General features: G+C 46.4%; 2 protein-coding genes across 2 annotated transcripts in view; one reads left to right on the top strand and one right to left on the bottom strand.

The window, feature by feature from the left end:
- LOC115098243 overlaps positions 1-14891 on the top strand; it is a 32612-nt gene extending 17721 nt beyond the window's left edge. The window contains exon 5 of the mRNA XM_029614720.1: positions 13114-14891. Within this exon, the coding sequence (XP_029470580.1) occupies positions 13114-13194 (81 nt within the window). The 3' untranslated portion in view covers positions 13195-14891. The remainder of the gene's footprint in view (positions 1-13113) is intronic.
- Positions 14892-45025: 30134 nt separating this feature from the next.
- LOC115096258 (vacuolar fusion protein MON1 homolog B-like) lies at positions 45026-70585 on the bottom strand. Its single transcript, XM_029610765.1, has 6 exons — positions 70471-70585; positions 69330-69434; positions 67891-68871; positions 57658-58456; positions 48841-48988; positions 45026-48262 (listed from the first exon to the last, which is right to left on the bottom strand). The coding sequence occupies exons 2-6, from the start codon at positions 69412-69414 to the stop codon at positions 48026-48028; spliced, it is 2250 nt and encodes a 749-aa protein (XP_029466625.1). The 5' UTR covers positions 69415-69434; positions 70471-70585; the 3' UTR covers positions 45026-48025.
- Positions 70586-72089: the final 1504 nt, after the last annotated feature.

Below are 72089 nucleotides of genomic sequence, written 5' to 3'. Positions count from 1 at the left end.
TCTGCCCCGGATGACGACAAGGAGGGGGGTACCAACGACTGTGTGACCAATCAACCTCTTGTCATCACCCGGGAAGAAGAAACGTTCCAGCCAGGAGCAGCAGTTGGCAGAGAACCCAAGCCCTGTTGGCCAAAGAGGACACGTTCCAGCCAGAAGCAGCAGGCCAGCAGGGAGCCCAAGCCCTGCCAGCTGAAGAGACAGGCCCAGAGCACACACCCGGGGAGGTGGCGGGCCAGCAGCGGCAGGAGAGACCGTGGGCTGCCAGCAGAGCCTAAACAGCCGGCGGCCCGTGCCCCTCTTGCTGCCTGCTGCTGTACAACCCACCAATCTTCCTGCTTGGGGGGGAGTGGAAGCTGTGCGGCAGCAAGAAAGTTCAGCCAAATTCACAGTCAAATAGAGGCTTGGAGATTACTGGGATCCTCAGATCTAACTTGAGTTCAATTCTGTAGACAAGCTCATTATGTATATCAGTCCATGTCACTATGAAAATTCCTCTTCCTTCCCCCTGTGCGTTGTAATGCAGTTTTTAACCTTCACTTTTTTGTTCACTGCAGCTCCTTTTTACTAATAAACCGTTTATTAGCACTGTGTTTTGTGACTGATTAGCAACCCATGTGAGTTGCTATAGGATCACATTATTTTTCAGAAAATGGTTCCTTTCTGTGAATTCTGTGACCCCCCCCCCCCCCCATGTTGTTGTGAGGTTGCAGTGTCCCCAGAAACTCAAAGATACTAGCTCATGCTCAGAGGAGAGCAGAAACTCAGTTGGCAGATGGGAAGTTGCCAGGGATTGATTTATTTATTTAAAAACTTTTCTATACCGTCGCTAAGTTATATACCATTGCAAAGGTTTACAAATAGGCACATAGACTAAGGTTAGTAAATGTAGGATATTGTACATTCTAACAGGTGCCAATAAAGTTCGGTTACAATTTCATAAATAAAATCATTATTTGAGTAATGTTGGCCAAGTCCAGGTATATTATTGAGTTACTATCTCTTTGAGATATTACTTCTTAAATGGAGGATTGAGTAAATTCATTCTCATCTGCATTACCCTGTACTTTCATTCTCTACCCTCCACACTCTTTAGTGAAGGCTTTTTTAAAGAGCCATGTGCAGGCACAGGTACAGGCAAGGCCTGTGCAATGCTTGCTGGGACCTTCACATGGCCAATGGTTTAACCCCTGGTTGGTGGTAAGAATAGCGCGAGGGTGTTATGTGACATTCCTCCTCCTCCTCCTTTCTACCTATTCTGTACTTCCTGTACATATTATAGCCTGGTATGGCCATATCCCAAGGATATGAAATATTAAAAATGCCTGCATTGGTGCAAAGTCTGCAGGTACTTTCTACCCACAAACTTTGCACTGATTATCAAAATTATCCCAGAAAAACTAGCCACACACATTTATACACACTAATCTGTGCAGGCAGATTTTCTAAGAAAAATTAGGTGCACAATTTTGAAAATTCATCCCTGCCACTGGGAATGCCTCGCCCCACTCCTAGGCAACAGCCTAGGGCGCCAAATTTTGAAACCACCAAAGCAGAGCCTGCTTCTGCTTGCTTTAAGGCCATGTGCTGACACAACTATAAAGGGGCACTGTTGTAGCACTCTGCCTATGGGCACCAAAAGCTTAAATCCGGCTTTGCCTGCTACCAGTCTTCCAGAATCTTCTACGGGAAGAGCATTCTTTTACTCATGCAAAAGGTTTTGCAAATGACCCTCTGAACGCCTCTGTAGCAGGAACACTAACCACACCTACCTTGGCCGATAGGGCTAGTAGGTGGGGAATTTTTTTGCCAACTGAGCACGTATGCTGACAGACTTCTAGAGCTTTTTCTTTTCCTGGTCTTTCCTCTGCCACTTTTTGTCCTTCCAGTTCTTTACATGTACTTTTGTGAGGTACCGATTTTTCTGGGTTCCTTCACTAATCTCATTTGTGTGTTGGGCTTTTAATTTAATCAGCTTCCATGCACTATCCTGCTCATCTAATTTAAGCTCTTATCAGTGTGTGCAGTTCAGCCCTTACAAAAATGTGTGACCATGATCTTCTTCGTCCATTAATTTTTCGACATTGTCCTGATGTTCCATGCTCTGCTGAATTAGTGGTTTACGAATGGGCCTAATGGGATTCTCCATTTGGCTGCTAGCTAGATAGAGACGTTTTGAGTAAACTGGGAGACATAACAAGAATATTTTTGGTTTTAGTGGGAGCTCTTTAAATGTAATTAAGCAAATTTTAATATTCATTTCTTTGCTCCAACATTTTTGCAGAATTGGGCAGAACCCCTACATATATATATTGCTACCTTCTAAACTACAGTTCCTCTATCATAAATTAGCCTTACTTTGTTTCATCGCAACTAAACTTAAAGATGTGACATCCTGCTGAATACTAACTGTCTATACATTTTCATCCTCACTTTAAGGCTAGCTGATTGCTTTGCCTTCTTTCACATGAATGCCCATTAGTCAGTATCTAATCATGTGTTTACGGCCTTGTCCCATTTGACACACAATTCAGAGAGCTAGTTATTTAATGATTATAGTGATTAGTATATTAATGAATCTATGCCTTTATTTGGCTTTTTTATTAATAAAATGTTTAAATGATTGTGTGTGTGTGTATATATGCCAGGTCTTTCTTTATTGGTTTTCTTTACTAATAAAATGAGATATAGTGTTTGTAGATATGCAGAAGAGTTATCAACATGGTAAAACTCTTTTTAAGACCTGAAATTATAAAAGCCTTTTCTGTTGAAAACTCACCGAACCTAAGTAGGCCTTTACTCAATCAGTTCTAAATACCCCTGAGGATGTTCAAGAGAGGAGTGATGGATTATCACCACTGGTATTAATGCTAACTGAAGAATTAATGTTGAGTCTAAGTTAATTCCTTTCTGTTGCCTGAGCAGCCATATGGTGTCTCCCAGCTGCCTCTTAGGGGAAGGTGTGCACAGTTATTCAGGCTGACTGTGGGTTATACCAGTCACTGCCACTCACATCGTAATAATGTTATACATCTGGACCTGCCAATCCAACTTTCAATTTTTTGCTAAATAATATTTTCTAGGAAATCCCAGGAATCCTACAGTTATAAATCAGATTTGAAAAAACAAACAAAACATTTTATTACAGATTTATAATTACTTTTCTCAGAACTAACATTTTCCTGACCAGGAAACATTCTGAATACAGCCCAATGTTTCTCAAACATGGCCACCAACATTTTTTTTGCAGCCACAACAAATGAGGGAATTGGCAAATGTTAACAAAATATTTTAGGAAAAATTGTCAATGCACTCCGAAGCCATCCAAAAGTTTATTATGAGAACTCCCGCTGTGTTCAGCATTCTAGGTCTTTTTTTATTTTAACTTTTTCCATAATGTGAAAGTAACCTGATATAACTTATCAAGGAGTTTTGGCATTTGTATTCTCAAATATTTAACACTCGGTCATGCTTATTTAAATGGAAAGTTCTCTTGAATACTTTAAAATTATATCTCTTTCAAAGTCAGATTAAGGGATTTAATCAGATTAGTATTCACCTTGCAACCTGAGGCTTTGCTAACTTCCTTTAACTCTATAAATTCAGCAATGAAATATGAGGATTAGAGACTGCAAACAATAGACCTTCTGCAAACAGCTTATTTAACATTGTTTAGCTGTCTGAACTCTTTCACTGTTGGGATTTTGTATTTATGTCTTTCATGTTTACTGTATTTGCATTTCTTATTACAATACTTAATACATATTTATACTCTCGTGTAACCCACTTTGACCACATAGTTGGAGAGATGGGCTTTAAAGCCATGTAAACAAATTAATACATTTGTATGTATCTAAGAAGCCAGTGGCTCCATCACTAAAGCAGACAGGGAGTAGCTTATCAAGAACCCCTTCAAACCTTAAATTCTTTGGCATATCCTCCATTTACCTTAACCCCAGACCCTAGGATTTTCATAATTTCTGTACTTGGATAAGTAAGCAAGCTTTGTCACCTAGGCCTGTTTTCAGAAGCACTGTATTTACAAACTGCCCACCTGCCCTACTGAATGCCTTTGTGACATGAAGGAAAAGCAGAATATCTGGTGTAGTAATAATTTTGGTTGCTTGGATAACACTGAGCATCACACAGTTCCCTTTCATTCTGCTAGCTACAGGAAACTATTAGTGTCCTAGTCTTTATGCTCTAGGTCACAATAACCTCAAGAACCATTAGCAAATGTTTCAGCATCTCCATCAAGACAGTGATAGGTCTGTATAAACCATACTCGGTAATATCCTTGCCCAGTCACAGTATCAGGGTGGTACCTGCAATCATTATGGTTCCTGGCTATTTTCCATCAGCTAACAAATCATGAAACAGAACTGCCAGATATCCAGCAATTCCTTCACCAAAAACTTTACTGAACTCTGGGAGTTAATTTGGCTCACCCTGGTGATTTATTTATCATGGCAATTTTCAAACAGCATTTGCCCATGTAAATGGCTGCTAACCTGGGTAAAAGGGCCACCCTACATGCATGGTGTTCGGTGCATGTGCTCCTACCCACAGTTTTTCATGGAGGCATTCCCAGGGCGGGGTTAGGACAGGGGAGACAATAACTTGCATAGTTTTTCCTTTTCAAAACTATGGGCATGTTTGTCTTAAAGAAAAAACCAAAACAAAACAGCCACAGATAAAGGAAATGCAGTGCTCTGTGGCTTTCTTCCTCGAACACTTTCCCAAGGGAATGTACGAGCAAGCATTCCTTTTGAAAACTGGCGCAGAATCCTCGGATGAAAGTAAAGTATCCACAGATTTTGCGCCTGCCTGCATGGCTCTGAAACATGCTTGTTCTACATGTGCCTTCACTGCAAATGTTGGTTTTAATGAAGATAACACTTGTAGCTCTAGTCTTGGGAAAGCTGTATTGAAAGGTAAATCCATTTGTTGCTGATACATGGATATGGTGGGTTCCTGCTGAATGAAGGTGTTTATAAAATTTATCTTAAGCATTTGAGATTCCCTTCCTCTGAAGCAATTTCCCCCTTTCTCATCTTTGCTATTCCCTTTAGTACCTTGTTTCTTTTACTTCAAAGCCGAAAGTCTGTCTGCTTTGTTGTTCTTCTCATAATATAGTTATAATACTTGCAATTTATCATCGGAATATTCCCAAGTTTCCCTCCTAACATTAGAAATCCAAGTGGACTAAAATGACAACCACAATCTTTTCCCCTAATAGTCAATTCATAAATGTTTATTTGCAATTTTCTTGTGTTCACTTTCCAGCTGTTCAATTTGTTTGTTCAAATTATTCTTTGTGGACACTAATAGTTTCCTGTAGCTAGCAGAATGAAGGATACTGAGGGAGCTCAGAGATGTGCTGGCGGGTCAGCTGCATGATCTGTTCAATAGATCCCTGGAAACGGGAGTGGTGCCGAGTGACTGGTGAAGAGCGGTGGTGGTCCCGGTTCACAAGAGTAGGAACAGAGGAGGAGACTGGAAACTACAAGCCGGTTAGCCTCACCTTGGTGGTGGGAAAAGTAATGGAGATGCTGCTGCAGGAAAGAATAGTGAACTATCTACAGTCAGAAGAATTGCTGGACCAGAGGTAGCATGGATTCACCAGAGGAAGGTCCTGTTGGACAAATCTGATTGACATTTTTGATTGGGTAACTAAGGAATTGGATTGAGAGAGAGTGCTTGATGTCATCTACTTGGATTTCAGCAAAGTTTTTGATACAGTCCCGCATAGGAGGCTTGTGAATAAAATGAGAAGCTTGGGAGTGAGCACCAAGGTGGTGGCCTAGTTTACAAACTGGTTGATGGATAGAAGACCGTGTGTGATGATAAATGGAACCTACTCTGAAGAAAGCGGTGTTAAGCAGAGTGCCGTAAGGATCGCTGTTGGGACTGGTCCTGATCAATCTTTGTGAGTGACATTGCAGAAGGGTTAGAAGGTAAAATTTGTCTTTTTGCAGATGATTCTAAGATCTGCAACAGAGTGGACATGCCAGAAGGAGTAAAGAGAATGAGACATGATTTAAGGAAGCTTGAACAGTGGTCAAAGATATGGCAGCTGGGTTTCAATGTCAAGAAGTGCAGAGTCATGCATCTGGGGTGTGGTAATCCAAAAGAGCTGTATGTCTTAGAGGGTGAAGGGCTGTTGTGCATGGAGCAAGACAGGGACCTTGGGGTGATAGTGTCTAGCAATCCGAAGACAGCAAAGCAATGTGACAAAGCAATAGCTAAAGCCAGAAGAATGCTGGGCTGCCTAGAGAGAGAAATAACCAGTAAGAAAAAGGAAGTGATAGTCCCCTTGTACAGGTCCTTGTTGAGGCCTCACCTGGAGTACTGTGTTCAGTTCTGGAGACTATATCTCAAAAGGGGCAGAGTCAGGAGGAAGGCTATCCAGAGAAGGGTGACAAAAATGGTTGGGGGGTCTCCATCAAATGACTTATGAGGAGAGGTTGAAGGAACTAAATATGTACACCCTGGAAGAGAGGAGGTACAGGGGAGATATGATGCAGACCTTCAGATACCTGAAAGGTTTTAATGATGCACAATCGACAAACCTTTTCCGTTGGAAAGAAATCAGTATAACTAGGAGTCACATAATGAAACTCCAGGGAGGATGACTCAGAACCAATGTCAGGGAATATTTCTTCATGGAGAGGGTGGTGGATGCCTGGAATGCCCTTCTGGAGGAGATGGTGAAAACAAAAATGGTGAAAGATTTCAAAGGTGCATGGGATAAACACTGTGGATCTCTAGAGGATGGAAATGAAGAAAAGAGTGCATGGGAGTAACTTGCTGGAGTGGCGGTTACTACTCTTAACTAATAAGCCTTCATACTGTTGATGCAACTCCATTATTGCTCTTTACTTTAACGGCAGGGGATAAAAGAGGAAAAGGAGAATGAGATTCAGACAGCAACCAACAATGACATTGGATTTTACAGTCTGGGAAAACAAATAAGCATGGGAGCGGGGGGGGGGGGGGGGGCAAATAAGCATGGGGGTAATTTGCTGATGCGGCAGTTACTACCCTTAATCACTAAGCCTGATATTTTGGATGCAACTCCAACATTGCTCTCTGCTTCAACAGCAAGAGGTAACAGGGAATTGGACTCAGACAGCAACCAACAAGGTCCCTGACTTTGACGGTTTGGGAAACTAAGTAAGGGGGTGACCTGTATGGTGCAGCAGATGCTACCTTAAGATTGCTGGTCAGACTGGATGGACCATTTGGTCCTTTTCAGCTGTCATTTTCTATGTTTCTATGATTCTAATATACAGTGAGATTACCCCTAATCACTGCTTTAAATGAATTCCATAACACAGCTTGTAATATAAATCCACTATTACCCTCTAGAACATTCCTTGTCTTCTTTCCTCTCAAACTATTAAATCAGAGCATATTCTGTCGCCCAGTTTCCAGACTTAAGTATCTTTCTGAATCTTCAGGTAGAAATATCTACCTAAAGGGGTGCTTGATCTTGCCCAAGTCATGGAGCTAATTTGTGTATTCTCCATCCCTCTCCTCTCTTCTCTCATCTCACTAAGATGCAAATATAGAATGTAAGCTTTAAGTTTTGGCTTGACAATTCTCATGCACTATCCAGTTCAAGATCATTTCTATAGCTTTTTAAACCATCCTAGTCTTCTTATGTCGTTAATATCGTAGAATAATCCAAGTTTGTCCATAGAATAGGAGAAAGGTCACCTGCAAGAATATATTGAAGAAATTGTAATCAGGATACCGACGGCCTGCCCTGTCACAAAAAACGATGATTGGAACAAGAGCAGGTGACTTTGTAGCACATGTCGGTCTCTGAGCTCTTTTCCTCCTGAAAAAAGAAAAGAGAACTAGTATAATAACGTAAAATATAACTAAGAGAAATATATTAGGAGAATTTGTGTGCATTTAACTATTTTCCCTCTGTTTTTGAATTTGTGATAGTGAAAATGTTTTGTCAGTTTTCTGTGTAGAATTTCTTCACTGCCCAGCGCTTGTTTGTCATATTTTATGAAAAAATAGTGCCCATCTTTATCTGACATAAGGTCTTCTTCATTAAAATTAATATTGTTAGGACGAGCCTGGAGGTTCAGAGGGACCTTAGTTTGATTCCCGCCTCTGGTCTTCTCTTCCCCTGGTTGGGGAGGGAGTCGTGATCATCGTGCAATAATGACACCTACTGGCTGGATTTAAGGCCCACGATTGCAGGGTTCTGGAAGGATCCATGGTAGATGGCTCCTGACTGGAGGACTATCATTGCAATAACTGGATTAAAGTAAATTGGGAGAGAATGTAAAATAGTAGGAAAATCCCTGGACACTGGCAAAGGAAGGTTTCTAGCACTGGATCCCAGCGTTGATCCAATTAGCCCAAAGAAGTAGGAGAAAAATGCTGGGCCAAAAAACGAGAGCAACATTCCCTCTAGTCTCAGTTCCAGCCCCAGTGCATTTCTTATGGCAAAATTCCCGACTTTGTACCCATCTCCTACCAGCAGTACTCCCAGAAGCCGTCACACAGACAGACATCAGTTCGATCAGGTAAGTCTATTTTCCTATTGAACAGAGGATTTTTAAAAAGAGCATAGAGTTAGACATTAATATTCCCACTCCTGTAACCTTTCTAGTTGCAGCATGGCAGCTGCTGGCCAAAATGATACCCTGGGCAAGCGTTGCTGTCAGTGTTCCCCCTTCCCTTTTGGGCGTGCTCAAAAGGCCAATGTGGCATCTTCCCTTCCATCCCTCCCCCCACCCGGGTTTGGCACCCAGGGCAGTCCTCCTTGACCACCTCTTGCAGTTCCAGCTGAAGCCAGAAAAAAATAAGGAAATGTTTTCTTTTTTTTTTTTTTTTTTTTTTTAATTCTTTATTTATTGATATTTTCATTTAACATATAAAGAAAATTAATATACACTTTCAACACTGCACTTGAAATACAGCACTTTACATACAATATTTAACATAGTCAATATTGCATATGAAATATTGTTAAGAAAAATTATTAATCTCAAAGTAATTGCAAAAGTAATTACTCATTACTTGTCTTAACATGAAAAAGTATAGATAAACCTACCCTATAAAAGGAAATTAGAGGCTGATATTAGAATCTTTTAAAGAACTCAATGGAGAATAATTAAGATATTATCAAACACCATAGGCATATTCATAACAGCTGGATAAACTTTATAAATGTCCGTCTACTGCTGAGCCCCATTAGGTGTTATATTAACGGGAGAAGACTCAGCTATAGGTAAATCTGATGCCATACTAGGTAGTTGGGCCTCGACAAATTGCTTCAACTGTTCACTTTGATAAAAAACATAAGAGTTTACCCCTTTCTTAATTTCGCACCTACAAGGATATCTTAAAAAGAAAGAAAAACCCAAGGATACAATTTGTTGTCGCATAGCCAAAAATTCCCTTCTCCTTGTTCTTGTCACCGGAGCTAAATCCGGATATAATTTAACTGCCTGCCCGTGAAACATTGTAGGAAACTTTTTAAAATATTTCCTCATTACTCCATTTATATCTTGGGATGTAATAAAAGATACAACTAAAGTATTCCGATGGACAACATCTAAACTTGATTCCTCTAGGAAGTTTGTCAAATTAGCTGGTACTTGGGATTTTTGAGTAAGGAAATAACAGGAATTAATGGAAGGGATATCCTCTTCCTTGTATAATAATACCTCTCTAAAGTATCTCTTTAGGGAGATATAAGGGATCTCACCTAGTACCTGAGGAAAATTGACAATCCTAATGTTTAGATGACGTACCCGGTTTTCCAGTATCTCAAGACGTCTGGAACTAGCAATTTGATCTTTAATTAAAGAGACATTGACTTTCTGTAATGACAATAAATTCCTTTCATTTTCATTCACTTTTTGAACAATTTGGGTACTCTGAACTTGTACATTGGACAATTGTCCTTGAAAATCAGTTGTAACATTGTCAATTTTCCTTTCTAGCCTAGATACAACCTGACTTAAACTATTTACCGCCTCCAGTATCTTATCCAGTGTTACCTGCCCCACCAAGGGGGGTTGCTGTAAAGATGATTCATCAGCTTTATGGATAGGTGGGCCCTCTAGTTCCGTTGTAACAATCCCTTCACTGGGAGACAACGGTATCACTCCACCATCCAAACTTCTTTGCACTGGGGGTAGACGGCTGTCCGGACTAAGAGACGCTTCTTCACGGGAACCGCCCATATCTCCATTATGTGCAGCTCCAATGGAGTCCTCAGCTCCTCTATGTTCCAGCTGGGTCAAAAATTTACTAATCTCAGATTGAGTCAGGGTGGAAGATACTGGTGTTGAGGGAAACACCCTAATCTTTCCCTTCCTTTTCGCAGGCATTTCAAAAGTGATTCAATCTTTGACCAATATGACGCCGATTCATAGACAGTGAGAGAAAAAAAAAATAAAAAAAAGTCCAAAAGTTAATAATAACCTGGATATATCGGATAAGGCGCGCGCGGCTTGGCAACGCGCACGCAGCAGCGACGCGCCGCAGGAACTCCCCTTTTGTAGAGTCTTCCGGTGCTCCCACTGACGTCAGGGCTGGCACACCCGGGGCTGGAAATATCAGGTAAATCCAATTTTTCTGTGACCAGAAAAACGCTGAAATTGCTCTCACAGACAGCCTCTGTTCAAGCGCCGCAGGAACTCCCCTTTTGTAGAGTCTTCCGGTGCTCCCACTGACATCAGGGCTGGCACACCCGGGGTTGGAAATATCAGGTAAATCCAATTTTTCTGTGACCAGAAAAACGCTGAAATTGCTCTCACAGACAGCCTCTGTTCAAGCGCCGCAGGAACTCCCCTTTTGTAGAGTCTTCCGGTGCTCCCACTGACGTCAGGGCTGGCACACCCGGGGTTGGAAATATCAGGTAAATCCAATTTTTCTGTGACCAGAAAAATGCTGAAATTGCTCTCACAGACAGCCTCTGTTCAAGCCGCAGGAACTCCCCTTTTGTAGAGTCTTCCGGTGCTCCCACTGACGTCAGGGCTGGCACACCCGGGGTTGGAAATATCAGGTAAATCCAATTTTTCTGTGACCAGAAAAACGCTGAAATTGCTCTCACAGACAGCCTCTCTTTCTTTTTTTTTTAAAGTTTGTTACCCATTTTCCTCAATTGTGTTGACACTAGACTACCATGTCTACCTTTTGCGATTTTAAACAGATTTCTTATGTATAAGGCATTTATCCACTTGACCTTGTTAAAATCCATATTATTATGGCAGTCTTTTAGTTCAAGCACTCCCCACAGACCCATTTGCTTCACAAGAAAAGATCTCCAATAGATGCCACATGGAAGACCTACATTCTGGCCCCAGGCTCAGCTTTCATTCACACACCCCAAGAGGGAGTTCTAGAGAGATCCACTGATGCATTTGGGTCAGGCAAAGAGGAGAGAGCTGTGGTCCATGTCTCTTAGGCTGTCACTGCAATGGAAAGGCTAGACAAGGAAGGGGGCGAGTGTGAAGGAAAATGGGGGAAGGAACCGTGGGATAGTTACTACTACTACTTAACATTTCTGTAGTAGTACAGGACATTTGCAGCACTGTATAAACTCACAAAAAGACAGGCCCTGATCAGTAGAGTTTACAATCTAATAAGACAAACATACAGGACAAGACACTTATGAATGAAGTCTCATGATGCCAAATCTCAGCGCAGGTTCTGATGGAACTAGAAATCCAAAGGATATTGGGGGGTGGGGGTGGGACAAAAGTCTTTCAGTGCTTTTTTTTTTTTTTGTAGAAGATATGATTTTTTTTCATCCCCCGTGGTCATTTTTATTTTCCAGAATTTGCAGGAAATTAAAGTCTCCTAATGTTGCCAATTCCCTTATATCTGACCGTTACAGGCCAATGCAATAAGATGCACGTTAAAACGGGTACTTGTATTGTGCGTGTATATTCGGTGTCCAGAAATTGACCTGAAATGGGATAAAACAGATGCTTACGTTGAGCACCTGTTTCCCTAATGCACACACAGCCACCTCTCCTGTGCGCTCGATGCTATATTTTAATGAGCTGCTGTGTTAAAAATGACGCGCTAGGGAAGAATTGTGCGACCCTAGCACTGAAATGCATCTGGCACTCAGGAGACGTGGCTGAGCGCCCACAATTGCAACGGGCGCTCAATACGAGCATTTGTTTTATCCCGCTTCAGATCAGTTTCTGGACGCCAAATATACATGCACAATAGCAAGGGTTGAAATCAGCCTGGAACGTGTCTATTGTGCATGTATATTATACATCCAGAATTGTTTTTCATCAAGCCATTACATTATACATTTATTCTAAAACACCGCAAGCATTAGGTACTTAAGGATAAAGGTAGAAACCACACAGGACACTATTTTTTTAAAATTTCTCCTGAGCCCTTGACTCGCGGATTGATTTAATGCCAGCTCCGGGGCTGGAGTGAAATTTGATGCATTAAAAAGTACACGTTGGGCACCCAGCAATTTTCTGCATCAGGGGTTCTAGCTAATACCCTCATCTACATGGAATTTACATGTGATGAGCACAATTGGCTATGCAGTTGTTTGGGCGCGTGTTTTGGTTGCACTACTCTCCTTATTGCATTTGGTCCAAAACGCGCGTAAACCTGTGCGCTAGGCTGCGTGCACTTTATTGCATCGGCCCCTTAGTCTGTCCGTGGTAGGCCTACTTTTCTTTCTCTAAATTATTTCCTGCTGGTTGAGTTTCTAATTGTACTCTATCCATCCAAAGAGAAAGAAGCCAGCACCATATATGATACTTCAGCTGTGTGCAACAGAGAAACTTAATGCGCTTTACCTGCGAGCCACTGCAAATTACCACCTGTGTTTCTTTTTTTTTCTTTTATTTATACTTTATTAAGATTTAAAACATTTTTACAATGTAACAAATCAAGGAGCAAAATTTTGTCATAAGTAAATAAACAACTCAGGTCATACAGATATATTAGACCAAAATTTTCTAGTCCACATTAAGGGAGGAACCTATAACATAATTATCAAGAAACAGTAACTTATCTTACATTGTCTGGCATTTATCTATTTCTTGCAGCTATCTCCATTTACCCTCTTTCTTTATCTGTGTTTCTGATCCCTAGGTGAAAAACGAGGCAACCGTAGGACGGCTCTATGACCTCATGATTGAAATGGACCGGGAAGACTTGGCCCACATGCTGTAGATGGGACTCCCAACGCTCTCCTCCCCCTCAGCCTCTCAAGACACAGAAAAATCTTAACACACTCATTTGCTCTTCCATCATCTATCTGCTGCGTGAGTGCAACCTGACTGGGAGAGCTTGTAAATCACATATCACACCTTATAGACAGATTTACTGAGTCTGTGCAGCTGTGGAACGGACTCTCCTCCTGTTTTCACTTTTATAAATCCATTAGCATTCAGTAACCTTCATCCTCCTTATTTCTGGAAGGGAAACAGGGACAAGGCTATACAAGAGAGTAGGAATGTCATTTTGGAGTGCAGAAGGGAGCAGCAAAGTCCCCTCCCATGATCCCATTCTCTTCTCACCTACTAGGCCATTAAGAAAGCCACAATATAAAATTTGGAGGTGTGCAAAACAATTATGCATTGGTATAAAAAACCTACCAGAGAGAAACCAGCCCAAATGCTTTTTTTTTTTTTTTTTTTGTGCAACCAGGGATTGGAAACTTTCAGCGGAACCTAAAGCCAAAGGGGTATTTTTTAAAATCTACTTTCTAAATGAATGACTTATGAGAACACCATGTCTGTATATGTGTTCCCTTTCCACTCCACTCCATCCCCACCCCCCACCCCAAACAATTTTTGTGCTTAGTGACCTCTTCATATTTTCAGGAAATCCAAAGTGATCTTATTGATGGGCGAGGAGGGGAAAAATGAGGGTTTGAATCCACGCATGTGATTGTGTATGCGTGTCCTGGAAAGCTGATGCCATCAGTTTTACAAAGAAGCTTCTTGGTTTTTAGTCAACTCCCACCCGCTGAACTGCATCAGATATTGATGTGCCAGAGGTAGCACCGAGCGGCTGGCCAGGGTCCCGAGAGAAAACAAATGCATGTGTGGTAGGGAAAATACATGATTTTGCTTTCCGTTTCCTCTACTACAAAGTATTACTGTAAGGAAACCAAAACTGAAAATTCTGCAATATACAACACTAATTAAAGTAAATTGTAAAGGAGGTTTAGGTATAGTCACTCTATGATTTTATAATCGGGCTGCTAAGTTGAGGCAAATGGGAGAGTGGCTCTTTTCCACAAGTTTATATTCTCCTGTCTCAGAAGACGTGGAATTAATGCCTCCTTTGTTTGTGCGCAATCCTCTGCACACTGCCTCAAGAGAGTTACCTGAGAATTTTAGATCTAGTTTATTGGTTCAACCTCTGCTGAAAACTCGGAGGTGGTTATGTTGTTATTTACATCTTTCATATAGCTGTTTTTCATTTTGGCCTGTTTTGGGAAATTGGAAGTTTCCTCCCGGCAGTTGTGAGCAAGTCTGAAAAGGTTTAGTGATGCTTTCACAATGTATTTTCTTTTCAACACCTGCAAGAATTGTATGTTCTGTATCATTCCCCAAATCAGTCCCGAGGCATGGGTTTTTCTCCCCTAACAGCAGATGAAGATAGAGAAGAAAAGCTTTACTGCATTCGTGGAACATAAAGATACTCTGCCGACTGCCAGCAGATGGTGGAGGTGCAAAACCTGCAGTCATGGTAGAAGTTCAAATTGCTGTCAGGGGTGTTAGGTCCTGTTGTGGGGCCATCCCGCTGATGGCCCTTGACTGGCTTTGCCTTGCATCAGTGGAGGGTTTTGAGGGCCAGTGATCTGGCTCCCTCATTTCCTGTCCTCCTTTTCCCCTCACTCTGGGGTAGATTTTCATACATACGCACAGGCGTATATGTGCACGCGCTACCCTGGTGCGCACACATGTACCCCCGATTTTATAACATGCACGTGCCCGCGGGCTTCCCCCGTTCCCTCCCCCCCTAATCTTACCTTCCCCTAAACCCCCCCAAATTTTTATTTTACCTTTTGTGCCTGCCTGGAGGCAGGTGCAAGTTGCACGCGCCTGCAGCCTTTGCCCCCGCCCCCGGACCTCCCCGCCCCTTTAGTAAAGCCCTGGGACTTAGACGCGTCCCGGGGCTTTACGCACATCGCCGGGCCTTTATAAAATAGGCCCGGCGCGCGTAGGGCTTTGAAAATCAGCCCCTCCGGTTCTTAGCTTTTTGTGGGACAGAATTCTTAGGGAAATATTGCCTGTTTATTTTATATTTGTCTGCTGCTGTTCATTTAAACAAAAAAAGACAAAAAAAAAAAAAAGGACCGGTCGTTTGTTTTGAAAGCTTTACCTTGCTGCTCTGCTTCTTGGCAGGGGAGAGGGAAAGTGACTCGCCAGGCTAGCACAGGCTGTGGGGGGGGGCTGTCAGGTACTTTATCTGTGTTTTGGGGAATGGGGACAATGCTGTTAAGGTCCGTCAGGGTTCCCAGTGCTGCGTATGGTGAGAAGAGATCTATATTTTAGGCTTCTGGCCTCTGTGGGGGGCATGTGTCAGTGGCAGGGAAGGCAGTTTGGAAGCTTCAAGAACTGCTGCCAACAGGAAGAGAGCAGTGGGGAAGAAGCAGACTCCATGGGCTGCAGAGGCCAGCGGTGTGGGAACCACGGCCATTTTGTCTTCTGTTCCCGTGGTGCAGGGGAATGAGAGGGAGGGAGATGCTTCTTCCCCAGCATCACCCCCTGTTGTAGAGCCCAGTGATAGTGCCCAGGAGGAGGCTGAAGGGGCTTTGGGTTCTTCAGATGGGGCATCTTATCTGGTGAAACTTTCAACAGAATTTGTACTTTTAAGGCACAAGGCATTCCTGACTAGGAAAGGAGCAGATGTGAAACACACCTGTCTGCTGGGGGACTCCACTAGCTACTAAGGCCCAGAAGGTAGCCCCCTCCTGCTGGTGGTGGTGGGGGTCAGGGTCCCACTCACTCCAACAAGAGGAAGTAGCTCCCTAAGACGGGTTCGGACCAGGACGCCACATGTTCGGTGGGGGGAGGGGGGAGAGCAGGTGGAGAAGAAGAGTCCTTCCTTGACTCCCCTGGGACAAGGATGATGATCCCCTGGAAGAGGGGAAGATCCCAGCGGCAGAAGTGATAATCCTAAGGTGGTCTGACTCTTCTGTAAAGAGAAATTTCTTAGAATCCAGAACAAGTGGGTTATGCACGTCTACCAGTAGATGGAGGTGGAGGAAACTGACGTCACAGTATATATACCCCTGCAGTGACATCAGCCTGCTAGTATTCTCCTTCTCCAGCAGATGGTGGATGTGCAACTCCCAACTGGGGATTGCTTCATTTTAAAGAAAAGGAGAATTAAGGAAATTTATTTGCCCTGCTCTCCTGTGGTGATACCAAATGGTCCCTCCCATAGTTGAGAATTCCTGAGGTGATTTCCGTAGTCTCTCAGACGAGTGCCTTGGTATGTTAGCTGATTTTTCAGCCAGCGTGGACTTAGTTGCTTGAGCAGCTGAAAGGCAGCAGGTGCAGGAAGCTGAGCGCAGCAGTGAGTGCACATGCCTTCTCCCCCTGCAGCCAGAAACCATCTCTGTACTCAGCCAGGGAAGGCTGAGCTCCGGTAAGTTTTGAAAAAAAAAAAAGATTATACAGAGACTTGGAGGGTTTTGGTATGCAGGGCTTCCTCCTCTCGTGGTCTCTGTGCTCAGCTCGCCAGTCTGACGTTCACCCTGCTCCGTGGGAGGTTGAGGGATGTGGGCAGCCTGGCAGGTTAAACAGCCTCCTTAAACTAGGCCCCACTCCGAAGCTTTTTGCTGCACATCGTGTGGTAGGCCGCAACGGTATTTCACGCACTTTCTAAGGCTGCCCTCTACAGGATTCAGTCCAGCACGTATGTCTAGCTGTGCTCCCAGATTGTGCACGCCGTAGGGGCTGCACACAAGTGGTACTGTGCACGTAGGATTTTTGTGCACTTATTTTTTGTCTTTGCCTGCAATGTGTGTTGTCATCTCCTCGGCCCTGTCCAATGCTCCTAGCACAGAGGTGCATGGAGGAACCTTGCCTGGAAGTTCTGTTAAGCACCAGAGTACTCCTAGAGTGGCAGCAGGACGTCTGGATAGAGATCCAGATGGCACAGATGCCGATGCCGATCCTGCCTCTCTTGAAAATGGTGAAATTCCCCCTGGATTAGAACCGTATAGAACTATGTTACAGTTCTTTCATAGAGATGAACTGCCAGCTCTGATTTCCCAGACCTTGAAATTGCTTGGAGTTCCTGGGGCAGATTCAGTATCTGAGCCAAAGAGAAATCCCATTTTGTTTTCCTTGCGTAAAGCCTCTTGACTTTTCCCTGTGATGGAGGCCATTCAAGAATTGATTGATCTTGAGTGGGGCGCACCAGAGGTTAATTTCAAAGGGGGTCGGATTTTGGAAGGCCCTTACCCTCTGAATCCAGTGGTAAAAGAGTGCCTACATTTTCCGAAGGTAGATGCACTTGTGTGTGCAGTCTCCAAGCGGACCACTATTCCCGTGGAAGGAGGGGTGGCCTTGAAGGATGCTCATGATAAAAATATTGAGACTATCCTTAAGCAAGCATTTGAAGCTGTAGCAATGACCTTGCATATCGCTTCTTATTGTTCCTTGGTGGCTTGTTCTTGTTTGCTTCTCTCCCAGCAGGTCAATGACTAGGGTAAATTCCAGGGCAGTTATGAAACCAGCTGCTGCCTTCTTGGCAGATGTGGGCTGTGATTTGGTACATTCTTCAGTCAGAGGGGTGGCTTCGATAGTAGTTGCCAGGCATCAGTCATGGTTGAGAAATTGATCGGTTGATGTGACCTCCAAGGCTAACCTCACAGCAGCGAGTTGGAGAAACTGGCCAGTATGTGGGGCAAATCTCCGGTTCCTCTTTGCCAGAGGATAGGAAGCAAGTACAGCATTCCTTTAACAAGTGTTTTCGAACCTACAGCGAAGCGACCTTTCAGAGGACTCGACCCTTTGGTAGGTCTCAATCCTTTTGTCCCTGACAACTGAGAAGAGGAGCAGGCTCCCGTAGTGGACTCTTCTGAATCTCCCAATGAAGGTTGCCCGAATGCATTGGAGGTTGCTTGAGCCTGTTTTACAAAGACTGAAACACAGAAATATCAGATCAGTGCGTCTTAGTCATAAGAGGTTATGCCTTAGAATTTGTGCGCAAGGCCTTCATGATTGTGTGCAAGGCCTTCATGATTTTTCTGTGTGTGTTCAGCATCAAGAAAAGCATGGTTCAATCCATACTAGACCGACTTCTACAATTTGGAGCAATGGTGCCGGGGACAAGGCAGATATTCCATCTATTTTGTGGTACCAAAAAAGGAGGGCACCTATTGGCTTATTCTGCATCTCAAGTAGGTGAATGTACCCCTTTGGGTGCCTCGCTTTCGGCTGGAGACTGCACTCCATTATCGCCGCAGTCCAGAAGAGCAAGTTCTTGGCATTTCTGGTTATCAGAAGCTTATCTTCATATTCCCATTCAGGAGGCACATCAAAAGTTTGTCAAATCTGCAGTGCTGGACTCAGCTAGGTTTGCAGAATATGTTGCGAGTGTTTTTTTTGGGGTCCCACCCAGTTTAGGGAAGCTTGGGTACATCCCATGCATTTGGACTGATCCGATAGATGAAAAGGAAAGGAAAATTGACTCTTACCTGCTAATTTTCAATCCTTGAGTTCCACAGATCAGTCCAGAGACCTACCCTGTGTTCTTTCTCTGTATGTATATATGTCAAAAATTGTTTTCTTAAGTCGTTCGAAGTCCTTTTCATACACTGTTTATTCAGTTTAGGGTTACCTCTCCCTTTGTCGTTCGAACGTGGGGGTTATTATTTGTAGGATTGTTTCTTGGCTTGTTGAGCAATTGCAGGCGGAACGCTGTCTTATGTACCACTGGTACAGTAAAGCTTTTTTCTCCTAGGACAAGCAGGATGGTAGTCCTCACACATGGGTGACATCATTAGATAGAGCCCGGCACGGAAAACTTTTGTCAAATTTTCTAGAAACTTTGGCACACTGAGTATGCCCAGCATGCCACTATCCGCATGTCCATGCGGGGTCCCTCTTCAGTCTCTTCTTTTCCGCAGAGCTATCCTGCATCGGGGTCCCTCTTCTTCCTACCAGCTTAGTCAGTAGGGTGACACTGTAAGTTTTCTTCCTTCTTTGTGGTCAGTTACCAATGCGTCTCACTCTCAGTGGCCACTGGGCACTGACCGCTCGACAGGTATTTTTGGCGATGGCGTCATCGGGTTTTTGCCAGTGCCCCCAGTGTCTCTCAGCCAAAAAGGTTCAGTGCCCCCAGTGTCTCTCAGCCAAAAAGGTTCCCGACCCCTGGACTAGACTGCGGTTTTGCCTCCCTTCCAGCAGATGGAGACAGAGAAAACTCTGAGGGCACCCTGTCTTAACCTGGTGTGCCTCCTGCAGTTTCTCAGTATAAACAGTACCCAAGCATATGTATAACACTATTGAACAGGCATGTCAAGTAACGGACAAGGAAGAACTAAGTAGCTATTACTATAAACAAGTGAGCTTTCTGCGTAGGATAAGGAAAAACCTGTACCCTCCTTCCGATGATAAAGATAACCAGACAATCAAGGAATACTAGAATGACAGTGCAAGTGGACTCTCAAGGAACTGAAAACCTCAATAGGCGGGCATCCAGACTGATCTGTGGTACTACAGGAACGAAAATTAGCAGGTAAGAACCAATTTTCCTTTCCCTGTACATACCCGGATCAGTCCAGACTGCTGGGATGTACCCAAGCTGCCCTATCTGGGGTGGGATCCTGAGAGTCCAGTTCGGATGACACTGTCACCGAAATTGGCGACATCCGAAGCCTGGACGTCCAAACGGTAATGCCTGGAAAAATTATACAAAGACTTCCAGGCCCCCGCCCTGCAAATTTCTTGCGGCGACACCAACTGACTTTCAGTCCAGGAAGCTGCCTGTGATCGAATGGAATGTGCTTTCAAACCCTTCGGAACTGGGCGACCGCAACAAATGTATGTGGAAGCAATAGTTTCTTTCAAACAGCGGGCAATAGACGATTTGGACGCTTTTTGGCCTGTTAGGGCCGCTCCATAGAACAAAAAGATGATCCGAGAGACAAAAGGCATTAGTAACTTCAAGATTATTTATTTATTTATTTATTTGACAAATTATTTATACCGATAATAGTGGGGACATCATATCAGTTTACATCATAACTAAAGATTGGAAATGTACAAAGAACAGGTGATGGGGGAGGGCTCACATAGGAACAAGTAGAGAGGAGATGCATGAGGAACAATATGAGTAAACAACAGCACAGTAGCATGGCAGTACTGCCCAAAACTTTATACAGGTTCAGTTAGTGCTGAATTCCCATGCGTGAGAATTCCCATGCGTGAGAAGGTTCCGCCTCAGCACTGGGAAAAGCTGGTAATTCCACAGATTGATTCAAATGGAAAGCTGAAACTGCCTTTGGAAGAAAGGAAGGAACCGTCCAGAGGGAGACTCCAGCATCGGAAATCTGAAAAAAAGGTTCCTGGCAATAGAGAGCTTGCAACTCTGAAACTCTCCTAGCAGAGCAAATTGCCACCAAAAAGACTGTTTTCAGAGTTAAGACTTTTAAAGAGGCCTTCTTAAGAGGCTCAAATGGAGCATCACATAAGACGTTAAGGACTAAGTTGAGACTCCAGGACAGACATACAGGACGGACTGGAGAATTCAAATGCTTCACTGCGCGAAGGAAACAAACTACGTCAGGATGAGCCACGAGTGAAGTCCCCTGAACTTTGCCTCTAAGGCAGCTCAAGGCCGCTACTTGCACCCGGAGGGAGTTAAACAACAAGCACTTACTGAGGCCTCTCTGCAAAAAAGCCAGAATTTGAGCCACCGAGGTGTTGCATCCATCAGTCGCAGACAGCTGCGACCGCTCTGCCTTACCTCTTTTCTTCCATTTTCCTCCTCCTTGGGCAGGATGGCTGCCGAGTGCTGAGGGCCTCAGCGTCTCCAGCGTAGCATGGGCGTTCCAGTCCGCCATGCTCACTCCCGTGGCCTCCTAGGGCACGCGCACATCTCCTATGCTCAAATACACGTCATGGCGGGAACCTTGGGGGCGTCCCCACCGCAGGATGTCAATACCTCCGGGTATTTAAAGCCTCCGCTTCACTACCACCTTTGAGTTAGCAAGGACTTCGGTTTAAGCTACTCTGACTGCTCTAAGCTACACGTTTAGACGCCGCTCTACACTCCAAGGGCCTCGCTCCCTTAGAAGCTCTAGACACCCGCTCCTCGGGGGTCTCTCACTTCCATCACCCTTCGGGGCCTCTACTAACTGAGACAACCGATCTCTCGGGGGTCTCTCTCTCTTATTCTTATCAGGTACTCACTCCTCGAGGGCCTTCCAGACTAGTATCCTGTACCACGGACCTTCGGTCCCACCATCTCACTATCAGGAAGACACACACACTCCTGTGAGTACCTCTATGATCCGGTGCTCCAACTCCACCCACCAGGCTCGGCGTTGCCCGCACCGCGGGTCCCCACCTCTCTTGAACATCTGGGTGAGATTCTACATCTGAGACTGTTGAATGTATTGGCACCTCGCGGACCTCAGTGCCTTACCTTCCTGCTTCATACCATCTATCTACAGCAGTACAATAAAGCCTTCCATTCATTCCGTGTCTGCTATCTGAGTTTAGCCTATCGCTGTGGTTCCCCACGGGGCTCCTCCCTGTGGGTGAGTCATCTCCACAGCGACCAAGAGTCCACAATGCCACAAACACAACAGATTGCTAACTCCATGGACTCGGCTCAGCTCGCGGCCTTGCAGGCCATCTCTGGCCTAGCCCAGTGGATCACGGAACAACAAAAGTCTTTGGAGAGTCTAGCTACTTTCTTCAATCAGTTACATGCTCAACTGAATTCTTCAGCTCCTCCTGTGAAGGAATTGCTGTCCTCACTGGTAACCCTCAAGACCGCTGTACCTTTATCCACACCTACACGCTTTACGGGTGAAGCCAAGATGTGCAAAGGGTTTGTTAATCAATGCAACATGCATTTTTCATTACAACCTACCCTCTTTCCCACTGAAACTTCCAAGACTACCTACATCCTATCGTTCCTAGAAGGACGAGCCCTGGCCTGGGCTTCACCGTTATAGGAACGTGAAGATCCTATCCTGAATGACTTACCAGGATTCCTAAAACTTTTAAGTCTGTTTTTGATGACCCAGCTCGCCAGACTGTCGCTGGATCTGCTTTGCTCAATCTTCAGCAAGGTAACAAGCCGCTTACAGACTTTGCAATTGAATTTAAGACTTTAACATCCGAATTACATTGGGACCCTGGATGCTTACGTGCCATATTCATGGAGGGCCTCAACTCTCGCTTAAAGGAAGAGTTAGTGGCTCGTGATTTGACTGATACCCTTGAATCTCTGATGGAATTGGCTGGAAGAATTGACCGCCACATCCGCGACCGAACTCTGGAGGCAAAGAGTCCACGAATGTCTACAGTGGGCGCTATCCTTCCTAAACCTGTGCCGATTGCTTCTAGCTTACCATCTGCATCCTTAGAGGAAGAAGAGTCTATGCAGTTAGGCTGTATCCACTTGACTTCCAAGGAAAGACATTTCTACAAGTGCATGGGGTTATGCATGTATTTTGGCCAATCAGGCCATGCAGTCCAAACCTGTCCCATCTGTCCAGGAAACTGACGGGCCTAGGATCTGCAGGAGGACTTCTCCTGGGCCTCACCTCTCCTACTCCTCCATTATCCTTACCAGTATCGCTGCTCTGCCGAGGTCTTGAATTTCAGACTCTCACTCTCATTGACTCCAGTGCAGGAGGTAATTTTATTCTGAAGCGCTTAGTTGAACATCTATGGATTCCTACCACACCAATAGCTAAGTGTCTGCTATTGTCCTCTATCCATGGAGAACCACTTCCTGGAGAAGTTTCATTGACCACCCAGGCCACTGGCTTGCGCACTGGAGCTCTACATTCAGAATCCATTTCTTTTCTAGTATTGGAAAAAGCCATGCATCCGGTGGTATTGGGGCTGGTCTTGGCTTCAAGACCATATGCCACAATTTAATTGGGCCACGTTAGAACTGTCCCGGTGGGGACCAGACTGTCATGGTCGGTGTCTTGCGGCAGTTTCACCGCTCATTTGCATGTCCACCACTCCATCATTACCTGGCTTACCTCCACAATACGCTTCCTTCCAGGATGTTTTCTCAAAACAAGCAGCTGACGTTCTTCCACCACACAGAGTGTATGACTGCGCCATAAATCTGAAACCTAATTCAGAACCTCCCAAAGGAAGAGTTTATCCTCTGTCAGTAGCTGAAACTAAAGCAATGGCTACCTACATACAAGAAAATCTACAAAAGGGATTCATCAGACCCTCCAAATCCCCTGCCAGTGCAGGCTTCTTTTTCGTAGGGAAGAAAGATGGCACCTTACACCCCTGCATCGACTACAGGGGTCTGAATAAGATTACCAGTCAAGGACAGGTACCCCCTGCCCTTAATTTCTGAACTGTTCGATAGGCTCCAAGGAGCCAAAATATTCTCCAAATTAGACCTTAAGGGAACTTATAACTTGGTGCGTATTCGAGAAGGAGACAAATGGAAAACTGCTTTGAATACCTCATTATGCCCTTCGGTTTAAGTAACGCACCTACAGCCTTTAAATATATGATGAACGACATCTTAAGGGACTTACTTTATCAATGTGTGGTAGTATATCCTGATGATATACTGATCTTTTCTCAAGATCTGCAAACTCATCAGGAGGATGTCAAGAAAGTCCTAAGACGCCTGCATGAGTACCATTTATACGCAAAGCTTGAAAAGTGCGAATTCCACAAAGAGTCTGTACCCTTCCTGGGATACATTGTTTCTAAGAACGGTTTACAAATGGACCCTAAGAAATTAGAAAGTATCCAGGACTGGCCTCAATCTACAGGCTTGAAGGCACTGCATCACTTCTTGGGCTTCACCAATTACTGCCGGTCCTTTATTAAAAACTACTCGTCATTGATAGTCCCTCTAACCGCTATGACCAAGAAGGGAGCCAACCCTGCCAATTGGTATCAGCCTTTCTGATGCTCAAAGAGGCTTTTTAGAAGAAGCCATGTCTCCGCCACCCTGACCCACACTGTCCTTTCATCGTGGAGGTCGATGTATCAGACATTGGTGTGGGGGTGGTTCTAAGTCAGTACAGCGAATCCAATGTGCTCCATCCTTGCTCCTTCTTCTCAAGGCGATTCTCGCCTGCCAAGAGAAATTATGGGATAGGAGATAAGAAGTTACTTGCAATCCAGCTGGCTTTTGAAGAATGGCGTCCTTGGCTAGAAGGCGCGCAACACCAAATTGTAGTGTATACTGATCACAAGAATCTGGAGTACCTTCACATGCTCAATGACTCAATCACTGTCAAGCAAGATAGTCTCTGTTTTTCAACAGATTTTACTTCCTTCTGAAGTATCGTCCAGGAAAGAAGAACACTCTGGCTGATGCCCTTTCATGATCCTTCTCCCCTCAGGATGTGCCAGATGAATCCCATCATATCATTGATCCTGAAAGAATGGTCCTCGCAGGCACGCACACAGTTCCCACCGGGAAGACGGTGGTCGCCAGAAATTTAAGGAAAAAGCTGTTGAAATGGACACACGATTCCCGTCTGGCAGGCCATCCGGGACAGAGTTGTACCCTAGCTATGTTACAAAGATACTATTGGTGGCCAACCATGAAAAAGGACATACAAGCTTATGTGGGTTCTTGCACTGTTTGTGCCAAGCAAAAACAACCACCCGGGTGTCCTTGGGGCCTATTAGAGCCTCTGCCATCGCCGGATGAACCATGGACACATATAGCAACCGATTTCATTGTGGACCTGCCATCATCCAACGGAAATAACACCATTTAAGAACATAAGAAAATGCCATACTGGGTCAGACCAAGGGTCCATCAAGCCCAGCATCCAGTTTCCAACAGTGGCCAATCCAGGCCATAAGAACCTGGCAAGTACCCAAAAAACTAAGTTGATTCCATGTTACCATTGCTAATGGCAGTGGCTATTCTCTAAGTGAACTTAATAGCAGGTAATGGACTTCTCCTCCAAGAACTTATCCAATACTTTTTTAAACACCGCTATACTAACTGCACTAACCACATCCTCTGGCAACAAATTACAGAGTTTAATTGTGCGTTGAGTAAAAAAGAACTTTCTCCGATTAGTTTTAAATGTGCCCCATGCTAACTTCGTGGAGTGCCCCCTAATCTTTCTACTATCAGAAAGAGTAAATAACCGATTCACATCTACCCGTTGTAGACCTCTCATAATTTTAAACATCTCTATCAAATCCCCCCTCAGCCGTCTCTTCTTCAAGCTGAAAAGTCCTAACCTCTTTAATCTTTCCTCATAGGGGAGCTGTTCCATTCCCCTTATCATTTTGGTAGCCCTTCTCTGTACCTTCTCCATCGCAATTATATCTTTTTTCAGATGCGGCGACCAGAATTGTACACAGTATTCAAGGTGCGGTCTCACCATGGAGCGATACAGAGGCATTATGACATTTTCCGTTTTATTCACCATTCCCTATCTAATAATTCCCAACATTCTGTTTGCTTTTTTGACTGCCGCAGCACACTGAACTGACGATTTCAATGTGTTATCCACTATGACACCTAGATCTCTTTCTTGGGTTGTAGCACCTAATGTGGAACCCAACATTGTGTAATTATAGCATGGGTTATTTTTCCCTATATGCCTCACCTTGCACTTATACACATTAAATTTCATCTGCCATTTGGATGCCCAATTTTCCAGTCTCACAAGGTCTTCCTGCAGTTTATCACAATCTGCTTGTGATTTAACTACTCTGAACAATTTTGTGTTATCTGCAAATTTGGTTATCTCACTTGTCGTATTTCTTTCCAGATCATTTATGAATATATTGAAAAGTAAGGGTCCCAATACAGATCCCTGAGGCACTCCACTGTCCACTCTCTTCCACTGAGAAAATTGTCCATTTAACCCTACTCTCTGTTTCCTGTCTTTTAGCCAGTTTGCAATCCACGAAAGGACATCACCACCTATCCCATGACTTTTTACTTTTCCTAGAAGCCTCTCATGAGGAACTTTGTCAAACGCCTTCTGAAAATCCAAGTATACTACATCTACCGGTTCACTACATCTACAGTTGACCGCTTCTCCAAAATGGCACATTTTGTAGCGCAACCAGGATTGCCTTCTGCTACAGAAACTCTTCATTAAACACATCTTCCACCTTCATGGGATGCCTAAGCATATCCTATCTGACAGAGGAGTACAATTTACTGCAAAGTTTTGGAGAGCATTATGTAAAAAATTTGACATCGCCTTGGATTTAACCTCTGCCTACCATCCTCAGTCTAATGGTCAGACTGAGAGGATGAATAGAACGCTGAAACAATTTCTGCGATCCTATGTCAATTCTAGACAGAACGACTAGGCTGAATTACTACCTTAGGCAGAATTTGCCATTAATTCGCGTCCTGCTACCACAACGGGGTCTTCCCCCTTCCAGCTTGTCTACGGAAGACAACCATTACCTCCTCTGCCAATTAGATTGACAGTGACCTCTCCTGCTGCCCAGTCTACTGCATCAGAATTATCCCAACTATGGAGAAAAACGAAGGAGCTTCTCCTTAAAGCAAGACAAAGGGCAAAAAGAACCTATGATGCTCATCATCAAAAGGCACCACAGTTTCAGCCCGGAGACAAAGTATGGTTAAGCACAAAGTACCTTCAACTTAAGCTTCCTTCCGCAAGATTTGCACCTCGCTATGTGGGACCCTTTGCCATCCTTCGACGATTAGGAAATCTGACATACAATCTAAAACTGCCTCCATCAATGAAGATACATAATGCATTTCATGTATCTCTATTAAAGCCAGTGATGCTCTCCGAATTCTCCAGGAAAACCCCAGAACCTACCAGTCTGGATACTGAAGATGACATTGAATATGCCGTAGACGACATCCTTGATGTACGTAAAAGAGGCAAGACATGGGAATATCTCATCTCATGGGAGAACTATGGCCCAGAAGAGAACTACTGGGAACCACTGGCCAACATTACAGATAAAGTGCTTGTACATCAATTCCATCTGGCACACCCACGAAAACCCAGACCACCTGGAAGAGGTCTTGGAGGGGGCCCTTTGAAGGGGGGCACTGTTGCATCCGTCAGTCGCAGACAGCTGCGACTGCTCTGCCTTCCCTCTTTTCTTCCATTTTCCTCCTCCTTGGGCAGGATGGCTGCCTCCGGTGCCGAGTGCCAAGGGCCTTGGCGTCTCCAGCGTAGCATGGGCGTTCCAGTATGTCATGCTCACTCCTGTGGCCTCCTAGGGCACACGCGCGCACACATCTCCTATGCTCAAATACACTTCATGGCGGGAACCTCGAGGGCGTCCCCACCGCATGACGTCGATACCTCCGGGTATTTAAAGCCTCTGCTTCGCTACCACCTTTGAGTTAGCAAGGACTTCGGTTTAAGCTACTCTGACCGCTCTAAGCTGCATGCTTAGACTCCGCTCTACACTCCAAGGGCCTCGCTCCCTTAGAAGCTCTAGACACCCGCTCCTTGGGGGTCTCTCGCTTCCATCACCCTTCGGGGCCTCTACTAACTGAGACAACCGCTTCTCAGGGGGTCTCTCTGTCTTATTCTTTTCAGGATCTCCAGACTATCAGGTACTCGCTCCTCGAGGGTCTACCAGCCTAGTATCCTGTACCACAGACCTTCGGTCCCACCATCTCACTACCAGGAAGACGCCTACACTCCTGTGAGTACCTCTACGATCCGGTGCTCCAACTCCACCCACCAGGCTCAGCATTGCCCGCACCGCGGGTCCCCTCTCTTGAACATCTGGGTGAGATTCTACAACTGAGACTTGAACATATTGGCACCTCATGGACCTCAGTGCCTTACCTTCCTGCTTCATACCATCTATCTACAGCAGTACAATAAAGCCTTCCATTCATTCCGTGTCTGCTATTTGAGTTTAGCCTATTGCTGTGGTTCCCCATGGGGCCCCTCCCCGTGGGTGGAGTCATCTCCACAGCGACCAAGGGTCCACAATGCCACAAATACAACACGAGGATTGTCGCGGTAAGACTCCCTGCTCCCCACACCAGGATTCGAAGACCTTCCAAATCCTGGCGTAAGTTAAGGATGTAGACGTCTTGCGAGCTCGAAGCAGGGTGGCAATGACATCTTCCTGGTATCCTTTCTTCCTCAATTGCCTCTTTCAAAAGCCAGGCCGCTAGACAAAAGCGATCCGCCTGATAAAAAAATATAGGGCCTTGCTGTAGAACGTTCTGAAGATGACTCAGGCGCAGAGGACCATCCACTGCCAGATTGACCAGGTCTGCAAACCATGGACTTCGGGGCCACTCCAGAGCCACCAAGAACACCTGACTGGGATGAACCTTTATTCTTCGAAGGACCTTGCCTATCAGAAGCCACGGAGGAAACGTATATAGCTGAACTGTGCTAGGCCGAGGGAGTACCAGGGCATCGACCCCTTCCACTCCGTTTCTCTTCAGCGACTGAAGAAGAATGGGTCCTTGGCATTCCTTTGAGTTGCCATCAGGTCCAGATGGGAAAGACCCCATCTGCGTGATATGAGATCCATTGCTTCGTCTGAGAGCTCCCACTCTCCGGGGTCCAATCTCTGACAGCTCAGAAAATCCACTTGCATGTTGTCGGCTCCCGCTATGTGTGACGCGGCCAGCCCACAACCAATATCTGAAGACTACTGTTAGCTTTAGAATTGTGCCATGGAAAAAAAATGCTGGACCCTCTTTTGATTTGTTTGACACAGAAAAAGCATTTGATAGGATAGCATGGGTTTTTGTTTTTTTTAACTACTCTGAGAGCCTTCAGATTTACAACTTCTCTATCACAACCCTAAAACCTTTATCTGCATTAATGGCTCTGCGTCCCCTGTTTTTACTTTAGAGAAGGGAACTAGGCAAGGATGCCCCTTATTGCCTCTTTTGTTTGCTTTATCTTTAGAACCCCTAGTGTGCAAGATTTTACCAGACCCACTTATATAAAAAATTGGAGCTTATGAGCTTAAAATTATGCCGTTTGCGGATGACATGATGGTGATTTTATCCAATTCAAAAAGTACACTCTCCCAGTTGTTGAACCATTTTTACTCTTTCGGGTCTTTCTCAGGACTAAAACTAAATCTGAGGCTTTGAATATCCATGGCTCTCTCCGTACGACCTGGGATGGTTTCACACCAGCATGGGCAACAGAGTCTGTTAAATACTTGGGGGTCCAAATCCAAGATATCCTGAGTTTTGGTGCCAGAGTAATATCTCTCTAATATTGGGGAAATTTCAAAAGAAATTGGAAAGTTGGAAATATTTCCCATTATCATTGCAGAGACATATGACCTCGGTTAAGATGATTTTGATACCCAAGCTCCTATATCGCATGCAAATGCTGCCCATATTTAAAAAAAAAAAAAAAAGGATGTTATGCTAATTCAAAAAATGTGTTCGAAATTCTTTTGGGGAAACAAGAGGACGCATCTTCGCTTTTCTCTCTTATCCACTCCTACTTCTGATGGGGGGGTTAGGCTTTGCACAACTCCGGTACTATAATTTAGCATGTCTTTTACAGATTTTCAGGAAATGGTGGAGATGTCAATTTTTGCAGAATAACTTAAGAGTCCGAATGGAACAAGCATTTGCAAAGCCATATAACTTACTATACTTGTTCCACACTACCCCACAAGGTTTATCCTCTCATTTGCGTAACGCAATATTATTCAAAGCCATGAGGCTAGGTTGGCGAGCAATAAGACAACATGTGAAGTTGGTTTGGCAAAATTCTTTATTGCTACCATTGTATGGTAATCCACAGTTTCTGCCAGGTTGGGGTATAAATAATCATGCTTACAGTAACTTATATCAACAGGGCAGGGCCTTTATAGGTTCATTTATTAATTTACAAGATGGTTCACTACGAACATTCACTTTCTGCTGCCAATCTTTGGAATTTACGCCTGCTGTTTATCTCAAATATAATCAAATTATCAGTTATATTAAGGCTTTACAGGTGACCTGCTCCGAACATTAACCAATGGTTCATTTTAATGTGTGCTTCACACTTGTGAAAAACCAAACGTTTCCATATCATTGCTTTACAAATTTTTTCATTCTACCTATCAATATCACATTTACCCCACTTTAGCGGCTAACTGGTCTAAAGATACTACAGATCCCATAACAGGTGAAGACGTGAAGCGCAGAACTAGTAGTACGTGGTGCTGCTTGGAGTGCAATATATTGGGAAACCCATGTCAAAATTTTGCATAGATCTATTTTCTGGCCACACAGAGCATTCTTAGCAGGGATCGCACCATCTGATCATTGCATTAAATGCTCACAGGCACAAGCTTCTCTCTTTCATTGCTTGTGGGAATGTAAAACGGTTCAAGCTTTTTGGAAATCAGTAGCACAATTATTTGAAAAAATTAGAGTCCCACTTACAATTTGGGGTCCTGCCTTTTGCATTCTTGGTGTTGTTAAGGACAAATGTAACACGAATCCTGAAGCTTTGTTACTGCTAACCAAAGGATGTTTAATCGTGCTGAGGCTATTACTTCGGGAATGGCTGAATTCTTTGTGCCCCTCGCTGGAGAATTGGTGCAACTTAATGTTGGAACTATATCTTTTGGAAAGCAGATCAATCCTTGAAGCATCAAAGAAAAAGCGTCATAAGGACTTGGAAACTGTTCTTGCTGGATATGCCCAAGGACTTGCTAAAACATCTGCGGATGGTCTAGTACCCAACTTAACTGAGGCTACTAAATTATTTCTAAGTTGTTATTTACTATTGTCGTCAAGGTCATACTAATTTTGACTGTTATGATATGTACCAATTGCTTGGGTGGGGAGGGATGAAATATTGCTATGTTCATTGCTCTTGTCATATTATCCTTAATATGTTCTTCAAGACCTGTAATTGATGTGGCATGAATGTGAGGTGTTGCAAGAATTCTTGATGTAACTTTATAATGGAAACGTTCAATAAAAACAGTTTAAAAAAAAAAAGAAGGTATCTTCCCATGGGGTCTGTGATACAGAGAGAGCATTCAAATATAACATTTTTTGAAAACAGGATACCAACCCCAGTATATTTTGCAGATTTACTATTGGTGGCATAGTATTGCTGGCAGAATCTAGGAGAGCGCATAATAAATGTTATCTCAGATTTATTCAAGTCGAGTTCCCTAAATAAAAAACTCCTCTTTTGTGGGGTTTTAAGACCTTTGACATTTATAGATGTGATACGAAAGCTAGGCATGTTACTGATGTAGGAGTGTAGCTTAGAGAAGAAAAAGGAAAAACAAAAATGCTGCCTTAAGTATGGTAATATAGTAACGGTATAACCAACGAGGAGTATAGACAATGTAAAAAAATTGTCAGTATCAAATAGGGAATAATATTATCTACAGAATGCATCAAAAGGGGAAAAAAGTATTCGATGGTAACACCTACGGGAAAAAAAAGATTATTAAAAAAAAAAAGGATATAATACTAATCCACTATGCAGCACAAACCCCATGAGGACCACATTTGTCCCCTCTAGCACAATATCTACCTGCATAACCCTCCTTCCAGGCAAATAACTCGCCTGTCCTGGGGGTGGCCCCCCGCCGCCCCAATACAAAACATTGAAATAACACATTGCAATAGTACATCATAAAGCCTCCTCCAAAGAAACAAATGGAAGCCGTATGCAAAAAACAAAATAAAAAGACAATTAGAGCTGTACTGTGGCTGCAGATGAGCTTGGCCTAAGCGCTGTTGTTTACGTACACCTTTTCATCAGAGATCATCGCTCAAGTTGATCCTTGGCTGTGTTGGGAGCCGCTGGAGTGTCTGCGTAGCCTGCTATTTCGCTTTCCTACTCTTTGCCAGGCTGGAAACTATGAACGTGAAGTAGAGAGCTTATACGGTTTAGTAGGTATCATTGAGCTGGTGAATCCTCGCGGAGATAAAATCGGGAGGGCTTCAGACGGAGAGCAGATTTTATGTGTAGTGCCCTCTAAGGAGAAGGAAAGACTGAATGGATGAAGCCAACAGTATTTTATATTTTCTGAGAAAAACTGTAATCTCTCTAAGTGTCTGCCGGTTTTGTAATGTGGCCTGAGATAAGTCTGCATATACGGAGACATCTTGGTCTTCCCACCGCCAGCTGTTTTGCGCTTTAGCTCCTGTGCAATCTTCTCCTTTATAGTGAAGTCGTGGAAGCAGGCCACAATGTCCCTGCTCCAATTGGGCATGGGGGCTCCTAGCGCTCAGTGAGCTCTATCAAGTTGTATTTCAGGAGGTATGAAATCAGCCTCCGAGTTGGACACAGTTAACAAATGCTGGCAAAAGCGTACAATGATTTCTTTACCGTTTTCAATACCTGGGGCCTCTGAAAAGCCGCGAAAGCGCAGGTTACTCCATCTGGCTCTGTTTTCAAGATCGGCTAGTTTCAGTTTTAGTTGTTGGTTGTCCGCTTGGAGTTTCTCGCACGTGGACTTATTATTTTTTGATAACTCAGCCTGACACTCGAGTCTCGTGTCTAATTCGTCAATCCTGTGGCCCATTGTGGTCAGCTCTTCTCACATTTCATCCATGTGGGAAAGCATCTCTTACCGATAGGTTTTTATATCTGCTCGCAGGTTAGCGATCCATTCCCAAAATTTGGCTCTTGTGGGATGTTCAGAGTTTAGCTGATTAGGGGGATCCAAATTCAGTGTATGTGCTCCCGGGTTTGGGGCTGGTGAGTTGTCGCCCGCTTCATCCTCCCAATCCTCAGGAGAGTTTTTTTCCTTCTTTGCAGTAGGAAATTCGTTGAAAGTCCATGTTTTTCCTCTTAGAGGCCATAACAAGGTGTTTTATCGTGTTATCAACTGCAGTCTGGTAAGGATGGAGGTAGAGACGACTCAGATTGAGTTAGATTAGTGAGGCAGTATTGGGAGCTCGCAGAACAGGCTGCCATCTTCGTCCATCATCTAACGTTATCTTGACCCATTCCTCGAAGAAAAGGGACAGCCATCCCCCAATGACCGGCACTGAGGAATTAGCCGGCCATATCTCATTGAGAGGACTTAGTGGCAAGGGATCCCTGACTGGAACCATCATGGTCCGCTCAATATCCCCAAAAGGACTGAGACCAGGAATGAAACCTCCCCGAGATTTGTCTCTGGCCCACATCTGATGCTGTATTTGGACGAAAATGCTGCTGACTCCGAAAACAAGACTGGATCAGATCGGAGGAAACACTCTAGGCCCCTTCGGCTTATCTCCCGGCAATTTGTGCACCTTATTGTCATCCGAAGACTTGATTAGTTGTTCCAAATTTTCACCAAAGAGGAGCTTTCCTTTGAAAGGGAGTGCACTAAGCTGTGCCTTGGAAGAAACGTCAGCCGACCAATTACGCAACCATAAAAGTCTTCTGGTGGAAATAGCCAACACCATAGTTCTAGAGGAGGTCCAAAGGAGGTCATATAAGGCATCTGCTCCATAGGCTACCACCTCCTCTAAACGCTCCACCTGGGCCGACTTCTGAGGAAGGTCCCTGGTACTCAGGAGTTGATGCACCCATCTTAGGCCCGCCTGCAGCATGAGGCTACTGCAAATGGCCGCTCGGATTCCCAGGGCCAAGACCTCAAAAATATGCTTAAGGTGAACCTCGAGCTTTCTGTCCTGGAGGTCTTTAAGGGCCGCCACCCCGGCCACCAGAATAGTGGTCCTCTTGGTGACCGTGGACATCGAACCTTCCACCTTCGGGACTTTCAAGAGCTCCAGGATGTCTTCCGGCAACGGGAGAGCTTATCCATAGCCCTACCCACACGCAAGCCTGCTTCTGGAGTATCCCATTCCTGGACCAACAGCTGTTGGACCAACTGAAGGAAAAGAAAGGTCTTAGCTGACCCACACAATCCCGCCAGAACCTGATCCACCGTACTCTGGCTGGGATCATCTGGAGGTGCCACAATACCCAGCTCCGCCAGGACATGTGGTATGATGGGATTAAGTTTGTCCCTCTGAAAAAGGCAAACCACCTTAGGATCGTCCCTGTCCAACGGCACCGCTTTCTCCGGCTCCTCTCCCATGTCCGCAGGGTTATCACCCAAGGCCTGCCCTAGCTTGGGTTCCGCCGAAGCGAGATCCTCTGAGGGGTCGCAAACTCTCCAGACCTGAATAGATCCCTTGCGGCTCCAGCCACTTTTCCTGGGCAGCCCCTCTAGAAGCTGAGGTCCACGCAGCCCCCTGGGCTTGGCCTGGCTAGCCAAGTAGGCCTGGTGAATAAGCAGAACAAATTCTGCTGAAAAACCAGGCGGACCCCTTAAATCCCCCACCCAGGGGAACAGGATGATCCTCAGGGAGCTCAAAAAAGGAGTCCTGGGGTACTGTGTTCAGTTCTGGAGACCATATCTCAAAAGGGACAGAGACAGGATGGATGAAGTCCAGAGGAAGGGCAACAAAAATGGTAGGGAGTCTTCAGCAAATGACATATGAGAGGTTTAAGGACCTGAATATGTATACCCTAGAGGAGAGAAGGTACAGGGGAGATATGATACAGACCTTCAGATACCTGAAAGGTTTGAATGATGCACAATCAACAACAAACCTTTTCCGTTAGAAAGAAATCAGGAGACCTAGGGGTCACATAATGAAACTCTAGGGAGGACTCCTCAGAACCAACATCAGGAAATATTTCTTCACGAAGAGGTTGGTGGATGCCTGGAATGTCCTTCTGGAGGTGGTGATGAAAACAAAAACTGTAAAAGATTTCAAAGGGGCATGAGGTAAACACTGTGGATCCCTAAAGGCTAGAGGATGGAATTGAAGAAATGAGTGCATCGGGATAACTTGCTGGGTGGCGGTTACTACGCTTAACCAATAAGTCTTCATGCTGTTGATGCAACCCCATCATTGCTCTCTGCTTCAACGTCAGGGGAAAAAATGAAAAGGAAAATTAGATTCAGACAGCAAACAACAAGAACAGTACATTTTGTGGTCTGGGAAAACAATTAAGCATAGGGTAAATTGTTGATACACTGTTACTACTGTTATTAGAGCTCTGTTGATAAAGTTGGGAGTAGCAATCTGTTATTAACGGAGCTATTGGAGAAGCAATCTGTTAGGGAGTTAGCCATCAGATATGCTGGAGAGTGGGTGGATCCTTGGACCGGTGGCAGATGACCACACCCCCGGGCGAGATCCCGAGAGGGACCACCGGTCAGGCATGAGTATGGAGACAGACACACACTAGTTCTTTTATTAAACAGTATGTTGAACCACCAGAATTGGCAGTAGTGAGCTGGAGTGCCCGGCAGGGCTGTAGTCTCTCAGGTACTGGAACAGCGATCCCTGGATGGCTGAGCTGTTAAGAAACTGAATATAGTGAGTAGGCAAGGTATGCAGAGTTCAGATAAGGAACCTTGATAAAACACTCACACAGTGGTCTCATAGAAGCCCAGGAGTTGGAATGAATAGACCCTCGAGGAGCGAGTACCTGGTTCCAGGGAAAGCTCTGGGAGAGCAATGGTAACTCACAGGTGTAGTAGGCAGCGATGACTTCCAGACAGAAGTAAATACAGGAACAAGTCCACGAACGTGGGCCCTCGAGGAGCGGGTACCGGTTCCAGACTGCAACCTGAAAATAGAGAGAGCAAGGCCCCCGAGGAGTGGGTACCCCTGGTAAGTCTGAGGAGGCAGAGTAGCTTAGTTAGAGTAACCCGAACCCTTGCTAACTCAATCTGTCAGCAATATCTAAGACCTTATATATCCATAGCGGATGACGTCATCTCAGGGGGACACCCCTGAGGTTCGCGCCAATGCCAGTACTTCAGTCGGGGCCGCGCTGCATGCGCGCTCCTAGGCCTCCAGGAAACATGGCGGGTTGCAGCGTCTAGCCGGTCCGGGGACACCGGAGGACTTCGGCAGGAGGACACCGCAGCAGCCAAACTTCCCGCGGGTGAAGAGGGAGTCGCCAAAGAGGTAAGGAGGGCAGAGAGAGGGCGTCGAGAAGCACGGACACAACAACTACCCTTAACCAAAAAGTCTGAAACTTTTGATGCAACTCCAACATTGCTCTCTGCTTCAGCAGCAAGAGATAAAGGGGAATCGGACTCAAACAGCAACAAACAAGAGCCCTGACTTTGACGGTTTGGGAAACTGAAAAGTATGGGGGTGACTTGTATGGCGCAGTTGAGACTACCATATGCTTGCTGGGCAGACTGGATGGACCATTGGTCCTTTTCTGCCATCAAATTCTATGTTTCTATGCATGGGTGAGAACCTTTTCGGTGACAAAGTCAGGGATGCTGTGGCTCAACTGAAGGATCACCATGATACCCTCCAGCATCTGTCGGCCATTACATCCAACCCCCAGTCCTCTGCCAGGAAATCCTCACGACCAGGCTCACGAAGGTCCTTTTACCACCAGAGGAAATATTATCCTCCAGTATCCCATGGCTGGGCTCAATGAGTGGGTTCTAGGGGCCATTCTAGGCAGCAGTGGACCCCCAGGCCTCAGCCAAGCCCTACTACAGGGTTTTGACTGGCTGTGGGGAAGCACAAGCCAACTGACCGTACCCTTGACACTGAGCCCTCCCAGTTAGGGGCCGGCTGCAGTTCTTTGTGGACCACTGGCCCAGTGTCACCTCAGCCCAGTGGGTCCTCTCCATTGTTCTTCAAGAGTATCGATTCAATTATCTGGGTGTTCCCATAGACACTGCCCCGAGCCACTCTTGGGGGTCATTCCTCGCATCAGGAAATAATCTTGACAGAGCTCTCCACCCTCTTAACGGCCGGAGCAGTCAAACCCGTCCCATTGCGGCAGCAAGGGAAGGGGTTCTATTCTCGTTATTTCCTGATTCCAAAGATAACAAGGGGACTCCATCCTATTCTGGACCTGAGAGCTTTGAACCAGTTTCTAAAAAGAGAAAAGTTCAAAATGGTCTCTCTGGGCACCCTGATTCCCCTCCTGCAAGAAGGGGACTGGCTTTGCCCCCTCAATCTCAAAGATGCATACGCCCATATCGAAATCTTCCCCAGCCACAGGAAGTATCTTCACTTCATTGTGGGCGAAAGGCATTTCAATACAGGGTGTTGTCGTTCGGCCTGGCCTCGGCACCTCGTGTCTTCACCAAGTATCTGGAAGCAGTGGGAGTGCATCTCCGCCGTTTAAGAGTGCAAGTGTTCCCCTACTTGATGACTGGCTGGTCAAAAGCAACTCCCGGGAGCTGCACTTGACCATTCAGGTGTTGGAGTTCCTCAGGTTTGTTATCATCTGCCCGAAGCTCCATCTGATCCTGTCATCATAGTTGAGCTTCATCGGCGCCCAGCTAGACATGACTCAGGCCAGAGCTCATCTGCCTCGTAATCGAGCGCTTGCACTGGCATCCCTTACGGGTCTGGTTTGCCAGAGGTGGCAGGTGTCTGCCCGCCTCATGCTCCGTGTTATGGGTCACATGGCGGCCACTGTCCATGTCACATGTTTGGCTCACCTGCATATGCGCAGGGCTCAATGGACCCTGTGGTCCCAGTGGCAGCAAGCCACCCAGGACCTCCATGTGTGCATCCGCGTTACTCTGTTGCCCCAGGCCTCCTTGTCTTGGTGGGAGAGACTGTCTAGTTTGGAACAGGGGACTCCTTTCCAGTCTCCCCCTACCCAGATTGTACTCACCACGGATGCATCAACCCTGGGGTGGGGCGCCCATGTGGAGAGCCCCCGCACACAGGGCCTGTGATCTACTCAGGAAGCTTTGAGAGATTCGTTACGCATTTTGGGCGTTCTGGGATTGCTTGTCCGACAAGATGGTCCTGATCCAGACCGACAACCAGGTGGCAACTCTTCATTTCATTTGATAGAAACAGATTGGGATCGTTCCTCCTGTGTCAGGAAGCAGTTCAGATTTGGTCATGGGCTCGGTCTCAGGGCATGCTGGCCATGTATTTTGCAGGGACAGAGAATATAGTGGCGGAATACCTCAGCCAGACCTTCTGTCCTTGAATCCGGCAGTGGTGGACCGCATCTTCTGCCTCTGGGGAATCCCAGACTTGGATCTCTTCGCCTCCCCCTGCAACAGCAAGGTGAAACAATTCTGCTTCCTGTTCAGAGAGGACAGCAAACCAGCCACTGACGCCTTTGCCTGTCATTGGGGCAGGGGCCTACTATATGCCTATCCTCTGCTTCTGCTGGTACTAAAGACTTCCCTGAAACTCCGGCAGGACCAGGTAACAATGATCCTTATAGCCCCTCATTGGCCGAGGCAGATCTGGTTCCCACTTCTGCGGGATCTATCAGGGACCCAATCAGTCTGGGGGCCTCCTTGGACCTTGTCACACAAGATCAGGGCAGGCTGCGCCACCCCATCCTCAGGGCATTGACCCTAATGGCCTGGATGTTGAGAGGCTAATTTTTGTAAAGCACACTCTATGCTTATGGCCAGGGACACAAGAACACTTAGACTCAGTAGTAGCCCCTTGACCTGTCGGAGGATGTTTCTTGTGTCCTGGTAGCCTCCAGGAAGCCTTCCACCACGAAGTCTTATGGCCTGAAGTGGAATAGGTTTGCCGTGTGCTGTGAGGGTCCGGGTTGGATCCATTCGCCTGCCCTACACCAAAACTGCTTTACTATCTGCTGCACCTGTTGGATGCTGGCTTAAAAACCAATTCCATCAGGGTGCACCTGAGTGCCACTGGTGCCTACCATCAGGGGGTGGATGGTTCACCCATCTCTGTGCAATGCATAGTGGGGCACTTTATGCGAGGTCTGCATCAATTAAAGCCTTCTCTTCGTCCTCCTACTGTGTCCTGGGACCTTAATGTGGTGTTAGTTCAACTCATGAAGGATCCTTTGAAGCCACTGTGCACCTGTGACCTTAAGTACCTGACCTAGGTCATGCTCCTGGTTGCGGTCACTTCAGCACACAGAGTTAGTAAGCTTCAGGCGTTGGTAATGTATCCACCATACACTAAATTCTTTCATGATAGGGCAATTCTCTGTACACACCTTAAACTGCCAAAGATGGTGAAGGATTTCCATCTGAATCAGTTAATCGTCCCACCCACCTTTTTTCCCAGGTCCCATTCACACCAGGGTGAACGGGCACTGCGCAGCTTGTATTGGAAGAGAGCCTTGGCCTTCTAACTGGAGCGGACAGCAGGCCACTGGCAGTCCACACAACTCTTCATTTCATTTGATAGAAACAGATTGGGAGTTGCAGTTGCCAAGCAAACCCCATCTAACTGGCTGGCAGATTGCATCTACTTCTGCTATGCCTAAGCACTGCTGCAACCATGTCAAGGCTCATGCTGTCAGGAAGTCGGCTGAAATGTGCCTGTAGAAGGAGCAAGATGGTGGCGTAGGCAGACTCATATGCCTTGAGTTCTGTTACCTGCAATTCTTTTTCAGCTAAGATGCCTGCTAAATGGAAAGGCAAACTTCGTATCTATCCCTCGGATGTGGAGCTTATGGCCGCCCAAAGCCTGATAACATCATATGCGTCTGTTAAGGTATCTGAACCTGGTGGTGCGAACTCCGTTGAGGGTGCCATCGAGGAAGCGATTGCTTCCTCTAGAGAAGTGACTCTCAGCCCCCCAGTTTCTCGGAAGCCCGAAATTGCAGTATCTCCCCCCCCCCCCCCCCCCCCGGCCCGGCGGCAGCAGAGTCACAGACCCATGACGTGGTTGTGGCAGGCTTGGCAGAGGGAGGTCAGAGGGCGGAAGGCGCTGAAGCAAGACTCAGAGATCCCCGGAACAGCAGGGGCAGAAAATGTGGTTTTCGTGCCCCCCGTATCTACCCCGATTCGGGACGAGGACACTGAGCCGTTGAGAAGAGCGACTTCGGCCTTAGAGAGGGAGGTCCAACTGGCCGGAATATCGCCAGTGTTAAAAACGGGTGAGTTTCGTTAAGACCCCGTTTTCAAATGCCCACTAAACCAGATAAAATAACTTTAGAAGCAATTTGGGATATTATAGCAGCATTGGTGAAATCGATTGGCAACTTTCAGGATAATTTGGAAACTGCATTAGAAGAAATAAAGCCAAGGTTGGGAACAATTGAGGTTGAAATGAAGAAAAACCAAGAATGCAACGTGAAGATTATAAAGGACATCAATATTGTATCAAGGAGATTGGAGTCTTTGGAAAATTTTTCCAGACATTTAAATTTAAGATTCCTAAACTTTCCTAAAATTTTTGGTGAGCTCCCATATATTACATTAAAGAAGTATTTCATTGAAATTAGTAAATAAATTATATCTTCCTGTATCTAATAGGAATAGGAATTTATTGCAGATAAATACAACTGAAGGGAACTTAACCAAATTTCTAGAAGACTCTGCTATGGAATATTATGAGACTGCTACTTTAATGGTATCCTTTATATCCGAAAAAGATCTTACTGAGATTATGAAACGTTATTTTAGAAATATAGAAAATCAGTTCCGTGGGGCACAAATACGTGTGTTCCCGGATTACACTCCTGTTACTCAAAACAGGAGACGTGAGTTTCTTGCAATGAGATCTCAAGTAATAGCATTGGGCTTTTCTTATGTTTTAAAATATCCATGCAAATGTGTTGTGAAATCTGCAAAAGATGTGTTTGCTTTTTATTATCCTGAACAGTTAAAATCCTTTCTAAACGCTAGGAAGGTGATAGTTCCCTCCGTAGTACAGCCTTAGACTTGGAACATAAATGAATATATACCTTTAGCTACGTTAAGCTTAATACATGCAAGATTATGTTTTCTTAATTCTTCCTTTAAATTTCTGTCCCTACTGATGAAGTTTCTTTAAGGTGAAATGCAAAATGTAATTTTGAAGGTGAAATAAGATTGTTTCTTTTTTGTTTAAATTGAAATTAGATGTAAACATATTGTATTTCCTTTTTTCTGTAAGTAAGTTATGGCTTGCTGTGAATTATGAAAATTAGAAAAATGAAATTTAAAAAAAAAAAAGGCTCATGCTGTTAGAGCCATGACAGCTTCGGTGGCTGACCTGAGGGCATTCCCCGTATCTGAGCTCTGCAAGCCGGTGACGTGGAGTTCCTGCCACACTTTCGCTGCTCACTACTGCTTGGACAGAGATGGCCGACACGCTAGCAGCTTTGGCCAGTGTCCTCTGGAATCTCTTCCAGCTGTAGAACCCAACTCTTCCGGCCTTGGACCCCTCTGTTCTTGTGCCTGTTGGCACCTGGTTGGGTGCGTGTTGGTCTAGCTTGCATTTGGGAACAGCTTGTAACTAGGAATTCACCCATGTGTGAGAACTACCATCCTGATTGTCCTAGGAGAAAGAAGAGTTGCTTACCTGTAACAGGTGTCCTCCTAGGACAACAGTATGTTAGTCCTCCCAAACCCCACCCATCACCCCCATGGAGTTGGGTTTCGTTATGTTTATTTTTTCATAATTCTGTTACAAGACTGAAGAGGGACCCTGTGTGAACGTGCAGATAGTGGCATGCTCAGTGTGCCAGTCAAAGTTTCCCATGTCAGGCTCCATCTGATGATATCACCTGCTTGTGAGGACTAACACCCTGCTGTCCGGTTATAGGTAAGCAACTCTGCTATCTCCATCTGCCAGGAGGGGAGAAAAAGCCATGCATCTGGACTGATCTGTAAGAACCAAATTTTCTTGTTTAGCCAGTATGGAGTTTTTTGGTTAAGTGCAACTTAACTCTGTCCAGAGTTTGAACTCTGCTGAATTGGCTGGCAGGTGTTGATCTTCTGCTTTAGAGGAATTTGATTGTACAGGATTCCATACTCCTTCACTTTCAATTCTTCAGAAATTTTTGACACAATCAGATAACCCATTCAATTTTCAGATTTTCTTAGATAAATGGCAACAAGATTTGCAATTTGTAATTCCTCTTAAACATTTTTCTCATTGCATTATAAACAATAACACAGTATTGAAAAATGTCATTACAGGAAACTCGGTATACATTTTTAATGCAATTTTATAATTCCCAACATAGGGCCTTTCTGTCCAATGTATCACCCTCAGACTCCTGGGATTGTAAATATTGCTACCCTTTCGTGGATTACAAACTGGCTAAAAGACAGGAAACAGAGAATAGGATTAAATGGACAATTTTCTCAGTGGAAGGGAGTGGGCAGTGGAGTGCCTCAGGGAGCTGTACTGGGACCCTTACTTTTTAATCTACCTTATAAATGGGCTCTGACCGACGGCCCGCAAATGCGCAGTAGAGAGCAGCTCTACCGCGCATGTGCGGGCCAGCACGTTGGTCAGAGCCGTGCGTAAAAAAAATTAAAAAAAAATGGCGGTGGCGGTAGCGGGCGGCGGTAGCGGGCGGCGGTGGCGGCAGCAGGCGGCGGCGGTAGCGGCCAGTAGCGAGGGAGGGAGGGACGGACTGAGTGGGAGGGAGGGACGGAGAGAGAGAGTGGGTGGGAGGGACTGAGTGGGAGGGAGGGAGTGAGTGAGGGGGGACTGAGGGAGAGGGAGTGAGTGGGACTGAGTGAGAGGGGGGGAGGGAGAGTGGGACTGAGTGAGTGAGAGGGGGGAGGGAGAGTGGGACTGAGTGAAAGGGAGAGGGAGGGAGTGGGACTGAGTGAGAGGGAGTGAGTGGGACTGAGCGAGAGAGAGGGAGAGAGAGGGAGGGAGTGAGGGAGGGAGGAGGTGGTGAAGAGTGAGGGGAGAGAGAATGAGGGGGAGGTGAGAGACAGAGGGATGTAGCCCGTTTTAACGGGCTTAACGGCTTGTATATTTATAAATGATCTGGAAAGAAATACGGCTGAGGTAATCAAATTTGCAGATGATACAAAATTGTTCAGAGTAGTTAAATCACAAGCAGATTATGATAAATTGCAGGAAGACATTGTGAGACTGGAAAATTGGGCATCGAAATGACAGATGAAATTTAATGTGGATAAGTGCAAGGTGATGCATATAGGGAAAAATAACCAATGATATAGTTATACAATGTTAGGTTCCATATTACCGGTAGGTGCTACCACCCAAGAAAGAGATCTAGGCGTCATAGTGGATAACACATTGAAATCGTTGGTTCAGTGTACTGCAGCAGTCAAAAAAGCAAACAATGTTGGGAATTATTAGAAAGGGAATGGTGAATAAAACAGAAAATGTCATAATGCCTCTCTATTACTCCATGGTGAGACCCCACCTTGAATACTGTGTGCAATTCTGGTCGCCGCATCTCAAAAAGATATAGTTGCGATGGAGAAGTTACAGAGAAGGGCGACCAAAATGATAAGGGGAATGGAACAACTCCACTATGAGGAAAGACTAAAGAGGTTAGGACTTTTCAACTTGGAGAAGAGACGGCTGAGGGGGGATATGATAGAGGTGTTTAAAATCATGAGAGGTCTAGAACAGGTAGATGTGAATCGGTTATTTACTCTTTCGGATAATAGACTAGGGGGCACTCCATGAAGTTAGCATGTGGCACATTTAAAACTAATGAAAGTTATTTTTCACTCAACGCACAATTAAACTCTGGAATTTGTTGCCAGAGGATGTGGTTAGTGCAGTTAGTGTAGCTGTGTTTAAAAAAGGATTGGATAAGTTCTTGGAGGAAAAGTCCATTACCTGCTATTAAGTTGACTTAGAAAATAGCCACTGCTATTACTAGCAACGGTAACATGGAATAGACTTAGTTTTTGGGTGCTTGCCAAGTTCTTATGGCCTGGATTGGGCACTGTTGGAAACCAGATGCTAGGCTTGATGGACCCTTGGTGTGACCCAGTATGGATGTTCTTATGTTCTCATAAGGCTTAGAAATAACTGTAGGGAGGAACAATTACTACACTTAAGAGAAACATGTGGGTAACCAGCACAGAGCAGCAGTTACTACCATAAGAAGCTTGCTGGGCAGACTAGATCCACCATTTGGTCCTTTTCTGCCATCATTAATATGTTTGAAATGCTCTGCCCAACCTGGGGCTTTGGGACATTTTTTGGGTTCATAGTTTGTAGCTCAAAGATTTCAGAGTAAAGTGTTTTCTTATATGGGAAAGTCATTAGGTTTTGTTATTTACTGTACTCCACCATTGGCTTTAGATGACTTTCCCCCTTTTTCTGGGAATAAATATACAAAATTATGGCTACAAAAAGGATTGCTAGTAAGGGGGGAAAAACCATTTGTCATTTTTGAAGGGTCTTGCACTATTTAAGCTTTGAGTATTGGAGGAATGCACTCCATAGTTTAGTCACTCCTAATCTGAATTTTTGTGACTTTGGTTTCCTTATCTAGAATGTGTCTCATAGAGCTAGGATTTAACTTTTAAATTAACTATTCTAGTAGGCTTTCTTCTCTTCTCGTATATGTTAGAATATAAAGGTTCAATTCCACATACTAGCCGCTAAGTGGGAGCAGGGAGGTGGGGTATAAAAATTGTGTATGTATGCATTATTGGAAATTACTCATTATTACTTAGACATATGTTCAGAACCAGCCATGACTATGTCTATTTTGTTGTAGTTTTGTTGCTGTTCAAAAGAAAATATTTAAACAAATTGTGCCCAGGGATTTTCTATTTCTCTTTGTTGAATCTGTTTAAATACTTGTTTAAAAACAAGCCCATTGGTGAGGACAGCATAATATAGCTCTGCACATCAGCGGGCCCTAGCCTGGGGCTGAGCAGCTTTATTTATTTATTTTAAGCAGTAGCTGAGGATGCTGCAGTGCACGGAGGTCCATTCTTCATCTGGGCTTGGCAGGTTCCGTACAGTATTATCTCTGGCCAATACTTACATCAGTTCAATACGACAGCACAGCCAGCAGTAGAGCCACTTTGCTGTGTGGCAGATACAAGCACTAAGGTAAAGAAACAGCACATTTTCAGCTCACCTTTCAAGTGAGAGACAGTGCAGCAACTTGCTGATGTCATTAAGTACTTAGAAGTCAGAAGCACGACATGTAAGGAGAGGACTCTGACTTGCATCATCACACTGTGCAGAATAAATGAGTTCTGGTTTTATTTTTAAACATCATTCATATGTACTTTCCATTCTCAGTACAAGCAAGAAAAATAAACATTTTTTTTCCTTTCACATACAGGATTGGCAGTACTGGTCCAGCCCTTGTAACATTAAAACTTGATGCAGTGCATAACCTCTTCCTTCTGCCCCTCTCTCTCCTCCCCATCTCCCACTATAATTTCCAGAGAGCAAAAACAAAAAGTTTTTGAAGAACCATTACCTACTTAAATCTGTACCAGGGGGGCACAGCCACATTGATTTTAAATACTTCTAACAAAAATGCACTATTCATTTCACCCCACAAACAAAATTAAGAGACTGAACCCCCCCCAAAAAAAAACAAAAACCCTAGGTCTTTTCAGCTTGGAGAAGAGACCGAGGGGGAGATAAGAAAGAGGTTTATAAAGTCATGAAAATAAATAGGGAACAGTTTATTTACTGTTTCATAACACAAGAACGAGAGGACACCCAAAAACAATTATCAGGGAACAAGCTTAAACACACACACATAGGAGCAGTACTTCAGTCATCCAATGGCACTCACTGGCATAGGACATGGTGGAGACAGAGGATAAGCAGGTTTGGGAAGAGACCCAGGGTTTCCCAAACCTGTTCTGGGACCCCCACTGCCAGTTGGGTTTTCAGGATATCCACAATGAATATGCACATCATGGAGACACAGTTTATGCACGTTACCTCATACCTATTCAGTGTGAGTATGTTAGAAACCTGACTGGCTGTGGGGAAGCCCTGGATTAAACAGAGCAGGTACAGTGCTGCCCAGGTGCCCACACATCCAGGAGGGAGAATTTTTGGCCAGTCCTGGTTTTGAACTTCCATCCCAATACAACATGGTAGCCTAATTTGACTTTTAGCCATTGAACTCAGAGCTGCCAGTCACATAATATATTATGAGAGGACTGTCAGAAATCCAGGACTGTCCTGAAATTTCCCTCCGCGAACTGGCTAACTTGCAGTTGTAAAGTGTTTAAGAGAAGATTTGGATTCAGTGTACCCCCTAAACGAGTAGGCAAATCCAGCCCCGGATTGCCACAATCAGGTCTGGTTTTCAGGATATTCACAATAAATAGGCAAGAGGTAGATCTCTGCATGCACTGCCTCTACGATATACAGATATATGCATCTTCATTGTGAAGATCCTGAAAACTAGACCCATTTGTGGCACTCCAGGACCAGAGTTGCCCACCCCTGCCCTAAACACCATGACTGCTGGAAAGTGGAAGGATGTGGGACGGACGACACATTACCTCCACGCTTCCACTGCTTGCCCTGGCACAGATAGGATGCTAAGCTACAGCACATTTTCCTCCAAGTCAGTCCGATAACTTTTTCATTTAAAAGGGAGGGGGGGGGGGGAAAACAGGAGAAATGTAACAATATTCATTTAATCAGCAACCCTATCAGTGAATTAAATAAAATATTACAACTTTAAGGACACTCGCTACACGTTTGGGGGGGGGGGGGGGGGGGAATCTAGGTTCAAGACAGACTTTCCACCTCCCATGTCTGCGGTTGGCTGTAGCTCCCACCATGCAAGATGTCCCATGGCAGCTACGGCGAGAGGCGTACAGCCTCAGGGAAGGGTAAAGGAGTTCTCTGGCTCACAGAGAGCACACGAACTCTTGTCTGGATTGAAACCAGTCCCTGGCCTCTCCCCTCCCATCTCAGTCCTGTGCAAAGGGATAACAGAGTCATACCATTCAAGCTGGACAAGAAAAGGGGAGACACAGGGGAGGAGATTCGGTGACCATGCCCCTACATAAACTTCCATTACTGGCTCTCCACTCTTGCCAAAAAGGCATAGGACTGTCTTGAGCTGACATCACCACTGGCTCTTTTGAAAAGCAGAGCAGGGAAAGCACAATGGGATTGCACAATTCCACCACAACAGGGTGAATGTTCAGCTTTCTTTCCTGTAAATAAATACACTTCTCATTCAGAATAAAATATAAAGAGAGCTTGCAGCACCTGCTCCCAGAAACTGTTTTTTTTTCCATCTTGTTAAGCAGCTGTCACAAGAGGATGGAGGCCATGCCAGAGCCATTCTATCACACCAACTGGCCAAGGAGGATCACCCAAACATCCATTCTTTAACTGGTAAACCATGCCAGAAGAAACCAGTTGCAGAGGAGCAGGAGATTAAGGGAGGGTGGGGGGTGATTTTTTTTTTTCCATTTGGCAAGTGGACACTTGCCTAAGACATGAGAATAAAATGACCCAGCACTGCCTGTACCAGGGCTTTGGCATGCACCAGTGTTTGCATCAGTGGTCAATTACAACAACTTGTGGTATCTACTTTTCAAGATATGTGACAGAGAAAGACTGGTGACCTGGAGTTTGTGAAAACAAATTTGTAAAAAAACGAACCCATGAAAACTTAACTCCAGTCTCATCCCATTCCTTCTCACTATTGATTTTCTTCTCCATGTCCACTGTTGAAAGTCTGGAGGGGAGTTTCTTTCATGACACCATTGAGATCACATACTGGTGAGTTCTATGTGCAACAAGCAACAGTGTGCATATTTTTAAAAAAACGGCTTATATTAAACAGTAAATCAGAGGCTGATTCAGCCTAGAAGTCCACCTTCAGGCCAGTAGAGCTGATGAAGACAGGAGCTGACTGTGTACTCACAAGGGTCCACAAGGGGACAGAGACAGCACTGTAAAAACAGAAGCCATGGTGGGGGAAAGGCCCAAACAGGGTCACAGCAGGAGAAGCAGAACAAGAGACAAAAGGAAGGACAGAGGTGAAGGAGGTGCAAAGACCAAGCTGAGATAGGGAAAAAATAATAGACAAAGCAGATGGAGAGAGAAATGTAACAGATCCAGGCGTAACATTACAAGGCAGCAGTGAGTGGAAAGAATCCCCAACACAGTTGCCTTCTATGGCATTTAGGGTGTCTGAGACAATGCCGTTGTGTGGTCTTGGCCAAGGTTTGATCCATTGCTAGAGACCTGAGAAAAACCCATTCTCGCCCCTAGCAGTATCGGTCCTGTCCCCAGCACGCCCAGCCTTTGCCCCCTTGCTGGGGGCTGGTGTAGTAGAATACTTGGGAGGGTAGCGAATGAAGAGGCGGTCCTCCTCTTTCTTCAACCAGTGTAGCAGCTTGGTGACCACACTAATAGCCCCAGCCTTGGTCACAAGTGGGCTGAAGGAGGTGTACAGTTCAAACTTGCTGGTTACCTAAAGCAGGACACAGGAGAAAAAAAGAAAAAAAAAATGGTATCAACCACCACAGCCCCAGTTGGGTTGTGTAATGTAAAAAGGCCAGCTGCCTTTCCCTTGGGCTGGAATTAATGGGTGTGGTGTTAAAGAGACCGGCCTCTCCTGCAGGCTGAAATCTGTGCACGTGTGCGGAGCTAAGGGAGACCTGCCTTCCTCTTGGGTAGAATTTGTGGGGCAGAGTTAAAAAGGAGACCTGCCTTTCCTTTCAGATTAAAATCTGTGGGTGTAGTTCAGTGGCAACATTACTTAAATCGCGTTAAACTGGTTTTCCCATTTTACTGGATTACATACGCTGAACAGAATTCTAGTCTGACAGGGAGGGATCCATTTTGCTGGCTGGTGATGCCCAACAATGACTTCATGTCTTGCTCTTTGGTGTAACAGCACATCGGCTGCAGGAAAGCCATACTGGTCATCGAGCACACATTATGTAAAACGGGCTCAGCAGCATTCTGGAGAAACCCTAATGCCGTAGGTGTTATCAACCTGCCACACGATTAAGAGTCTGTGTTCTATCAGACATCATTTCTCCTCACCCATGCAAGCAGCGTCTCCTTCTCTGTCATGTGATAAATAAGCCTCAAGGGGCGAGAGGTGCTGTGAAGGCGGCTGTGTAGATAGCGGTAGAGGTCGAAGAGTCGCTGGCGCTCCTCCTCCCTAGCATATGGGCCTTCGGTCTCAGGGCTAAGAGAGCAAAGAGACAAAATACAGAAACATAGAAATGATGGCAGAAAAGAACCAAATGATTCATCCAGTCTGCCCAGCAAGCTTATGGTAGTAACTTCTGGCTACACAAGCCACCTTTTTACTTATTAGTTTCCCAGACTGTCAAAGTCAGGGCCCTTGTTGGTTGCTGTTTGAGTCCAATTCCCCGTCACCTCTTGCCACTGAAACAGAGGGCAATGATGGAGTTGCATCAACAGCATTACTGGTTAAGGGTCGTAACCTCCACACCAGCAAGTTACCACCATGCACGCCTTTCTTTAAGGGATCCACAAAGAGAGATTACAGATAACTGAACCCTCAGCCTTTCCTGCTATTTCATGGCTGGATGTGTTACAGGGACCCTTGGGCCACCTGCAGCACAGCTATTATTAGAAGTAGGCAAGATGGATGACTGCCTGCAGAGCTAGGCCAGGGGTCAAAAGATGCCAGGCCACCAAATCAGTGGCCTAGACATGGCCCCTGCGGCCACACAACAGCAGACCAGCTACATCAGAAAGGGATCCCCTCCCCCAGCCACTGGCCTGTTCTGAACAGTCCCTTATCATGGTAGGTTGGTTACAGAGACAGTCAGGTCCTGGTGTTTTAAGCTTAGAGACCTTCATTTCAGTTTGTATTTTATTTTTCCCTTGATTTTATCAGTATTATAATGGACAGAAATGGGAGAAAAACCAGAAACAAAATGAGTTCCCCCCCCCCCCCATTTGTTAAAATAAATATCCAAGGAAAATAAAATATAAATGAAAGATCCTATTTAAGCTTTATTAAACCAATAGTCCAGGGGTAGGCAACTCCAATCCTTGAATGTCACCAGCATATTTGATTTTTAAGAGATCCACAATGAATATATGTGAGATATCTGCATACAATGGAGGCAGCATATGCAAAGATCTTTCATGCAAATTCATTGTGCATATCCTGAAAACCAGTTTGTGGTACTCCAGGACTGGAGTTGCCAATCCCTGCTATAGAGTGTAGCAGAGTGGCCTAGTGTAGTTTTTCCCAGTCTACTTTTGGAGGCACACCTAGCTAGTCAGGACTACCATACTGAATATCCATGAGAGATTTGCATACGCTGGACACCCAGTCTATTCAACTATCTCGTGCATATTCATTACGGATATCCTGAAAGCCCAACCATCAGGTGTGCCTGTGGAAGAATTGGAAAACACTAGCTTAGTGGTTACAGTAGTAGGCAGAGAAGCAGAAAATGATTCTTCCAGTGGTGTTCCTTATGATCTTGGGCAAAACACTTCACCTTCCACTGCCCCAGGTATATAAAAAAAAAAAAAAAAAAAAAACCACTTAGATTGTATATGCCCTCTAAGGATAAGGAAATAACTACTACATGCTTTCAGATCATAGCATTACCATAGTACATAATCTGTGATCTGCAGTTCCACTTTAAGGAATGGTTTCCCTCTCAGCTATTTTCATATCCTTATTTTTCTTTTAGCCTAAGGAGGACAGTCATCCCTTCTTTTTGCTCTTCTATCAAAGCACCAAAACCAAATGGTTACCCAACACAATCCCAGCCAAGCCTGGGATTACTAAAATATAAATAAAGCAAAAAATATTTTAAAGATCTATACAAAAAAACAAACAAAAAAAAAAAAGAACAAACTAAACAAGCAACAAAAAAGTGAAAAAATAAGGCAAAAGGTTTTTGATTGGTGCCTAAGTTATCTAAATATATTTCCACTGTTGATCTCAGCTTAACACCAAGAACCAATCTTACTGCTGCAGACAAAAAAAGAGTTACTGAAACTTAAATGACCCACTAGAGTGTACCACCATAAAGGTGAAATACATTTTTTTTTCTGATTTGAACAGATTCCAAAAACAGCATTAGTAGAACTTAAGAGGTTGGGATGAGGGGATCAACAAAGTAACAATGTCACAAATATTACGAGGGCCTTAGGAAGACTGATGGAATGGACTGTGTGGGAAGACTCATCACCGAGCAATGTGAGCCAGAGAAGATTAAAAAATGAGTGAAAAAAAAAAAAAACAGACTGGTGCCAACTGCTGTGCACGGGGAATCGAAACATACCCTGGATACCTGGAAATGGCAAGGTGACAGAAGCATCACCATGTAGCAACACTGAAAGCATTCCCCCCACCTCTCTTCAACAGAAGCTCGTAGCACAGTCATTTTGGTTTTTCATTAGCTTCCTACGAACTGAATTTACCTCGCTGTGAGCCTAAGTTAACAGCACTTCTTCCAACTCGAGGGAAATCTTTGCGAAAGCATCAATGGTAAGACCCTAAAATGAACCTACCATCAAACCTGAGCCATAATAATATTTAATGATCATCTACTTAATCTCATTTTACTTACTGTCAGCAGATAAGGAGCTCTTGGCCCAACAGGGCTGCTCAGCTACCTCCCCCCTACTTACTGCTAGGTCAGCACAGACCCTCCACATTCTCCACTCATCACCATCTGTATCCACCCCATGCACACATACCTTCTATCATGGCCTGGCTACCATTACCATCTGTAGCTGGCCATTCCAGGCACCTACTGTCCTCTTAGTATAGAAGCATTTCTTCTGAGCCTTCTTCCAACTTCACATCATGGCTTCCTGCTCATATCTATTATCATTTCGTTTTATTTGTATTTTTCATCATCCATATCTTTACTGACATGCAAGATGAAATGCTGTATTTTTCTTGGTGTTATAGAAATGCTTACTATCAAAGTGTACTTTAGAGATTATGAAAGGTTTTAAAATAAAATTAGCTGGGCTGATGCGCAGCTACTAACACTGTCATAGGCAGGCATGCATGAAAAAAAAAAATTAGCACTGTAGCAGGTCCTAACAGATGTCTAAACACAAGGCCTCTTATTACTTAAAATCTGCATCCCCAGAATGGATTTTATAAGAAAATTATTCCTTACCTGCTAATTTTCGTTCCTGTAGTACCATGGATCAGTCCAGATGGTGGGTTATGTCCCCCGTCCAGCAGATGGAGTCAGACAAAGCTTCGGAGGGTGCTGCCTCAAACCAGTGCACCCTTTGTAAGTCTTCAGTATAGAGAATATCAGAGCAATAAGACAGAGAAGGATGGATCAAGATAACCAACCACACATGACTACGAATCAAATATATGTAACTGATAACCAAAGAACTGGTGCCAAAAAGTGAACTTGCAAAAAGAACTATGGAACAGCCCCTTAAACAGAGAGGCTAACACAGGATTAGATGAAACAGAACAGCGAAGTCAAAGGAAAGTCGAGCAGTAAACCCCAATCGCCAGAATCCTTAGGAAGGGCATCTGGACTGATCCATGGTACTACAGGAATGAAAATTAGCAGGTAAGGAATAATTTTCTTTTCCCTGTACGTACCAGGATCAGTCCAGACGGTGGGATGTAACAAAGCTTCCCTACATAGGGTGGGCCTTTGATAGCCCTGCTCGAATGACTGTTGCCAAAGTAGCCAGAAGTCTGCGACTGGAGATGCAAGCGGTAGTGCCTTGCAAAGGTATGCAATGATTTCCAGGTCGCCGCATGACAGATCTCCTGAGAGGAGACAGACTGGCTTTACACCCAGGATGCCGCCTGAGATCGAAGAGAATGCGCCTTGACACCCAAGAGGGGTTGTCGACCTGCCCCTATATACGCTGTCATAATAGCCTCTTTGAGCCATCGAGCGATCGTTGTCTTCGTAGCCTTGGAATCTCTCTTTGGGCCAGACCAAAGGACAAACAAATGGTCCGACAGATGAAAATCATTGGTGACCTCCAGGTAACGGATCAGTATGTGCTTAACATCAAGTTTGCTGAGATCCTGTGGATCGTTGGTGGAGAAAGACGGAAGTTCCACTGATTCAGATCAAATGCAGAAACCACCTTGGGCAGGAATGAGGGAACTGTGCGCAAGGAGACCCCAGAGTCCGTGAAATGGAAGCAAGGCTCCCTGCAGGACAGCGCTTGGAGTTCGGAAACCCGGTGGGCAGAACAAATGGCCACCAGAAAAACAGTCTTGAGGGTGAGGTCCTTGAGAGTGGAGGCGCGCATAGGTTCGAAGGGAGGGCTGCCCAAAATCCTGAGGACTAAGTTGAGGTTCCAGGAGGGACAGGGGGCCTGAACCGGGGGCCTCAGGTGTTTCACTCCTTTGAGGAACCGGATGATGTCAGGGTGAGAGGAAAGCGGAGGTTCTTCCTGGAGGTGGACCAGGGATCCAAGAGGAGAAACCTGGACCCTCAGGGAGTTGTAAGCAAGGCCCTTCTCCAGACCCTCCTGAAGGAACGCAAGGATCTGAGGCACAGAAGCAGACCACGGCCAAGCAGCCTGAGAAGCACACCAGGATTCGAAGACCTTCCAGACTCGTACATAAGCGATGGAGGCTGAGGTCTTCCTAGCCTTGAGGAGAGTCGAGACTACGGCCTCCGGGTATCCACGGCGTCTAAGTCTCCGCCTTTCAAAAGCCAGGCCGCAAGACAAAAGCGATCTGCCTGGTCGAAAAATACTGGACCTTGATGCAGTAGGCGCGGCAGGTGGCCCAGGTGTAGAGGACTGTCCACCGTGAGGTTGATCAGGTCCGCGAACCAAGGACGGCTTGGCCATTCCGGTGCCACCAGGATCACCAAACCTTGGTGGATCTCTATCCTCCGGAGAACCTTGCCCACTAGTGGCCTCGGGGGGGGGGGGGGGGGGGGGGGAACACGTAGAGTAGGAGGTGACGTGGCCAAGGAAGGACCAGCGCATCCACGCCTTCTGCGCCGTGCTCCCTTCTGCCACTGAAGAACCGTGGTGCCTTGGTATTGTGAAAAGTAGCCATGAGATCCAGGTGAGGGGTCCCCCAACGATGAATGAGGAGCTGCATCGCCTCCTAGGAGAGTTCCCACTCTCCGGGATCTAAACGTTGTCGACTCAAGAGGTCCGCCTGAATGTTGTCCACGCCCGCAATGTGAGAGGCTGCCAGTCGAGAGAGGTGGACCTCCACCCATGACATCAGCTTGTCCGTTTCCAAGGAGACATGACGACTTCTCGTGCCCCCCGGCGGTTGATGTACGCTACCATGGTCACGTTCCAAGAGGATCCTGACCGCCTGATGCCGCACGAGGGGAAGAAAACGTTCCAGTGCCAAATGTACTGCTCTCGTTTCCAGGCGATTGATTGGCCACGCGGCTTGAGACTTTGTCCACTGCCCCTGGACTGAACTAGTCTGGCACACTGCCCCCCAGCCGGATAGACTGGCATCCATGGTGACCACCACCTAGTCTGGAATGTCCAGGGGCATTTCCTGCGCCAAGTGGAGCGGGTCTAGCCATCAATGCAGGCTGTCTCTGGCGAGCTGGGGGAGTGGGAGGATGAGCTAGTACTCTTGCGACACCAGTTTCCAGCGAGAGAGTAACTCTCTGTAGCGGACGCATGTGTGCAAATGCCCAGGGTATGAGATCGATAGTGGATGCCATGGATCCCAGGACCTGTAGGTAATCCCAAGCTGTGGGAAAGGGAAGACAAGAGAAGTGCTGAACCTGCCCCTGGAACGACTGGGCCCGATCAGGTTGCAGGAAGAATTGGCCCATCGCCGTGTCGAAGCGCACACCCAGGAAATCCAAAGACTGTGACAGAACAAGACTGCTCTTGACGAAGTTGACAATCCAACCGAGGGATTGAAGAAGCTGCTCAACCAGGGTGACCGCCGCATGACCCTGTGTCAATGTCTTTGCTCTGATGAGCCAGTCATCCAGATATGGGTGAACTAGAATTCCCTCGTGTCGGAGAGCTGCCGCCACGACCACCATTACCTTCGTGAATATTCGGGGGGCGGTCGCCAGGCCAAAAGGGAGGGCTTGGAATTGGAAATGCTGACCCAGAATCTTGAAGCGGAGGAAACACTGATGCACTTTGAGGATGGGGATGTGAAGATAAGCCTCAGTCAGATCCAGAGAGGCAAGGAATTCCCCCTGATGCACTGCAGCGATCACTTAGCGTAAAGTCTCCATCCGGAAATGAGGGACCTTGAGGGACTTGTTGACCTCCTTGAGATCCAATATTGGACAGAAGGATCTTTCCTTCTTGGAGACCACAAAGTAGATCGAATAGTGGCCTGAGCCCACCTCCGTTGGTGGTACTGGAAGGATGGCCCCGAGAGCTAGAAGTCTGTCGAGAGTCTGCCATACAATGAGCTGCTTTTGAGGTGGTCCCCAGGGAGAGAAGAGAAATCTGTCTCTTGGGGGTCGAGCAAAATCCAATGCATAGCCGTGTCTTAGGATGTCTAGTACCCACTGATCCGACGTGATCCGGACCCACTCCTCGTAGAAAAGAGATTCGTCCCCTGATCCTGGGGGTCGGGGAGTAGGTCAGTCTGGCATCATTGAGAGGACTTGGAGGGAGCTACTTGGGCTACCCCGTCCCTAGTTGGTCTATGGCCTCGAAAGGAACGAGACCAAGACTGAGATCTGGAAGAGGGCATCCGAGGCATCGTCTGTCTGGTGGTGCGGAAGCGGCGTTGCCCGCGGAACCGACTTCTGGAGGGATTAAACGATCTCGAGGTTCGCAGTCGATCTTCCGGGAGGCGATGTACCACATTCTCTCCAAGTGACTTGATGATCTGGTCCAAATCATCCCCGAAAAGGAATTTCCCTTTAAAAGGAAGAGATCCCAACTGTGACTTGGATGAGGAATCTGCCGACCAGTTGCGGTGCCAGAGGATACGTCGCGCCGAAACCATTGACCTTGCTAGAACTCTGAGGTCATACAGGGCATCTGCTCCATAGGCTATGACCGCCTCCAGACAGTCTGCCTGTCTTGCTTCCTCTGGCGGTAGCTCCTGAGAGGTAAGGAGTTGCTGTACCCAGCGAAGTCCCGCTCTTTGCGCAAGCGAGCTACAGATGGCCGCTTGGACTCCCAGTGCGGAAACCTCAAATACCCTTTTGAGATAGACTTCCAGTTTCCTGTCCTGCAGGTCCCACAGAGCCGTGCCTCCCGTGACCGGAATGGTCGTACGCTTCGTGACAGCAGATACTGCGGAGTCGACCTTCGGAATCTTTAAGTAGTTCTAAGAAGTCCTCAGGGAGAGGGTACAGTTTATTCATTGCCCTGCTGACCTTTAGTGAGGCTTTGGGCGCATCCCATTCCCTAGCCAACAACTGCAGGAAGGTAGGATGGGTAGGAAAAGCCCTGGTCGGAGGGCGGAAACCCGCCAAGCACTGGGTCCCCCTTCTTCCCCGAGGTAGTGGGTCCCAGTGGATCCAGGGGGGCTCAATGTCCAGCTCTTGGAGGATATGTGGAATGAGAGCATCCAACTCGTCCCTCTGGAAGATCCAGAGCACCCTCGGGTCGTCCCCTTCCATCTGGGCAGCGAGCAGGGGATCATCCAGTCCAGGATCTGGGACCAAGTCCACCCCCCCCACCCCCCTGCAGGGGGAAGAGCGAGACACACCCGGGGGGGGGCCCCCCCACTGGGACCTGGACTCTCTGGAGGACTCCGGGAGGAGTATCAGCTGCCCTGTGCACCTTGGGGGGCGGAGGCCCTGTTGCGGAATCCGGAGGCTGGGACATTCTTGCCAAATATGCATTGTGCATGAGGAGCACAAAGTCCATGGAAAATGGAGGCGGACCCGAGGGGGCAAGGCAGAAGGATACCCAGGCGGTAAATAGGGTCCCAGAGGCAGAACCGGTGTTAAAACCGGTGGTAACAGAGCAGCAAGATCTTCCAAATCCTCTCCTGAGGACAACGGTGCAGCTGGCTCTGAGACCAAAATGGCCGCTGTTCCCACGCGAAGCATAATCAGAGCCGGCCCCTACCTGTGAAGACGCGCTTGACCGCGTGAAGAAGGACGTCCCGTGGGCTGCCCTCCCCACCAGGGAGGCACCTCGTACAAATCCCCTCACGGGAGAGCCTCGATCCCGGCTCCCCGCACGCTGCACATTGAGAGCCCTCGGCATGAGGGCAAGGTGGGGGGGGGGGGGGAGGAACCGCGAGGAAACACAGACAGTGCCGCAGGTAGCGGGAAAACGCCTCCGCTTTCAAGCTTACCGGCCCCGAGGAAGCTTGAGCGCCAACAGAGGAATGTTACCTCTCTGCGGTCAGCAGCCCCAAGGAATGCGCTTCTCGGGGCTGCGGGTTGGGACACGGGGGAGGGGGGAAAGAGGTTGAAACCTCCAACATGCACCCCCCAGAAAGCTGGTTCGAGGAGAACCTAAAGGAATGTAATAATAAAGTCACAAAAAAAACTTACCCCATAAAACCAATAAGGAAAAGAAGAAACCAGACAGAGTGAAAGAGCAGATCTGTCTGCAAGTTAAAGCAGTATAATCATTTTTTTTTTTTTTGGTTTGGATCAAGTTATTTAAAAAAGTACAAAGGAGAAAAGAAAGAATAATTCTCTCCATATACTGGGGAAGCCAAGGTTCCCCTGCTCCTATCTGCTGGAGTCAGAAAGATACTGAAGACTTGCAGAGGGTGCACTGGTTTATGAGGCAGCACCCTCCGAAGCTTTGTCTGACTCCATCTGCTGGACGATGGATATAACCCACCGTCTGGACTGATCCTGGTACGTACAGGGAAGTTCTGCTTTAAATAAAAATATATTCATCCTGGTCCCTACAAAAAGAAAGACTGGATCACCACTAGTCACCCTCCCTCCGAAGCTCACCTGCCCCATGCCTCACCTTGTGAACTGGGCAAGCTGTTTGTAGTTGTCTGGAATGTCCATCGGCTTGTACATAAAGTGCCAAAGATCTGGGATCCCCACCATGGCAGCACTGTAGGAGTGTCCCTGCAGGCCGTCCGTCAGGGCCTGCAGGGAGCCTTGAGTCCTCATGATCTCTTCCGCCTTCTTCTTGCAGCCGGACACGGAATAGAAGGACTCTTTGTCTGTGGAGAGCAGGATGAGGCAGACAGTGCACGCAGGGTCCAGATAGGAGATGTAGGCATAAAAATAACAGTCTGGGTTGAAGCGGGGCAGGCAGATGGGGGTCCAGATCTCGCCAGCTTGGAAAGCGGAGGAGGCCCCAATAAGGTTTAGCAGGAGGTGGAGATCAGCAGGATCAAGCCGGCAGTCCTCAATGATTGCCCTCTCCTGCACAATGGTGACCAGCTGGGAGCGGGCCACCAGAATGGAGAAGACTAGGTTAGTGGTGATGGCTTTCTGCAAGATACTGCTGAGGGAGTCCCGCAGGGAGGCTGGCAAGGCCAGACACTGCACAGCCCCCAGCAGGAAGCCTGCATCCCTCTCTAACAGGTCCAGCAGGCTGTCCAGAATTTTCTCAGAACCTGCAAGGAGCCGGCGCAGATCATAGTTCTTCTTGCGTTCAAAAATGCGGGAGATGCTGGCCTGGGTTAACATGCTAATGATCTGATAATAGACGTACATAAGCTCCCGGCGCAGCTGCTGCTCTGACTGTAGAGTGCGAGAGACTGAGACCAACACAAGCGGACCCTGCTGCAGAAACACAACCTTCTGGTCAGCTACAGATTGGGAAATAGTAGAAGACAGAGAGAGAGGGATATCAGCAATGCAGACATACAGTTTAACAGATGACAGACAAATGAATTTAACTTCTACTTTACCTGGAAATTAGAGAAAAACAAAGTGCATGAAGAAACTTTCAACTGCAGTACATTCAACAGCCAAGAGGTGGCGCCAGTAGTCCATGAAAAACCAATGTAATAAAGTCGTGCCTGGCTATGTGCACAATTGTGTGCATAACTTTTGTTCCAGTTAAACAAGATGTTTATCATACAAACTATGAGTTCAAATAAGTAAAAAATGTGTAAACAAATTAGTGTTCCCTACAAATCTCATTTTAATCAAGGCATTTATTCCCCAATGCAGAGAGGTGTATAGTCTTAACTCTGGTTTTCCTAACACTCAGGTCGATACAGTAGTGCGCTCCAACGAAGCGCACTGTAAACCTGCTCTTGGACGTGCGTTTTCCCTTACCCCTTATTCAGTAAGGGGCGGAAAATGCGCGTCCAACCCGTGGCACCTAATAGCTCCCTCAACATGCAAATGCATGTTGATGGACCTATTAGGTATTCCTGCGCGATACAGAAAGTAAAATGTGCAGCCAAGCCGTACATTTTACTTTAAGAAATTAGCACCTACCCAAAGGTAGGCGCTAGTTTCTGCCGGCACTGGGAAAGTGCACAGAAAAGCAGTAAAAACTGCTTTTCTGTGCACCCTCCGACCTCCCAAAGGGTGAAAAAAGTAAAAAAAAAAAATTAAAAAAAATTAAAATGGGCCGGCGGCTGTCGGACCGAAAACCGGACGCTCAATTTTGCTGGCATCCGGTTTCCGAGCCCGTGGCTGTCAGCGGGTTCGAGAACAGACGCTGGCAAAATTGAGCGTTGGCTGTCAAACCCGCTGACAGCCGCCACTCCGGGCTAAAAGGAGGCGCTAGTGTCCCTAGCGCCTCCTTTTGCCTGTTTCTACTGCACCACCTAATTTAAATACTGAATCGCGCGCACCAGCGAGTGGCTGGTGCGCGCGCCGGGAGAGCGGGCGTTCGTCCGCTCTCCTGCGGACTTTACTGAATCGGCCTGACTGTAAATCTAACTCCTGGTCAGAAGTGGAGTAAAGTTCCTGGGGCTAGTATTAGTCTATGGGGCTGAATGTGGAGTTCAAGGTATCTGGGGATCTAGTATTCAGGATTTTTTTTTCAATTGAAATTTTATTAGAAAATGATCATCATCATCATCATCATCAAGAAACTCATCCTTTACAAAATCAGTGCACCATCAAGAGTAACAAATAGGCAGGATGGAATATAGATCACAGAAAACAAGCCAAGACTTAAAATTAAATCTCTCTCTTATTCCCTCTTCCCCATCAATGACAATGAATAAATGAAAACTGCAGAGATAGGGAAAGATGCCCATCGTAGGCAGCATCCGAGGGAGCTTTATCTATTCAACCAGTGTACATAGGGATTCCAGATCGTCTCAAATCTCAAGAGAGTATCATGTTTGTGGGCGAGTTTCCCCATATAATGAACTCTCTCAAAATGAGAGCACACCAAGGATAAAGAAGATACAGAAATTATCTTCCACTAAAACGCCATTTCACATCGGGCAGCTATGAGTATTTGCAAAATCAAAGACTGAATGACACCACCCATATTAGGCCCAGGAAGACCTAACAGATAACATTTTGGATTGCACTGGATGGAGACTCCAATGACCTCAGAAACCAAACCCTTTATCACCTCCCAAAACATGCAGATCTCTGGGCATCCCAACCAAATATGGTAAAAGGACCCTGAGCCACCACATCCGCACCAACATCTGACATCTATAGAGGGATAAATCTTATGAAGACTTTAGGGATGAGGTACCAACAAAATAGCTCCTTATAACCATTCCCCAACAGTAGAGAAGAGACAGAAAGGAAAAATGGTTCTTACCTGCTAATTTTAGTTCCTAGACTACCACAGATCAGTCCAAACTCCTGGGTTTTGCCTCCCTGCTAGCAGACTGAGTCCGAGAATAAAAGCTTTACTAACACTGCCTCATAACCTAGAGTGCCACTTGTAGCCCCTCAGTATGACCTGTTCACAAGTCAATATAAGAATAACTATAATAACTGAGACCCTCAACTCTATGGAAAACTCGTTCCAACAACATTAAGCAGAAGATCACGTAACTAAACTGCCATGACGAACAGGCTTTACTGAACAGACGGGGTTCTGGACTGATCTGTGGTGTTCCAGGAATGAGAATTAACAGGTAAGAACCAATTTTCCTTTCCTTTTCATATCTCAGATCAGTTCAGCCTTCTAGGATGTACTCAAGCTCCCCTATACTGGGCAGGAAGATGATAGCCCCGCTCATAATACACTCTCTCCAAACCCCTCAGAGTCCAGATCCCGTACATCCAACCAATAATGTCTGTAGAAAAAGAGTGTGTAACGACGTCCAACATATTTATTGTGAAAAAAACAGCTGACACAGCCCATCAGATTGCCTGTCATGTAAGCCCTTAGACCCTCAGACACCGGACGGCCTTTACAAATATACACCGAGCTATTCATGTCCTCTAGCCATCTTGCAATAGTAGCCTTGGATGCTTTGGCCCATTCCAAACCAAAAAACATGATCCAATCTCCACAAACTATTAGTCATCTAGAGATACCTTAACAACCCTGCCAGATATCCAATACACAAAGTTCCTTCATGTGCGACACAGACAAATCCAAATTCAGAAAAGTGGGAAGTTCCACTGTTTGACTAAGATGAAAGACCGAAACTACCTTCGGCAGAAATGAGGGCACCGTCCTCAAGGTAACCCCTGAGTCCGAAATTCTCAAAAAAGGCTCCTTACATGACAAAGCTTGAAGTTCCGAGATCCATTTGGCAGAACAAATTGCCACCAAGGAAACCACCTTCAACGTAAGATTCTTTATAGTAGCCCTTTGGAGAGGCTCGAATGGCTCCACACACACATGCCTTTCAAAACCACATTAAGACTCCGGGAGGGACAGAGCTTCTGAACCGGAGGACGCAAATGCTTTGCTCCACGGAGAAAACCCACTGCACACAGCAGACAGTGTTGTTCCATGCACCTTGCCCCAGAGGCACCCCAGAGCTGCCACTTGAACTCTGAGGGAATTGAAGGACAACCCCTTAACCAAACCTCTTTGCAAGAAAGTACGAATATTCGCTACAGAGGCTCGCATAGGAACAACACCTTGCTCCAAGCACCAATCCTCAAACACTTTCCAGACTCTCACATACACCTAGGAGGTGGAAGCCTTCCTAGTTTGCAAAAGAATAGTAATAACCTCCTCAGAGAAGCCCTTGTCTCTTAAGCGCTTCCTCTCAAAAGCCAAGTTGTGAGATAGAAGCGATCTGCCTGATCCGAAAATATGGGACCTTGTCACAAGAGATTCGGCAGATGAGCAAGCCACAACAGGCTGTCTACTGCCAGATTTTCCAGGTCTGCAAACCAGGGCCTCCAAGGTCACTGGAATCACATCTCCTTGATGGACCTCCACCTGCCGCAATATCTTGCCGACTAGCGGCCACGCCGGAACACATGTAGCAGGACGTCCCTCGGCCAGGGAAGAACCAAGGTATCGACTCCTTCTGCCCTGTGCTCTCTTCTGTGACTGAAGAAATGGGCCACCTTGGCATTTCTCTGTGTCGCCATCAAGTCCACGAGTGGCACGCCCCATCTGGCACTGATGAGAGCCAGCGCCTCCTCTGACAGCTCCCACTCCCTGGGATCCAGTTTCTGATGGCTGAGGAAATCTGCCTGTACATTGTCAGACCTTGCTATGTGAGAAGCCGCAAGCAACGCCAGGTGACATTCTGCCCAGTGAATCAGCTCCTCAGCTTCCTGAGCTACCGCTCAACTTGTAGTACCTTGCCGGTTGATATAAGCCACAGTAGTCGCATTGTTGGACAAGATCCTGACTGGACAGTGCACACAAGAGGAAGAAAAGCAGACAGTGCCAACCATACTGCTCTCATCTCTAGGCGATTGACCAAGACACCTCCTCTGGCAACCACTTCCCTTGTACCCACTGACATTGGCAAACAGCTCCCCAACCGGAGAGACTGGCATCTGTGATGACCACTGTCCACTCCGGGACATCCAAGTCCACCCCTCGACACAACTGGTCCCAACCAAGCCACCATGAGAGACTGGACCTGGCAAAATCTGTCAGCGGAAGCTGAAGATGAAATTATTCTGACAACGAATCCCACTGGGAAAGGAGCGCCATTTGCAGAGGCCTCATATGGGCAAACGCCCAAGGCACAAGTTCCAGTGTGAACCCATGGAGCCAAGCACCTGTAGGTAATCCCAGACCCTGGGCATCTGGCTTTCCAACAAATGCCAAACTCGCAACTGCAACTTAAGAATGTGCTCCTCTGTCAGAAAAAACGTCCCCAACTTGGTACTGAAACACACTCCCACAAACTCCAACTGTTGAGACGGGACGAGAAGACTCTTGGTCCAATTTACTATCCAGTCAAGCGACTGTAAATGCTGAAGTATCAGATCCACTGCTTGCTTGCAGTGGTCTTCAGACTTCGCCCGAATCAGCCAGTCTAGATTATGGGTGTACCAGTACCTCCTCTTTCCAGAGGGCTGCTGTGACCATCACCATCACCTTGATGAAAGTTCTTGCAGCTATCGCCAATCCGAAAGGCAAAGCGCAAAATTGAAAATGCATGCCCAGAATAGAGAACCTCAGGAACCTCTGATGGTCGGGCTGGATGTCTATATGCAAGTACGCCTCAGTCAGACCAGGGATGCCAAGAACTCCCCCTTGCGCGCCGCTGCAATAAGAGAGCAGAGAGTTTCCCTGCAAAAACAAGGAACTTTGAGGGCCTTGTTGACACTCTTCAAATCCAGAATGGGATGAAAAGTCCCCTCTTTCTTTGGAACCATGAAGTAAATGGAGCGATGAAACATCCCTTGTTCGTTTACAGGCACGGAAACAATGGCTCCAAGTATCTGTAGTCGATTTGAGTGTTTGCTTTACTATCCACCGCTTTTCCGCTATGTGCAAAGGGAGACCATAAACCAGTCCCGAAGGGGACTAGCAACTTCTAAAGCATAACCTTGTTCTACCACGCTTAAGACCCACAGGTCTGAAATGATTCTGGCCCACTCCTCATAAAACAGAATCAGTCATCCCCCTATAAGTGGGTCAGAGGAGCGGACCAGCCTAGTTTCATTGTGCTGACTTAGCTCCAGGACCACCCTGTCTGGAGCAGACTCTACTTTTGTCCCCAAAAGGACTGGTTCCAGGATTGCTGCCTCCCCGAAGCTAGTCTCTGCCCACCAGAAGACAATTTGCCTGTTCCCCTTGGAACCGCACACACTCAGAAGAGGAATACTTTGCCCCTCTGAGTTTATACTCAGGCAGCTTGTGAACCTTACTGTCCCCAAGATGATTTCTCAGCTACTCCAACTTCTCTCCGAAGAGCAGTTTCCCTTTAGAGGTAGCGCTTCTAGCTGAGACTTAGACGAGATATCTGCCAACCAGTTTTGTAACCACAGCAGCCTTCTTGCTGAGACTGCCGACATCATGGTCCTAGAGGACGTCCGGATGAGGTCATACAGCGCATCCGCGCCATAGGCCACTTGGCTTCCAGCTACTCCTCCTGCTTCACCTCCTGAGAGGACACAGACCTGTCAGACTGCAGCTGTTGGACCCAACACAGCCCCACTCGAAGCATGAAACTGCTGCAAACTGCAGCCCGAATGCCAAGCACCAACACCTCAAAAATCTTTTTCAGATGGACCTCAAGCTTCCTGTGTTGCAGGTCCTTTAAAGATGCAGACCCAGCCACTAGAATAGTCGTCTTCTTAGTTACTGCCAACATGGCAGCATCTACTTTCTGCACCCTCAATAGCTTCAAAGTGTCCTCGGGTAAAGGATATAAATTTATCACCCGGCCCACCTTCTGTCCGGTCTCCGGAGTGTCCCACTCCTGGACCACCAACTGCTTAACGGACTTATGAAAAGGAAAAGTCCTTGCTGGGCCCCGTAAGCCAGCCATAACCCAGTCCACATCCTCCTGATCGGATCCTTTCTCCAGAAGCTTGATCCCCAACTCCTCAAACATGGGGAATCAGGTGTCCTAACTCTTCCCTACGGAAGAGCCGAACCAGCTTCGGATCATCACTAACAACTTGCTGGCCTTCCTCGTCTTCCCATATTCCTAACCCCCTCCCAGGGAAGTATCTGTCCAAAGAGTGCCGGACCAAACCAGGACGTCACCATCAGAACCCTCTGAGAATTTGTGTCGTCCCCCCCACCCAGCAAGGGCTCTCCAAGGACTCGCTGAACCCCGGTAGCCTCCAGTCTGCCTGCAGTTCTGGATCTCTTCTTGGGCCGAGACTCAGTAGAAACATCAAGTTTGGGTCCATGCTGCCCCGCAGATTTTCAGACCCTATAAGCTTTGTACATCAACAGTACAAAATCCACAGAAAAGGAGGCAGAACTTCAGAATCCTCCCCCAGGTGGTCCTCTGCTGCCTCTGCCTGGCCCCCTCCCAAGCTCTCTGGGCTCGTGCGGGACTCCAATCAGCCAGGGACAATGAGGAAGGGAAATCCCCCTCCCCCTGCGGCCTCAGTTTGAGCAGCAAATGTGGCCAAGATGGCTGCCGTTCCCACACCAATGGGAAACGGCTCCAGGTACTCCAGCGATGCCTGCACAAGCGCTGCCGGTCAGACACCCTGCCCCCGCGAACATGTCGGAATCACCCTCTCCCCCGGGAGGCAGCGGAAGCAGTGGCCACTGCGTGCGAATCTCCACAGCCATGCGGCATGCTCCCCCAGCAACTGCCCGCAGGAAGAACGCTGGAGAGGAGCACACAGAAAAGCCTTCGAACGCCGAGCCGCACTCCGTGAAAAAACCCTCGCCCCGGACAGAAGGCAGAACCTTTCCCTGGCAAGTCCTTGCAACTCTTTTTTTTTTTTTAAATAAACTTTAAGAAGCAAAGGAACAAAAGAGACACTTTCCTGTTCTAAAGATGGGCAGCAGGCTCCTTCAATCCTCCTGGGGCGGAGGGAGCTGGGTCCACCGGCTTTCTGCCCCCTGCTACTGGGACAGAGCACATAAGGCTCCCCAACCCCCTGCTCATCCACCTCGAGACCTGAAGGAATAACCCCACCAGGGCCTGCCATCCTCCTGGGAGGAATTAGAACTTTTTTTTTTTTTTAAGTTTAGTCAAGAATGCAGGTATGCACACCTACCATCTGCTGGAGACAGAGAAATACTAAGGGACTGCAGGAGGCACGCTAGGCTATATGGCAGTGTCATTTAAACTGTCTCCATCAGCTGGAAGCAAGGCATGAACCCAGGAATCTGAAATGAGCTGGGTACGTACAAGGAACTACTTTCGAAAGCATCAAAAGCTCAAGTGTCTCCTCCAGTAACAGGTACAACTTTGCCACAGTCTCAGAGGTATCCCACTCCCTGACAACCAGCTGCTTTACCAACTTGTGGAATGGAAAAGCCTTAGCCAGACCTCTCAAGCTGACCATGAAGGGGTACACCCCTTCCTGGTCCAACTCCATGTCAGGAAGTCTGATGCCTAGCTATTTAAGAAGATATGGAATCAAGGGCCACAACTCTTCCCTACGAAACCACCGGACCACCTTAAGGTCATTCCCTTTGGTCACCATCATCTCTTCCAGATCCAGATTAGAAAAGTCCTGAGGAGACTCCAACTCCCGAGATCCATCCGGCAAAACATCATCGCACTCGGAGTCCTGAAACTCATCCATGGGACTGCCTCACTGTCAAAGCCAAGCACCCTCCGGATGATGGGTGATGTCTTTCTGCAGGACTTGTATCACTCTGCAGCTGACCCTGGGTATGAGGGCACTTCTCCCCTGCTGCCTTTCTAATCAGATATACTGTTTGGAGAAGTAACACAAAATCTGAAGAAAAGGACTGAGAATCCTCCAAATCCTCCTGCATTAAGGCCTCCTCATCTTCTAAGGCTTCCACAGCCTCTGCGTGACTCTGCACAGCAGGCGATAAAGAGGAGAGGAATCCCCTGCCTACCAGGAACCTCCTGTGCTGCTGCAACTGTACTCGAGATAGCTGTTACCGCACTCACGGGAAAAAGATGAAGGCAGCTCCCGACAACCTTGTAGGCCTTTTACACAATGAAACAGAGCCTGTACTGGCCAAGCTGCCTTTTCGCCCGGACAGCAAGCATGCACACAAATTTGCATGGATGAGACAAGCGTGTGTATCCCCCCGCACGAGTTGGCAGGCCTTGCCCCAATCCTTGGCTGGCGCCATGTGTGTCCCACATGCGCTGCCTCATCACTCGCCACGGTGGTCTCAACACTGGGACCCCCAGTTACCGCCAGTTTTCACCTATGTCTGGTGTCATCACCGATCACTCACAGAGCCAGCCAAAGTCGAGAAACCCTCTCCAATCCACCATGTAAAATGATCAGGCCAGTCTTTTTTTTTTTTTTTTTATAGATACAGACAAAAGTACTTTCCTGAATGCTACAGAGTGGCTACTGATTCCAGAGGGCTCTCCAGGGGATCAAGGGAAATGGATCACCAGCTAATTGAACGCCCCTCAGTGTGTAGGGACAAGCCAGCACCAAGGGTCACCAACCCCATATTCATCCACCTCAACCTGAAAGTTTTTGGGTTTTTTTAACTCCAGACTGCAGGCTTTAAACTTCTACCATCTGCTGAAGACAGAGAAATACTGAGGCACTGCAGGAGGCACTCTAGGTTAAGTAGCAGTGTTGGTAAAGCTTTTCTTCTCTTTCTCCATCTGCTGGAAAGGAGGCAAAATCAGGAGTCTGGACTGATCTGGGGTATAAACAGTAACTGCTCACAATATGTGATCCCAGGATGTCCCATGAATAACCATCCCCAAATGCCTCTTCCAAGCAAGGACATGAGTGGGTTTAGTTCTTATTCAGCAAAGCATACATTTTTTAGATGAACCCTGCAAATCTATCTACTTTGTCACAAAATCTTGCCTCTTCTATACTCTGGATTTATGTGCGCTAAACACTTTTGTACGCACATTTTCAGGTTAGCACTGTTTCACTCCCAATGCATTAGCATACCATTAGCTTACTGCATCAAGAATTCATTCTTTTCATTGTAGGAGTTAAAAAAAAAAAGGCACAGTGAAGTTCAGTGCACATTTTTAACTCACTTATCACATCATATTCAAAAGTATTCAAAATTATCTTCTCCAGGTTAATAAAAGTAGCATGATTTATCACTGGTTCCCCTCTGTATAACTGACGATGTACAACATTGTGTAATCCTATATATTGAAAAGTATTTTTTTATATTTCCAACTGTTTAACTGCTGATATATAATACTGCGTAACTCCATGGTGCTGTACATCACTACTGTGTGGTGCTCTCTTAGTCTAGGTTGAGTATTACCTGAGTATATGGACCGAATGCAGTTGTTTCCAGTCTGCACAAAGCTTACTAGTGCCATCATAACCCCCATGGTTGATGAGAGTGCCTCCTCATTCCCATACCGTGAATAGATCGGCTTCCCAGCCTCACTCAGAACAAACACATGCTTGCGGCGAGCACGCCACCCTTCAGCAGTCACATCATCATCTCGATGTGCTGTTACTACCACTGGGGCAAGCTCCTGAGTTAGGCTCCCGCTTCCTACCAAAGTGTGCTGGGTGAACTCATTAGAATCCTCCAGGGTATTGTCTGTAGAGGCTGAGTCTGAGAGCTCCCGGTCACTGGAGTTGTCTCTGGTCTCACTCAAACTCTCTGCAAGATCCTGAGGCAGGATCCCTTCAGTATCAGTATCTTTGGATGTGCTTATCTGGGGTACAGGGACTGCACTGCCTTCAGCTTTCTCAGGTGTGATCAGGGGCACAGGGATGCCATTGCTCTCAGCTTCCTCGGGTGTGCTGATCTGGGAAGTCAGGGTCTCTGTAACCTTGGCATCCTTGGGTGTGCTCAGTTGGGAACTGGGGGCCCCTGTTATGTTGGCTTCCTCAGATTTGCAATTCTGGGGCATCAGAATAACCTCATCCTTGTCAGGCTCATTACTGAAAGCTGCTTCTTCCAGCTGGTTGTTTTGGGGAACTGAAGTCTCCTTTGGCAGAGTCAATTCAGAACTTACTTCCACAATTCCATTGTTTTGGAGCACCCCTTCTACTTCAGCCTCAGGCCTACACTTTTGTGGCACAGGACTGCACAAGGTAGAATAGTCATTGTCTTTACAAAAGTCAACTTCAAAGGAAGCAATATGGGTTGCTGGGGGGTGCTCCGTTTCCATTCCCTGAGGGACTTGATTACAAGATACTAGGATCCCTCCTGTATTTGTTTCTTGGGGCTCACAATTGAAGGATGCATGGGGTTGTTCCCCCACAGTGGTAAGATTTCCATGAGCACCTGGAGAGCAAGAAGGAAAGATCATTAGTTGCAGGGGCAGGAAAGAGCAATGAAAGGGCATCATGAGCTGCAGTAGCACCACAAAGAAGTGGCTCTTATTACCATCTGAATACAGTTATGAGGGTTACTTTCTCTGGAAATGCTGGTCACATCTGCATTATGGGTTAAGAGACACCACTTAGCTTGCAATGCTAAGTTTCTATGCCTGTCAGGGAAGACATCTTGAAAAGAGTGCTAAAAATGCGATCACACATGCACGCATACTAGCATCTAACTGATCTATAAGTGTGATCAACAAACCAATCACAGACACAATTTCACACAAATGTTCTGTCCATTCGTGATGATATTTCCATATCCTTACTTAAAGCAGTTACTCTCTCAAAGAAGCCAAAAAGATTACATGAAGTATCCTTGCCAAAAAAAATAGTTTCCTAACCAAGCTTTTGGCTCCTCACCTCGCTCTGCTGAAAGACTCTTCAGCCATTCCTCTGAAGACCCCATCTCTTCCTGGTTTTGTACATCGGGACTCCCAACTTCCATGTCCACATCCCAACCACTACCTGCATAAAAGAAATGAGGAGACTGAACATATTCTTACGAGCCAGTCATGTGATCTTTAAAAAAATAAATTTTGCATTAAAAAAAAAACCCTCCTCCAAAGAAGGAACACTGCTAGTCAAAATGCAAACGTGATATGCATTTCCCCCTTACATCTTTATTTATTTATTTATTTATTTAAGGTTTTTCTATACCGGCATTCATGAAAGCGTTCACATCATGCCGGTTTACATGAAACAGGGGTGTGAAGAACAAACCAAGAACATAACTAAACGTGATGAAGAGATGCAGTTACAATTAACAGGGGCTGTAAACTGGGAGGAGGAAAAATAGAGAGAGAGAGAGGAGGTTAATTATATACAATAGTACAGTATATATACATAATCCGAAATATATAGTTGCTGAGTGGAGTCTTTAATGGTTGGCGTGTTAAGTGAATAGATCTTAAACCCCTTCCCTCCAAAATCACTTTACTAACCAGATCTCAGGAATTCTGATAGGATGGCCTGAATCTGTCTAAGAAAGTGAAGAGGAGACTTGTTACTCAGTTTGAGTGTATTCCCTAGAGGTCGGGCAGCAGGAGGCCACAGGCCCCTGTGCACCACCTTGAGGAAACAGATGTTAGACTTGTCAGCCTGCCACTAGGAGACCGGAAAATGACTCATTGGGATTAGTGTAAATCCGCTGTCCCGGAGATCCGAGGCGAGACTCTTACCTTTCGTGACGGGTTAAAATAAACAATAGAAATGAAGCACAAAGAATAAAAGGTTGATTCCAAAATTAATTGTCAAACCTAGCTCTAACTCTTGCCTCGGAACCTGGGAATTGCAATGAGAGATTACCAGCACAATAAATGAAACGTAACTGCAGGAAAGAGAAAGTAAAGCGGCCTGGTCTGGCGTGCCCCAGCTGCTGAGCCTGGGCTGTTTACCAACAAGCGTACGCTACTGCCCCAAGACTAATCCCTGCAAACATTCTCCTTGCTCCATGAGCGGCGAACCTCCCGGGACGGCTTACTGGCGCACTACACGCACTTACCGGCGCGGACTGGACGCGCTGAGGAGCCCCGCCACCACTCCCTCGCCGGCTCCCTCGACCTTTCCGCTCTCTGCGAAAACCCGACACGACCTGACTTTGCGTCACTTCCGGCAAAGCCAGGTGACCACAGCCCGCTCCGCCCCCAGCCACCACGCCGACCAATCAGCGTGAAAGTGGCACAGCTTTACGTCACGCAACCTCTTCCCTCTATCCAAAGGCAAGCTACTTTCGCTAACCAATGGATAGTCGCGGAACTATGGGTAGCCAACCAAGAGAGGAAGCGCAGAAAGGGTAGGCGGAGTTCAAGGGAAAAACCGGGAGGGCGGGAGGAGCACAGTAAGATGTAAGCATATATGACTTGCACATGTTGTGGTGTGCTGGAGCCGCACGGGGTGGCTCAAATTATAACAAGAGGCATGGTGCAAATGCTTGCATATCATGAAGGATTAGCTATAATGGTCACCATCGTCATAATAATCAAATAATAAATAATACGATAAAATAATACTCATACTAGTAAGTAATTCTTACCGCTTTTCCTTGGCCCAAAAGAATGGAGCTGATGCGATACCGCGCGCAAGCGGCCAACGCACAGTTTAACATGCGATTGGACGCCTGTCCATAACCCCCAATGCAATACGGGGATTAGCATGTCCAAAGCAAGCATCCAAATCACCACGTAGCTAATAGCACTCATCACATGTAAATTCCATGTAGATGAATCTATTAGCTAATCTCTGCTATGCAAAACATTTCCGCAGCGGCCAATGCGCCCACTGCAACATGGCAAATTTTATGGCAGTCTAGGCCTGGCGTAAAGGTATGCCATCCTCATGGGTGCATTGAAAAAAAAGAAAAATCCTGCTTTCTGTGGTTCCTCCTATTAGTCTCATAACTGTTGCGGTCCCAGTCGCAGCTTTGGTCCCGGCTCGTCTCTGAGCCGGGACCAAAGCTGCGCCCTGTTTCGCAGCATCCCCGCAAGGGGGACGCCGCCGAGAAGCCCTGCTTGGACGCCTTCCCCCTAGGCGTGTGCAAGCCACGGTTATGAAGGCCGTTTCCCGCCACTTAAAGCTCCGCCCTATCCATGACGTCAGACGCCGCGGCCTATTGTAAGGCCGCCGCGGAGCCCAGGACTTTGCCTTACAACTGGGTTCCTTGTGGTTCTCTGCACCGTGCCTCGGAGTGTGCTATTGCGTTAGCAACGCCATTCCTGCCCGAGACTTGTTTCACGCCGTGCCCAAGTCTTGCTTCTGTCTGGCTTGCTTGCAGTAACCTGTTCTGCTTCAGTTCCAGCTTGGTTCCAGTAGCCAGTCCTGCTTCAGCTCCTGCCTGGCTCCAGTAGCCAGTCCTGCTTCAGCTCCTGTCTGGTTCTTGTGGCCAGTCCTGCTTCAACTCCTGTCTGGCTCCAGTAGCCAGTTCTGCTTCAGCTCCTGCTTGCTTCAGTTCCAGCCTGCTGCAGTCCCTGCCTGTCCGCTCCAGTTCCAGCTGCCGTGATCTCCTAAGTCCCAGCAGCCGGGCTCCTCCCGGGGGAGTACCGGCTTCCAGGGTGAATCACCTAAGTCCCAACGGCTGGGCTCCTCCCGGGGGAGTTCCGGCTTCCAGGGTGAAGCTCTCGTCTA

The sequence above is a fragment of the Rhinatrema bivittatum genome, chromosome 1 (assembly GCF_901001135.1).
Source record: "Rhinatrema bivittatum chromosome 1, aRhiBiv1.1, whole genome shotgun sequence".
NCBI lineage: Eukaryota > Metazoa > Chordata > Amphibia > Gymnophiona > Rhinatrematidae > Rhinatrema > Rhinatrema bivittatum.
Note: the sequence above shows the minus strand (reverse complement) of the source record. Positions and strands in the feature narration are given on the sequence as shown.

Coding starts and splice junctions, on each gene's coding strand:
- LOC115096258 (XM_029610765.1), bottom strand. CDS start 69,414: ATGGAAGTTGGGAGTCCCGATGTACAAAACCAGGAAGAGATGGGGTCT. Junction 68,872..69,329: donor GAGTCTTTCAGCAGAGCGAG/GTGAGGAGCCAA, acceptor CTTGCTCTCCAG/GTGCTCATGGAAATCTTACC. Junction 48,989..57,657: donor CAGCTTGCCCAGTTCACAAG/GTGAGGCATGGG, acceptor TTGCTCTCTTAG/CCCTGAGACCGAAGGCCCAT.